Source organism: Heteronotia binoei, chromosome 14, assembly GCF_032191835.1.
Source record: "Heteronotia binoei isolate CCM8104 ecotype False Entrance Well chromosome 14, APGP_CSIRO_Hbin_v1, whole genome shotgun sequence".
NCBI lineage: Eukaryota > Metazoa > Chordata > Lepidosauria > Squamata > Gekkonidae > Heteronotia > Heteronotia binoei.
In genome coordinates, this window is record NC_083236.1 from 8,840,230 (window position 1) to 8,912,318 (window position 72,089).

The following is a 72,089-nucleotide window of genomic DNA, read 5'->3' on the forward strand; positions in this document are numbered from 1 at the left end:
AAGGTCCCAGGTTCAATCCCCGGCATCTCCAAAAAAGGGTCCAGGCAAACAGGCATGGAAAACCTCAGCTTGAGACCCTGGAGAGCCGCTGCCAGTCTAAGAAGACAATACTGACTTTGATGGACCGAGGGTCTGATTCAGTATAAGGCAGCTTCACATGTTCATATGTTCATGCTGTGCACTCTCACATATTGTGCTCCCTCCACACTCCTAACAGTTTGCTTTGGACTTGTAGCTAGAAATTTAGCCTGGAGGTGGAAATTCAACTGGTGCAGCTTTCCCAAATATTTGCTCCATATATGTGTGTGTGGGTTTTTTTTTTTAAATGCCCTAAAGTCACAGCCAATTTATGGGGAACCCACGGGGCTTTCATGGCAAGAGACATTCAGAGGTGGCTTGCCATTGCCTGCCTCTGCTTAGTAGCTCCGAGCTTCCTTATGGTCTCCCATCCCAGTACTAGCCAGGGCCGACCCTCCTTAGCTCCCAAGATCTCATGATATTGGGCTACCCTGGGCCATCCAGGCCAGGGCTGCTCCATATGCACCTTGCGAAGGTCTGTCTGAAGACTCCCTTGCAACTCGTATCTAGAGAGTGATCGACTGGCATAGGCTGAAGTGGCTCTAATGATCCAGTTGTGCTTGGCGATTCTAACAGTCATCATTGCCAGGCAGTGGAACATAAAATTTTATATAAACTAGATTAAGCAAATATGTTAAACTCATTAGACACATCCTTCTTAAACGGCTTTCCTAAAATTTAAGGGGTGTGGGGTAGAGAGAAATTAGCAGGTGGGGGGAAAAGTATGGATATTTGTTCACAGTTGTTTCTTTTTTGCCATTCTAAAACAGGAATATAAATTCTATACAATGCATGTTTTCATGCAATTTTTATGTGCTATATAAATCAGACTTTTCCCTGCAGCTACTGTGGCCGGACCTGCCTGTCCCTCATTGGTCTTGTCAGCCACCAGCGAGCCTGCAGCAGACGTAGACTATTGCACCCTTCTTAAATCTTCGTTCGCGAAGCCAAGCCGAGAGATATAAATACTCATTTTTTAAAAAAATAAATTGAGTATTTCCATTATATATATATTTCCATTATATATATTCTCCATTTTATATTCCTTGGAATTCACATGCAACTGATAATAGATCTTAAATCTATTATCAGATAATATCTATTATCAGATAATAGATCATCAAATCTTAAATATGTAGATTCTTTGTGGGACTTTTTATAAGGTACTTTTAAGGTTGTTCTATGACTTACATGTTCTGGTCAATGACTGTAATAATAAACTGACTGACTGATCATGAAAGCTTACGCTAAAATAAAAAACTTTGAGTAATCAAGGTACCAGAAGGCTCTAATTTACATTTGAGAAACCAACTAACTGCCAGAGTTTACCCAAGAAATACAAAGTCAATATGATACCCTACTTCCATCTAGTGGACATTGTTGAAAACTGCAATCAATTTTCAAGAAAAACAAACTAAACTCAAATTCACGTGTTGCTGAAAGTGTTTAGTACTAGGTTTTCTCAGACACAAAAGAAAAAGGAGTCTTTTGACATCTTAGAGACATTTTTTTTTAAGTTTCCACGATTGGTGTGCTTATGTGAAAAACAGAAATGTAATTCTGCACATGTCACATTTCTGGAAGAAGGGAAGGCAGTTTTCAGTGTACAGATACAAGATTTCTGAAGGCCATGCAAAAAGCATGATTAATAATTGCATTCCAGCTTTCCTTCACTTTATCAAGAGCCAGTGTGATGTAGTGGTTAGAAGAATGCCAGACTAGGATCTGGGAGCTGCAGGTTCAAATCCTGCTCTGACCTGAAAAGCTTGCTGCGTGACTTTGGGCCAGTCAGTCTCACACCAGTCTACCAAAGAGGGATGTTGTAAGGATAAAATGGAGGTGAATGATGCAAATCAGGGGTGTCGAACCTATGGCCCGAGGCGAGAACTGGCCCTCACAAGGCTTTAATCGGCCCATAGCTCTCTTCTCCCCTGCCCACTTCCCTGCATGTTCTTACCTTTTCAAGCTCAAGCTGCTGCTGAGCATAGGCAGCAGAGGGAAAGGCTGCCAAATTTCCCAGCTCCTCTTTACTACAGAAGCTTCTCTGGGTTCCTTTGAAATACATTGCAACCCCAAAAAAGTTGCAAAGAAAATGTGGAATGGATTTTCCATTCCCAGACTAGTCCATCTGACACTAGAGACTTTAATGGAAAATCCAATCTGCATTTTCTTTGCAATGCTTTTTTTTTGTTCTGCAATGTATTTCAGTGGAGCCAATGCAAGTAAATTGGCATTCTTGGCTCCCATTATCTCCAAAGAGCCTGCAAGCTGCTCCCATCTCAAACTCCACTATAAAAAAAATCTGAGACCCTGGGAAGCCACTATGACTCTCAGTAGGCCGGGGGGGGGGTGGCGGGGGGGTGGCGGGGGGGTGGCGGGGGGGGGAGAGAAGTTTGCAATGCCCAGCCATAGGATTAACATGTGGAATTCACTGCCACAGGAGGTGGTGGCGGCCACAAGCATAGCCACCTTCAAGAGGGGTTTAGATAAAAATATGGAGCAGAGGTCCATCAGTGGCTATTAGCCACAGTGTGTGTGTGTGTGTGTGTGTATGTATGTATATGTATATATATAATTTTTTTGCCACTGTGTGACACAGAACGTTGGACTGGATGGGCCATTGGCCTGATCTAACATGGTTTTTCTTATGTTCTTATGACGTCGCTCCGGGGTAAGCCCTGTGTGAAAACGCCCTCTCTCTCTCTCTCTCACACACACACATCTACCTACCTTCTGTACCTACCTGCCAACTACTTGCCTATTGTAGGATATGAACAAACGGATTGGATTCCATGGATCTGTTCCACCAGTTTAGTGCTATCCTCTTGTGGAATGAGTTTTCCCATGACATTTGAGTATTTTGCATTAGGGGAAGTTCCCTTTGATGGGAAGAAAGGGCCTTCATTATCCAAACAGATTCACAGGATCCAACCCAGTGAATTGGTGGCAACTAGCTTTGGTTGGGGTTAGAAAAGGGCATTAAGGGCCCAAGAATAATTAATTGTGCAAGTCAGTCAGGAAATACACAAATGGGAAATTCCTCCTAACAACAATATGCCAAGGTGAGATGACTATCTTTCTCCTCACATGGTCTTTGAGCTCAGCCCTTTAATGTTCTGAAGGCAGAGCTAAAACCCAAATACATCACAATTCAGAAGTTTTTAAATTCCCCAGCTCAGATTTTATGTTGAAATTTGATCTCCAGCTTCTGACTGTTCACAGTTTAGAACAATCAAGATACCATCCAAATATTTAAAAAGGGACAGGGGAAGTTTTCTGATTCCACCACAAGTCAGCTGCCCTGGGTGGCCAGTTTCTAGCTGCTATTTAGCTGCAGTCCAGTGCTGACAGCTGCCACACATCAGCTGTCAGAGACTGACAAATAATGTTTGCTACATTTCCAATACTATCAAATTCTACTGTGAGCAGTCTGTCAAATGTTGATGGCTACTGCAAAACCAGCAGATGTTGATTCTGAACATCAAACGTTTGCTTATGGAGGGAACGTTTAGAAAATGTTTGTCATCAACATTCACAAAGGAAAATTCTGAAAATGTTTTTAGAATATATCTATTTCAACCCTGGTCTGGGACAAGACCTAACTGGATCAATAGAATGCAAATTCCTCTCTCAGCCTCTAGGTGGAAATCTTTGACCAACTCCACACAGACGCGGTGCTGCAGCAGGTGTGCCAAGGAAACTGGAGAGATTCCGATGTGTCTGAACCTGGTAACTCCTTTACAAGGGAAGAGAGGGGTGAGAAGTTGTGCATGGAAAACTCTAACTCTGATGTCTCTGAACCAAATTGATTGTGTGTGTGTGTGTGGGGGGGGGGTAGTCTGTGGGATTCAAGCTTCTCTGAGCTAGCAATTAATATCTCCAGCAAAGAACCTGAATATTTCCAGCAGTTCCTCATTATCCAGGAAGAACAAAAGCCTCAGGTCTAAGCACCCATCTACATCCTGCAGGCATATCCTTTGTTTTATTAGATTCGATGGGAAGTGAATCTTTTTTTTTTTTAAAGGAAAGGTCCCCTGTGCAAGCACCAGTCGTTTCCAACTCTGGGGTGACGTTGTTTTCACAGCAGACTTTTTACAGGGTGGTTTGCCATTGCCTTCCCCAGTCATCTACACTTTCCCCCCAGCAAGCTGGGGACTCATTTTACCGACCACGGAAGGATGGAAGGCTGAGTCAACCTCGAGCCGGCTACCTGAAAACCCAGCTTCCGCCAGGGATCGAACTCAGGTTGTGAGCAGAGCTTAGGACTGGAGTACTGCAGCTTTAACACTCTGCGCCACAGGGCTCTTTAAAACCCAGTGATTATTTTGGAATCCAGATGTTTTCAATTCTGCCTCTGGAGACTGTTGTTCTTAAGGACTGGGGATGATAAGTAAACAAGAAATGCTCTGATCCTCTTAAATGAGAGGCTTGTTTTTGTGTGTGTGGAATGCCATGTCCAACATTTGGACATGGTTGTTTGGATCGTGATGGTTCAGCGCTGATGATACTTTTAGATCTATCAGCAGCGTTTGATACAGTTGATCAAGAGGTGTTGACCCACCGCCTCGCCAATGCAGGGATTCGTGGATTAGCCTTGCAGTGGCTGATTTCCTTTCTCCATGATTGGGGACAGAGGGTGGCTCTTGGGCGGGGGAATTATCCCAGTGGCATCTACTGGAATGCGGAGTGCCGCAGGGGGCAATTCTTTCCCCAATGCTATTCAATATCTATATACACCCCCTCGTCCAGATGATTCGAAGATATGGGCTGAGTTGTCACCAGTATGCTGATGAGACCCGGCTCTATCTGCTTATGGACGGCCACCTGGTCTCTACCCCGGAAGAACTGGGTGAGGCATTGCAAGCCGCGGCTGGCTGGTTACGTCAGAGCCGGCTGAAACTGAATCCATCAAAGACAGAAGTCCTGGGTCTGGGGGGAACTGGGAATGGGATCAGGCTCCCACTCTTTGATGGTACCCAAATGATGCCCTCGACAGAAGTGAAGAGTTTGGGGGTACTCCTGGATGCCTCTTTATCTATGGAGGCCCAGGTTGCCGCTACTGCAAGGGCTGCCTTCTTCCATCTGAGGTGGGCTCGGCAGCTGGTCCCCTACCTTACCTCCCACGATCTAGCCACAGTGATTCATGCAACGGTCACTTCCAGATTAGAGTATTGTAACTCTCTCTATGTGGGGCTACCCTTGATCCTACTCCGGAAACTCCAGCGGGTGCAGAATGCAGCAGCCCACCTGTTAGCATATAGGCCTGTGCAGGCGCAGATGCACTTGGCGCTGCGCAAACTGCACTGGCTGCCTCTTGAGTACCGGATCCATTTAAAGGTATTAGTTCTCACCTTTAAGGACCTTTATGGCCAGGGCCCTGCATATCTATGGGACTGCCTCTTCCCATATGAGCCTCCCAGGCTCTGAGGTCTGCCTCACAACATCTTCTTGCTGTCCCTGGGCCTGAGGACACCTGACTGGGTTCGACAAGGGCCAGGGCCTTTTTGGTCCAAGCCCCTGCTTGATGGAATGAGCTTCCCTTGGAGATTTGAGCCCTGCAGGACTTGCAAGATGAAGCTCTTCCACCAGGCTTTTAGCTGATCTGGTGGGCATCCCTTCCACCCACCATTTTACACTCAAGGTGCTTATATAGAGCTGACAGTCATTGGCCATACACCTGCTGGTTTTTTTTTTTTGCAGTTTATGCTTGAAATAGTGCCTGTCTCTTTTGAATATGCTGTTCTGACTATTGAAATTGTTTAATGATATTTTAATTCTGATGTTTGTTTTTACTGCTTGCAGGATAGGGCGGGGTATAAATAAAAAAATCAAATCAAATCAAACCGTCTCCCCCAGCAAGAGGATGAGTTTTATTTGCATGGGCACAAGTAGAACTCGGACCAGCATCCAATGGCACAGTACTTTCCACCCTAATTAGTCTTCTCAAAGTGACAGGAAAATCCCTGCCCACCCCAACGTGTGGGGTAATTTGTTCTGTGTAATTGTATACTTTCCTGTTAAACATATTGATTCTCAAATGTTAATCAGACAAATTTGGAGGTTTCCTAGATATGAAAATGCAATATCCCATTAAAGTGATTAAATTAAAATAGAATCAATGTGGAACACCATAAAACTGTTGAAACAGTATAGCGTAGTTAAATAGAATTATATCAGTCAAACAAGGCTGGTGGTAGAATCTGGGAAGAGAGGCTCTTGGCTTTGTGTGAGGACCCTTAGGCGGGAAAAGGTGAGCCCAGAACCAGGGCCAGGTCAAGTCCTGGCCAAGGGAGTGGTAATGTCAGTACCAGAAGGGGCCTGGAATGGCGCTTTTCAGAGCAGGAGGAAGGAAGGACTTTTCCCATGCAGCAACATTTTTCGGTGGAAGCCCCATTGTCTGTTTAGGGATCTATGCAGTGTACTGGCAATGAGGTTTTTACATGGCAGGTTTGCCTCCATTTCCCCTGTGGCAGTCATTCTCTTTCACACCACCAGAAAGCTTTTTTAAAAAGGACAATTGGCATGGGTATACTGTTTATATTGGTGTATTGCTATGTCAAATAAACCCTTTTAAAAGCCCCCCACCCCACGCCGGTAGGTTTGTTGTTTAGTCGCACAGTCGAGTTCGACTCTTTGCGACCTCATGGACAAAGTCATGCCAGGCCCTCCTGTCTTCCACCATCCTCTGAAGTCTGCTAAAATTTGTGTTTGTTACATCAGTAATGCTGTCCAGCCATCTCATCTTTTGCTGTCCCCTTCTTCTTTTGCCTTCTGTCTTTACCAGCATCAGTATCTTCTCCAGGGAGTGCTCCTTTCTCATTTGGTGGCCAAAGTATTTGAGCTTCAGCTTCAGCATCTGGTAAGTGAGCTTCAGCTTCAGCATTGTTGGTAATGCTGTCTAAGGCCCATTTGACTTCACACTCCAAGATGTCTGGCTCAAAGTCAGCAATTTCACTGTCCTGGTTGTCAAGGACATTGAGATCCTTCTTGTATAATTCTTCTGTGTGTTCTTGCCACCTCTTCCTGATCTCTTCTGCTTCTGTTAAGTCCCTACCATTTTTGTCCTTTATCATGGCCATCTTTGCACGAAACGTTCCCTTGATTTCTCCAATATTCTTGAAGAGATCTCTTGTCCTTCCCATTCTATTATTTTCCTCTATTGCTTTGCATTGTTCCTTCAGGAAGGCCTCCTTATCTCTCCTTGCTGTTCTCTGAAAATCTGCATACAGTTGGGTGAAGCTTTCCTTTTCACCTTTGCCTTTTGCTGTCCTTCTTTCCTCAGCTATTTGTAAAGCCTCATTAGACAGCCACTTTGCTTTCTTGCATTTCTTTTTCTTTGGGATGGTTCTGATTGCTGCCTTCTGTGCAATGTCATGAACCTTCATCCATAGTTCTTCAGGCACTCTGTCTATCAACTCTAGTTCCTTAAACCTATTCTTCACCTCCACTGTATATTTATAAGGGATGTGATAAGGGTCAAACCTGAATGGCCTAATGGTTTCCCCAGTTTTCTTCAGCTTAAGCCTGAATTTTGCAATGAGTAGCTCATGATCTACTCAGGACCATATAGTAGAATGGTGTAACAATACAAAACAGTGAAACAGCGCAGTAGGATAGTACAGTAGGGGAAGCCAACCAATCTAATGAATAGCCTGTCACCTCACCCAAAAACCTGTTGAAACAGCTCCATTTTACAGGCCCTATGAAAGGCTAACAAGCCAGATAAGGCCTGGATCTCCATAGGGAGCTGATTCCATCAGCTGAGGGAAGGACTGAGAAAGACCTGGCCCTGATAGAGGCAAGATGGGCATCTCTTGGTCTGGGGACAGTCAGCCTATCTTAGGAGGCTGAATGAAGCAACCTCCAGGGCATATATGGGAAGAGACAGTCCTGCAGGTATGTTGGTCCCAGGCCACATAAGGCTTAAAAAGTCAGAACTAACACCTTGAAGCGAATCCGGTATTCTATAGGCAGCCAGTGCAGGCTGCGGAGCACCGGCCTCATCCTCACCTGTACAAGTGATGCAGTCAGCAGGCAAACTGCCGCATTCTGTGCTCGCTGTAGTTTCTTAATCAGCTTCAAGGGCAAGCCAGTGTAGAGCGAGTTACTGTAATCTAGTCTGGAAGTTACCATTTCATGGGTCACTGTAACCAGGTCTTGGGGGAAAAGATATGGTGCTAGCTGCTTGATCTGCTGTAGATGGAAGAAATCAGACCCGGCAGCTGCTGTGACCTGGGCCTCCTTAGAAAATGAGGCATCCAGGATCACTCCCAGACTCTTCACCTGTTGGGTTGGCACTAACACAGCGTCATCCAAGGTTGGGAACTGGGTGCACAACCCCCCCCCCCTCGACTCAGGCACAGGACCTCCAACTTAGTTGGATTTAAATTCAGTCAGCTCTGCTGTAACCATCCCGCTATGGCATCTAATGCCTTGGACAGATGTTCAGGGGCAGAAGATGGTCTGCCATCCATCAACAGATAGAGCTGGGTGTCATCAGCATACTGGTGACAACCCAGTCCAAAACCTCGGGCAATCTGGGCAAGGGGGTGCATATAGATGTTAAATAATATGGGCGAGAGAATAGCTCCCTGTGTCACTCCACATATCACCCTTTGTTCCTGTCCCTGGAGGAAGGAGGAAAACCATTGCAAGGTTACCTGCCCCCCCTTCCAGTGACGGTGAGGCGGTGGGGCAATAGATCATAGTCGATCATGTCAAATACTGCTAACAGGTTGAGAAGAATCAGCAGAGCCAACCCGCCTTGGTCCAGATGTCTTCTTAGGTTATCTGTGAGGCCGACTAGTACCATCTCCATCCCGTGGCCTGGGCAGAAACCGGATTGGAATGGGTCCAGGATGGATGTTTCATTCAGGAAGATCTGTAGCTGCTCTGCCACCACTTTCTCGACCATCTTTCCCAGGAATGATAAGTTCAAAACTGGGTGGTAGTTAGCTTGAACCATAGGGTCCAGCGATGATTTCTTCAAAAGCAGCCGGATTACCACCTTCTTTAATTTCTCTGGGCATGTCCCACTTGTCAGGGACAGGTTAACAATATCACCCAGAGAAGCCCTGATATCATCCTGGCAGGCCTTCACAAGCCAGGATGGGCAGGGGTCCAGGGGGCAGGTAGTAGGTTTCACTGTAACCAGAATCCTGTCTACATCCTCAAATGTGAGTCGACTGAAGTGGTCCAGTTTTGGACCATGTGACAGCCAAGGGGCTTCCAGTTCATGTACTGTATCAACCACGGTTGGAGGTCCTGGTGGAGAGTCAAGATTTTATCTGCGAAATATGTTGCAAAGGCCTCAGAACCAATGTCCAATTCCCTATCTTTTTTATTGCTTGATGGCAAAATTGTCAAGGACCGAATCACTCTAAATAATTGGGCTGGGCGCGACTTTGCAGACCCTATGGAGGCTGTGTAGAAATTTTTCTTAGTGGACTTCACAGCCTTCTCATAGACTTTCATAAGCATTCTATAAGAGTTTCTGGACTCTTCATCACGAGCATACTGCCACACTCAGTCTAACGTCTAAGCTGTCATTTCATCCTGAACAGGTCTAAGGAGTACGAGGGCACTGCCTTGGTACAACAGCGAAGAGGGTGCCAGGGGCAATATCATCGATGGCAGTGGAGAACCAGGAATACCAGCCCTCCACAAGATCATCTAACGACCCACCAGGGGGCATTGGATCCTGCAAGGCCTCCTGTAACCACTCTGGGTCCATTTTGCTCCATGGGTGAGCATAAATGGGAGTGGAGTTGCAGGTCCAGCTGGACTTTCAGGGCATAGTGGTTTGACCATGGAACAGCATCTGCTGCTACCAGATTCACCAATATCCCTGTCCCGAAGATGGTACCCCTCAGCAGTTCCATTGCTTAACTAACAAGACATTAAGACTCAATAAGTGCTGAAGGTGAAATTGTTAGCTCTGTAAAAAAAAAGGTAAAGGTAGTCCCCTGTGCAAGCACCAGTTGTTTCCAACTCTGGGGTGATGTTGCATCACGATGTTTTCACATCAGACTTTTTACAGGGTGATTTGCCATTGCCTTCCCTAGTCATCTACGCTTTCCCCCCCCATGATGGAAGGCTGAGTTAACCTTGAGCTGGCTACCTGAATCCAGCTTTTGCCGGGATCAAACTCTGGTCATGAGCAGAGAGTTCGGACTGCAGTACTGCAGCTTTACCACTCTGCACCACGGGGCTCTGTAGATATCCTCAATTGAAGACACTCTCCAACTTGTAAGGACAAGTCTTTTATTGACAGAGTGCTCCTGAGCGGCAGAAATGGAGTGAAGCCGACGGTAACAGCAGCGGATGTCTCTTGTGGGGGGGGGGGGGGAAGATAAAGGAGATTGTGAGCTGCTCTGAGACTCTGAAATTCGGAGTGGAGGGCGGGATATAAATCCAGTGTCTTATTACTATATTGTAATATATAATGAAATAATTATACAGCTCACAGCCCGGTTACTAACAGGCCATGGACTGGTACCGGTCCATGGCCCGGGGGTTGGGGACCCCTGCTATACTGCACTGTGCTATATTACAATCACTACTAGTAGTATTTTTCCTGACCAGCAATGAATCACTAGTAGTAATGATGATGATGAGTTTGTGCTTTAAAACTCATGTTGCTTCTCTCTGGCACTATGTACCAACATTGGTAGGAGAGGAGCATTTGGTTATATCAAGAGAACTCAAGGCTGCACAGTATAAAATCTAGGTGGCACTCCTTCAACTAATTAACATGGGTCACAACCCACCTGGAAACTCTCCTTTGCATGCCTCGTTGGAATGAATGTTTATTTCAAAAAGGCTGGGTGAACTGTGCCCTTAGGTTCGATCTGGTTTTCCTTCAGTCTATATGAGCACTGAAATACTTTGGAGTGGGGGTGTCATGATCCTGGGCCTAGCAAGGCCTGCAGGCCCCAGGGAAGCCTGCTTAGGAGTACTGAGAAGAGCCTACATTTCCCAGGATCCCCTCTGACCCTCTGATTGGGCAGCGAGGGTTTTGGAAGGAAACAGGCCCAGAGAGGGATGGGGCCTGGGAAGAGAATATAAAGGCCAAGCCCAGGAAGTGGGTGTTTTTTTCCTAGGAGGCAGAGCTGAGGAAGAGCTGCTGCCAGGGAGAGACCCTCACCCTGTGAGATAGGGTGAGTAGGCCCAAGACTGACTGAGACAGTCAGGGACAGTAAGTTCAGACGCGTTACAGCATTGGTTATTTTTCCCTTCACCCCTTTTACTGTTTTATGTACCTTGTTTGTTTATATTGCACTAACCTTAAAATAAACCTTTTTGCTGTTGTTCACTCTGCCTGGTCCTCACGCCTATTATTTGGCCTAAGCTAAAGAAGGCATGAAGGGCTTGGGAGGGTACTCTGGGCCTTCTCAAGGGAGACCCTTAACCCAGAGTGGCGGCAGCAATTGATGAGACCCCCCTGAGTCGTGAAGGGGGACCCCTGAATAATTAATAAATACCCCTATAATAATGAATAAAAGTATACTTCTGCCTTTAAAATTAAGATGTCTGATGCAACCCTTCGTTAGAAGCACACAGTCCAAGTGGGTGCGAATTCAAGGTTGTAAATTAGATTAGAGACAGTGACCTCATTGAGGCCTCTGGATGTGTATTAGATAACAAAGAGGCCTTAGAGAAGCTTCTTGCTGAAGCTGATAACGCATGGAGACAGGAGGTATGGAAAAGTACTGAAAAAAAGATACAGGGGGGTGGAGAATGTTAAATCAGATAACTTGTGAAGCCTGCGCCTGTATGAATAAAACCTGGCTGTATGTGGGATAATTTTAACTTAGTCATTTTGGGGCTTATGGTCGACTAAGTTCTGCTTATGGTGCCAGAAGTAAAATTCGTTTCATACCAGTAATGTGTGCAGACCTCGTTATTTCTCTGCTTCAGTCGTGACAGGGGGAAACTCAAACATGACCAAATATCCCCACACATCGAACCACTGTTATATCAGGGTGAAGGGTAAGCTAATACTTTTCCTGGGATGTTTAGTTTTTTACTTGAAGGGTTTTTTGGTATGGAGAAAATGCATTCCTGAAAACTCATCTCAGTTTGAATCCCATACTGCTTCTTTTCCTGATGCCCCAGATTCAACTTTTTAAGGTGGCTGCCTCAATTGGCCTGCATCAGAGGGAAATCTTATCAGGGTAATGTTTTTTTCATCACTCTTTCAAGCTAAACCAGAAAAGTTATTATGATCCTACAACATGAAGGTTAGCACAGTTAATACACTGCCAAGGATTATGAGAGGCATTTAAAAATTATGACAATAATATTAACAGTATTTATATAACAAACTAGAAATAAGACCCATTGTGAAAAAATACGATGGGTTCTAGAAAGAGACTCTGGGCAAGTGCCCACCCACCCTTGCTGTCTTCCCACCTAATCACCCACCCAAATGAAGGCATTCACTCCCTCCTACCCTTGTGGCATGATCTGATGGTTTTTTTAGCCTGGACTGGTTGTATTATGGTATACCATAGAGTATGTGCCTCAAGGTGACTGTTTTCTTTACAGAGAATTGATCTGACTTTAATTTTCCATCTCCTCTCCCCTCCCTGCAACCTCTTCCTAGGAAAAGTACAGTCTCCACAGTGCAGACCAAAGCAGGAGGGAAGTAACCTCAGCAGGGTATAATGACACAGAGTCCACCCTGCAAAGCAGCTATTTTCTCCAGGGGAGGTGATCTTTGCCATCTGGAGAGAGTGATCTCTGAGTGACCTTCAGAGATTGGCAACAATGGTTCCTCAGGAGGAAATGACTGGTTTGGAGGGTGGAATCTAAGGCATTGTACTTGTTGGAGGTCCCACTCCTCCTCAAATCCCACCTTCTCCAGGCTCCACTCCTCAAATCTCCAGGAATTTCCCAACCTGAAGTTGGCAACCCTATCTCTTTCTCAGCCAACCATCAACTTACTTCAGCTTTCCATCTTCTCCCCCCTCCCTGCGTCTCTACCTAGGAAAATGACAGTGGGAACCAAAGCAGCTTACACCATTCGTCTCTCCCTCTTTTGCAACAGCCTTGTGAAATAGGTTAGGCTGAAAGTCTGTGAGTGGTCAAAAATCACCCAGTCAGCATCCACAGAAAGAACCTGGGTCTGGCAGATGTTGCTCTGAAGCGCTAACTCCTACACCACACTGGCTATCATGGGGGGGGTGTTGTTTCTGAAGAGGAGCAAACAGCCAGGCCCAGTGTAGCCAACCTCCAGGTGGAGCCTGAAGATCTCCTGGGATCACAACTGAACTCCAGACAACAGATCTCTCTCCCCCTGGAGAAAATAACTGCTTTGTAGGGTGGACTCTATGACATTATTTTCATCTGAGGCCTCTCCCCTCCCCAAACTCTGGCTTCTGTAGACTCTACCACAAAATCTCCAGGAATTTCCCAACCTGGAGCTGGCAGCCCTAGTCAGGACTGGCCCTAATGAGTTCTCCCTTTAATTAGAGCTTAACTTGTATACCTGTATACCTGATAATGTTTCTGTCAGTTATTACTGCCAAAGCAGTGCCATGGTCGGATCACTATGCCCTCAAGGCTTGTGTGGATGTGCCACCCCAAGCCTGTTTAGGCGACGAGCGTATTTTGGCTCGCCCGCGGAGCTTGATGGACCTGGAGCGGTTCATGACGGTGCTGTGAGATCCCTGGCCCCCTGGCGATTCCTTAGATGATCTGGTGGAGTCTTGGAATGATAGACTCTCCAGAGCCATCGATGAGATCGCACCTAGGCGTCCTCTGCGCCCTTGTTTAAAGCCGACACATTGGCAATTAAAACAGGGACTCAGACGACTAGAGAGGCAATGGCGGTGTACTCGAGACGAAGCGACTCAAAATCTTATAGAGAGATTATGAAGTCCTATGAGATGGCGGTCAAAACCGCAAAGAAAACATACTTTGCGGCTAAGATTGCGTCTGCAATTTCGCGCCCGGCACAACTGTTCAATATAATTCGGACTCTTACAACGCTGCCACAAGGCAGACCAAATTCTAATGAATTGGAGATTGGCTGTGAGGCTTTTGCGAATTTTTTTGCAGATAAGATCGCGTTGTTCCACCGCGACCTCCCTGCCATATTAGAGACAGTTTGTGAACCCGAGGCTCTGTGCCTGTCTTCGGATCGTGTTCTGGATGGTTTCAGTGCTCTCAGCCTGGAGGAAGTTGACAGGATCCTCTTATCTGCACGCCCAACAACCTGCAATTTGGACCCATGCCCCTCCTGGCTTATTAAAATCTGCCAGAGGGAGCTCAGATATCCTGTACGGGATATCATAAATAGATCCCTGATGGAAGGGCACTTTCCAACACAGCTCAAAGAGGCGGTGGTCTGTCCCCTCTTGAAAAAAACAATGTTAGATCCGGCCGAATTGGCACACTACCGGCCAGTCTCAAATTTGCCCTTTCTGGGCAAACTCATCGAGAGGGCAGTGGTGATGCAGCTTCAGAGTTTCCTGAAGGATGCTTCCGTCCTTGATTCCCATCAGTCCGGCTTTCGCCCGGGCCACAGGACGGATATGGTGCTGGTTGCCCTGGTAGATGACCTTCAACGGCATCTGGATCGAGGTGCTTGGCGGTGCTGATGCTGTTGGACCTATTGGCCGTGTTCAATACGGTCGACCATTGGTTACTGACCTGTCGCCTTGCCGACGCGGGGATTCAGGGGTTGGCCTTACAATGGCTTTCCTCCTTCCTTGAGGGTTGGGGACAAAGGGTGGCGATTGGGGGTGAACTGTCCCGGAGACACACGCTTGACTGCAGAGTTCCTCAATGGGCGGTGCTCTCCCCGATGTTATTTAACATCTATATGCGCCCCCTTGCCCAGATTGCCCGGAGGTATGGGTTGGGTTGTCATCAGTACGCTGATGACACCCAGCTCTATCTGCTTATGGACGGCTGGCCTACCTGTGTCCCAGAAAATTTGGACCGGGCGCTACAGGCCGTGGCTAGGTGGCTAAGGCTGAGTAGACTGAGGCTAAATCCGGCGAAGACAGAGGTCCTTTGCTTGGGCCGTAGTGGCCCGGGAAGGGAAATCCCCCTGCCAGTTTTTGACGGTGCGCCGCTGACAGTGGCGCACAAGGTCAAGAGTTTGGTGATACTATTGGAGCCTTCCCTAACAATGGAGGCTCAAATAGCAGCCACTGCTAAGTCTGCATTCTTCCATCTTAGGCAGGCGAGGCAGTTGGCTCCTTTCCTGGAGCATGACGATCTAGCAACGGTGATTCATGCAACGGTCACCTCAGGGTTGGATTACTGTAATGCCCTCTACATGGGGCTGCCCCTGTGCTGAACCCGGAAGTTGCAGTTAGTGCAGAATGCTGCTGCCCGGCTGTTATTAGGGCTCCCAAGATGGGAGCACATTCGGCCAGGGCTTCGGGATCTGCACTGGCTGCCAATAATATACCGAGTCCAGTAAAAGGTGCTGGTTAATACCTTTAAAGCCCTATATGGCCCAGGACCTGCCTACCTTAGGGATCGTCTCTCCCCACATGTTCCCCAGAGAGTGCTGAGATCGGGCTCTCAAAATCTGCTTGATATCCCCGGGCCAAAAGAGGCCCGTCTGAAATCCACCAGGGACAGGGCCTTCTCGGTAACGGCCCCTTGCTGGTGGAATCAGCTGCCGGAGGAGGTGAGGGCCCTGCGGGACCTTGGCCAGTTCTGCAGGGCCTGTAAGACAGCCCTTTTCCGGCTGGCCTATAACTAACTGGCATTGGAAATTCTATAGAAGATTGCAGTGTAGTATTCTGATAGATCGCTTGTTTTATATGTTTTACCATTTTACTGTTTTAATGGTGTAATTTGCTGTATTTTAAATCCAAAACCTATGTTAGTTCTTATGTGTTGTAAGCCGCCCTGAGCCGCTTCGATGGGAAGGGCGGGATATAAATTGAAATAAACTGAAACTGAAACTGGATCTGGTCATTAACTGTAATAATAATACTGAACTGAGCTCTCTCAAAGGCGAAAATAGCCCTGGAAAGCATCTCCTCACCCCAGCCTTTTATTGACAGAACCAAGCTTTGTTACCTAGTAACACCCACTGCCTATCAGCTTCCCCAGTGGCCCAATCCTTGTCTGTCCTGGGGCTGGAGGATGGGGTTCCTCTTTGAGTGACATGCGGCTCAGCCAAAGGGAGGGTAGGTGAGTTGCCCCTAATATGGTTAGGCTTTTATATATAGGATACCAAGTAACCAACATACCCAACAAACCTGATGATCACCCTGTGAAGTAAGCAGTATTGCATTTTCAGCTGTCGCTTTTTTTCATTTTGGATTTGTTGTAAGAAGTCTGTTAAAGAATACGTTTGCTCATTTGTATCAGAACACCCATCTATAGCACCCAAGTGTTTTGAAAAGCAGAGCAACTGAAAGCTTTCTAGACGTGATTTTTTTTTCCCATTCCAGGAAGAGTAAACAATGACCTTTCTCCTGTGGTCCAGACCTGTTCGAGATGCCGGATGCCTCCTGGCCACCAGTGGTGGAGAGAGGGTAGGGTTGTCAAGTTCCAAGTTGGGAAAGTCCTGGAAATCTGGAGATGGAAATCTCTGGGAGGACAGGGGACAGCCTTGTAGCTAGAGGCCAGGGGGGTCGCATGGGGGTGAGACCAGAAAGCTGAAACAGTTGGGGGCCACTCTTCTCCCTTTGCAATTGAAATCACACAGGAGGGGCATGCACGAGCAGCTGCTGCCACTCCCGTGTTATTTAAAGGGCCCTTATCAGCTGATTGGTAGGCACTTTAAATCACATGGGATGCTGGTGGCTGCTTCTTCCACCTCTCCCCCATGAGTTAGGACCCACCGATCAACTGATTGGCAGGTCCTTTAAGTGGCACAGGAAGGACAGCAGCATGTCCCTCCTGCACAATTTAAATTGTGAGGGAAGGGTGAAGGAAGAAGACTGCAGATTTATATCCCGCCCTTCTCTCTGAATCAGAGATGTAGAGTGGCTTACAATCTCCTATATCTTCTCTGCCCACAACAGACACCCTGTGAGGTGGGAGAGTGGCGGCCCTGAGATGGGGATGATGGGATGTGGGTGAGGGCCCCCCAAAACTATCAGGGGGGCAGGCTCTGTGGACCCATGGTTAGCTACAGGCCTGACAGAGATCTGAGTAGAGTACAGTGTCATAGAGACCACCCTCCAAAACATCCATTTTCTCAAGGGGAGATTATTTCTCTAGTTAGAAGATGAGCTATAATTCTGGGGGGATCCTCAGGCCCCAACTAGAAGCTGGCATCCCTAAGACTGGTATTTCTCAAACTGTGCTCTGGGGAACTCAGGGGATCCTTAGAAGATCTTTCAAGGATTTCTCAGGGAAAAGATCACTAGTGGCAAAGAAGCTTTTCTGGAAAAACAACGGTTTGCTTCTCATTACTAATCAGAGCCCTCTGTAACACACACGGGATCCATGACGGATAGGGACACAGACTGATGCATAACCATTCCCTGAAAGTTTAAAGAACAGCCATTCCAAATGATAGAAATAGTCTTTATTTTTTTTAAAAAAAACTTTTACAGAGGGGCAGAATAATATCACTGCCAAGTTTAATATGCACCCACCACACACTATTTGCTCACCTAAGTCTCACTGTGTCTCTGTGTGTCCTAACCTGAGGCAGATGGGCTCAAAGTCGTGGCAGGAAGCTCCCTCCCTCCCTCTGCACTATGGGGTTACATCTGCATGACAAGGAAAATCTTATTTCCTCCATGAGGAAGGCTCTGTTTGCCCACAACCCTGGGAAGCTGATGAGGTGTTAATATGGGGATGTTTTCAAGTGTCTTTTCTGCCTTGGCACAAAGTTGTGAAAACTGCAGTTCCAGTAGTGAAGCAAAGGCAGGGTGAGTACTGATCATACCGATCAGGTACGGATAGCGCTGCAATGGCTAGAGTGTCATGGGGGTGGCCTTTGAGGCAATCCTTAAACAGGTCTCTTCAGATGTGAATCCCATTTTATTCCAGAAGGTTTAATCACAGGTAAGTGTTCTGAGGATTGTGTGTGTGTGTGTGAAGGGCTGTCAAGACATGTCTGACTTATGATGACTATGAATTGATGACCTCCCAGATGTCCTCTTGTTAACAGCCTTGCTCAGGTCTTGCAAATGGAGAGCCACAGTGGCTTCCTTGACTGAGTTAATCCATCTCAAGTTGGGTTTTCCTCTTGTTCTGCTGTCTTCAACCTTTCCTAGCATTATTGTCTTTTCCGGTGACTCTTCTCCTCTTGTCACATGACCAAAGTACGACAGCCTCTTTTTGGTCATTTTAGCTTCTAGGGAGAGTTCAGGCTTGATTTTGTCTAGAACCCACTGATTTGTCTTTTTGGCGGCCCATGGTATCCATAAAATTCTTGTCCAACCCCACATTTCAAATGAATCTATTTTCTTCCTGTGAGCTTTCCTCATTGTCCAACTTTCACACCCATACATAGTAATGCATGAATTACCATACATACCATGCACGAATTAACTTTATCTCGGTTTCCAGTGACACATCCTTACACTTCAGGATTGCAGCCTGAATAATTAAAGCCTCCCTGATTTAATGTCGTGGCCAGGCAGAAACGGTCAACTGGAGCACAGCGACAGTCTTTGAAGCACTCCATAATTAGAAGGCCATTCTTTAAATCCTTTTTATGCTCTATCAATATTAACAGCAGCTAATTTTTACAAGTTCAGCGTTGCCCACTGGAGGGAAAGAAATGCCGCGTCTCTTTAACATACACTCAGTGGGATGTTATTGACCAAGTGAAGTCACTTCCTTCCATGCCCATTTCTACACACTAAATCCCTATTCAAGGGTCAAGACATATTTCTCCAGGCCCATTGGCAACCCAAACTGTCAATGCTAGGTCCTGAAGACAGTAACTGCTTCCCTGAGAGACGTGATGGTCACTCCTGCCTCGAAGCAGGTTGTGCTCTGTCCGCTTCTAAAGAAACCTACTCTGGACCCAGGAGAGTTGAATAACTACCATCCAGTCTCAAATGCACCATTCTTGGGCAAGGCAATTGAACAAGCGGCGCCCAGTTGACTTCAGAGATTCCTAAATTAAAAGGATTAATTGTTTGGATCAATTCCAATCTAATTCCAGGCCTGGTTATGAGACTTGTTGCTCAGTCTGATGGATGACATACTCTAGAAGATGTACGGGAAAGTGCAACCTCTTGGTGGCTTTTGATACCAATGATCATGGTATCCTTCTGAATCACCGAGACAGGGAGGCACTGTCCTGTGATGGTCCCAGTCCTACTTGAAGGGTAGTTTTCAGAGTGTGTTGTTGGGGTTCTGCTGCGCTGCCCCTTGGTCTTTGGCCTGTGAGGTTCTGCAAGGTTTCACTTTGTCCCCCTTGCTTTTCAATAACTATGCAAAGCTGCTGGGAGAGCTGCTACCAATTGCAGATTACACTCAGCTCTATCTCACACTACCAGCAGATCCCAAGGTGACTGTGGAAACTGAAGAGGTGCCTGGGGGGCAGTTTTGGAATGGATGAGAGCTAGCAAGCTGAAACTTAATCCTGACAAAATGGAGGTGTTCCTGGTGGGGGGAAGTTCTGACCTGGGGAATGGGTTATACGCTGTTCTGGATAGGCTTGCATGCCCCTTAAAGAAGCAGGCTCATAGCTTGGGGTTAGGGATGCTCCTAGACCTGAGCCTCCTGTTGGAAATGCAGGTGGCAGTGGTGGCCACGGATGCCTTGCAAACAGCTCTGGCTGGTTGGCTAGCTGTGGCTCATTCTAGACAGAAAAGATCTTGTCACTGTAGTGCATGCCCTCGGAACATCTAGAGTAGATAGATTAGATTACTGCAACAAGTGCTACATGGGACTACCCTGGAAAACTGTACAGAAGCTACAGTTGGTCCAGAATGCTGTGGCCAGAGTGATGTCTGAAGTGGGCTGTACCGGTTATATCACTCCAGTCTTGTTCCATCTGCACTGCCTCCCAATGTACTTCTCAATTCAAGGTTCTGGTGTGGACCTTTAAGCCTCGTGTGGCCGGGAGCCAACATAAATTAAAGACTGCCATCCCCCACACAAACCTATCCACTCAGTCTGGTAGGCCCAGGAGGCCCTGCTTTGGTTGCCTCTAGTGAAGCTAGAAGAATGTTGACCAGAGAAAGGCCTTCTCTGTTGTGGTACTAAAATGCTGAAAATCCTTCTCCTGGGTGATCTGTCTGTCTCCCTTTATTGATCTATTTACTAGCATGTGAATACTTTTTTTTGTTTCATCTGTCCTACCCTAGGGTTCCCATTTCCCCCAACAGGGGTGGGTTTTCCCTGACTTTCAGACCTCAAATCTGCTGGCACGGAGCTGGCTAGTGGGGGGAACCCCGCCTCCAAAGAGCTCCATAATGCCCAATGTGTCCAGTGCAATGATGTCCCCTGGAGGTGATACCATTGCATGGGGCACACCACATAGGGGATGCTCTATCATTTGGGGGGAAACTCTAATAATCGTTCCCCTCCCCCAATGATAGAGCATCCCTGTATGACATTCCCAGTGCAATGATGTCATTTCTGGGTGATGTCATTGCACCACATGTGCTTTGCGTGCACGAAAAGAACCCCAAGACAGAGGACTAAAATCCCCTGCCAGCAGCCAGGTAAGACCTGGCAATCCCACATACCACCAATAATGGTTATTGGCCCTCCTTCTAGTGTTATTTATGTGTTTTGTTATAATTTTAACTGTATTTTTAATTGTTTAAATGTTTTTATGTTCCCCGCCTTGTGGACCATGATTGGGTGGAAAGGTGGTATTAAAATGTTTTAAGCAAACAAATATCCCTATTACATTATACAGATCCCAGAATACAAAAATCTTCTCCTAGAGTTTGCAATCCTAAGACACTGGTATGTCGAAAATTTGGCACTCATACAGTGTCTGATTGGCTGCACTGTTCATTTGTGCAAAACACTAGTAAGCTTAGAACACCAGGTCTATTCATTGCCTCCTGGGGTGACTTTGGACCTGGACAGTGGGGGTGCAGGCCCAAGATGGGATTCCAGTTGTCAGGTATAAATCCCTGACAAGGATCCATTTCACGTCTGTACTTTGAATACACTTTGCTGATTTTCCTAGTAGTATTATCGTTTAGGGTTGCCAATCCCCAGGTGGGGGCAGGGGATCCCCCGGTTTGGAGGCCCTCCCCCCGCTTCAGGGTTGTCAGAAAGCGGGGGGGTGGGAGGGAAATGTCTGCTGGGAACTCTATTATTCCCTAGGGAGATTTATTCACATAGAAAATCATGGAGAATTGATCCACGGGTATCCGGGGCTCTGGGGGGCCCCCCCTATTTTTTGGGGTAGAGGCACCAAATTTTCAGTATAGCATCTAGTGCCTCTCCCCCAAATACCCCCAAGTTTCAAAAAGATTGTACCTGGGGGTCCAATTCTATGAGCCCCAAAAGAAGGTGCCCCTATCCTTCATTATTTCCTCGGGAAGGAAAGCATTGAAAAGGTGTGCTGTCCCTTTAAATGTGATAGCCAGAACTCCCTTTGGAGTTCAATTATGCTTGTCACAGCCTTGATCTTGGCTCCACCCCTAATGTCTCCTTGCTCCACCCCCAAAGTCTCCTGGCTCCACCCCCAAAGTCCCCAGATATTTCTTAAATTGGACTTGGCAACCCTATTATCGTTGCTGATGAAGAGCCAATTATCCAAGACATATTCCTATTTACACTCATAAATTCATATCTACATTGCCATATGTATCTATCTATACCTATAACTGCGCTAACATACACATTTATGTTCTTAATTACTAACTCATTTATATATATCATATTAAACTTATAGTCTTTTATGTATGAGGACATTTGTAAGAAGGAAAGCCACCATGGAGGGGAAGTCACAGTGGGAAGCTCAGGCCTAATCTCATCTCCCTAGTAACGGAAGATAGGTACCGACTGAAGATGTCTGTGAATTGGAATGCAACCCTGATGGGGAGCAATACTGTGGCCTGAGAAATAATTCAAAGACTTTCGAGTGGGAGTTTTTAGGTGGGAGGGGTGATGGTCCATTAACGTATAACCTATATTTAGCTTATAAGTTTCATTTTATATTAGTCTGGTAAGGCAGTAGCCGCGCGTATATATGCTATAAGTGTTTGCTATATGTTTCTTCATTGAAGTTTCTTCTGCAATTACTCAAGAAGTCTTGTGATAGATTCTGGGCAAAATCTTACACCAGTCTTCCCCTCATTAACTTGATGTCTGCAGTTCATAGACACCTTCCTCATAGTGCCCCCAAGTGGCCCTTTGCATGGCTCGGCTACAGAACTGACCCCAGGCTGGCCTGCTATTGTAACATGAATACTAGGGTTATCAGCCTCCAGGTGGAACCTGAAGTTCTCCTAGAATCACTTCCCTTTGAGAAAATGGCTGCTTCAGAGGCTGGCTTCTTTGGCATTATACCCCATTGAGGCCCCTCCTTTCCCAAGCCCTGTTTGCCCTAGGCTCCACCCCCCAAATCTCCAGGCATTTCCCAACGTGATGTTGGCAGCTTTGTGGCACACATAGCTACTTTAGATAGAAGGTGACCATGTTCCAATTTGAGCCTGTGTGAGTCAAAGTCCTACAAGTTGTTCCTCATCTGAGCCACGTTTAAATCAGGCCTTCATGGTGACTTGCTGGAGAGCCATATGAGGAAGGTGAAGAAAGGGAGAGACAATAGTAAAATGTGATCCAGTAGAGTGACATGGATCCAGGGCCACCCCTAGGGTGCATGGCGCCCCAGGCAGACTTGCTGTGTTGCGCTCCCTTGGCAGCTCTGCTCTGTGGTGCTGCCCCTCCCCTCTCCCTGCACGCACCAAGCCCCCTCCCCTGTTCCCCTGTACTCCAGCTCCCCCCCCCAGCATGCTCAGAGAACTGACGCCAGCTTCCCATTTACCAGCTTTGATGCCGGCTTCTCAGTAAAGTGTTCTCTTAAGAGAGCACATGAGGCTTCGCTTCCCCCTCCCTTCTGGAACTGAAAGGGAGAGGGGAGCAAAGCCTCGTTGTGTGCTCTCTTAAGAGAACGCTTGACTAAAATGCCGGCATCAAAGCCAATAAGGGAGAGGGCGGCATCGCTCCTCTGAGAGTGCCCTTGGTGGAGGGGGAAATTAGGCATTTGTCTGGGGTGCTGGGGGGGAGCCCAATTTGGGCCCCCCCTCCTGGTGCCCTAGGCAACTGCCTAATTTGCCTAGTGGGTGAGCCAGCCCTGTATGGATCTGCTCCCCTCCAGTGATGGAGATCTCCTTCTCTAAGCAGGTTTTGGTGTAGACAGTAAGAGGAGCTGAGTAGAAAGCAGTGAGGAGGGGGGAGAGTTAAGTAGCCCCTCATCCATTGCATCTCCACTGCAATTATCTTCCTCTATCCTTTTACAGGTGCACTTATGATGGGGCGTGCATGTGTGTGTGTTTGTGGATTGCAAGTTCACTTTGGAATGTTTGGTTGTAGCCTCAGTCAAAAGCCTCAACAACTTCCTTGCCACCTTCCCTGAACTCAGGACCCCAAGATAGTTACCCCCACACAATGCCCCTTCTCTCATCCTCCAAAGCCCCACAAAACCCAGCTTTGGCCTACCTTCTTAGTCTTATTGCAACTAAGCAGATGTACATGTAAATGACTGAGATGCAAATTCTTCCCCTGTTTACTCTCCTTTCCCCTGTCCTTCCCTCTTTCTCCTCTCCACAATACATTTCAAATGACAAGGTCATTAGTGCAGGGACCCATTCTGGTTACTCTGCAAGTGGCCATACATCCTGGTGGGCATTAAGAACAGTGTCTGCTCCCTTCCCAAGTTCTGCTATGCCCTAAGTTTCTTTCTTTCTTTCTTTCTTTCTTTCTTTCTTTCTTTCTTTCTTTCTTTCTTTCTTTCTTTCTTTCTTTCTTTCTTTCTTTCTTTCTTTCTTTCTTTCTTTCTTTCTTTCTTTCTTTCTTTCTTTCTTTCTTTCTTTCTTTCTTTCTTTCTTTCTTTCTTTCTTTCTTTCTTTCTTTCTTTCTTTCTTCCTTCCTTCCTTCCTTCCTTCCTTCCTTCCTTCCTCTCTTCCTCTCTTCCTCTCTTCCTCTTTCTTTCTTCTGCTTAAATATTAAATATTGCTCTCAGGGACTGAGGAATCAGCGTGTTCTGGAGGGTGTTGCAGTCCCCCTGAAGGAGCAGGCTTGTAGCATCAGGGTGCTGCCGGATCCTGGCCTATGGCTGGATGTTCTGGTCTCCCCTGTGGCATGTAGTGACATTTATCACCTTCAGCTGATGACCAGTTACAGTGGTGTGCGTGATCTGGTCATGACGATCCATGCTGGGATTGATTAGGTCACTGCAATGCCTGCTATGTGCGGTTACATTTGAAAACTGTCCAGAAACTTCATTTGGTGCAAAATGCAGCTACCAGGGAACTGTCAGTTTGGCTACAGGAGATCATTTCACCTTGGTGATGAAAGTTCTGTTTGTTTCAGGCACCATTCAAAGTGCTGGTTCTAGTGGGATGCAAGCCTAAAGAGCTTGGCACCAGGGTCCTCGAAGGGCTGTCTTCTATATTGTCCAGCCTGCTGGTTAAGATCTGCATCTTAAGTCCTGTTGGCATCCGTGGAACTGGATCCAGATAGACGTTAGTCCGTCTGTAGTAGTAGAAAAGAGCAAGAGTCCAAGAGCATATTAAAGACTAACAACATTTCTGACAGGAGATGAGTTTTCGTGAGTCGCTGCTCACTTCTTCAGTATCTGAAGGCAGAACTTTTGCTAAGTTGATATCAGTATCGGAAGACGTTTCAGAAGAAGTGAGCAATGACTCACACAGCTCACCCCCTGCCACAAATTCTGTCAGTCTTTACGGTGCTCTTGGACTCTTGCTGTTTTCTACAAGCTTTACTCCCAGGAAGCAGAGCTGAGTTCTTCAGAGCATTTCCTTGGGCCACAAATGCAAAGAACGCCTTGAACTTTATTATCAACAGTACATCATACCTCCTGACCTGGATGTCCCAAGCTAGCTTGCTCTTGTTGCGCCTTGGAAGCTAAGCATGGTAGACCCTTGTTAGCATTTGGAAGGGAGGCCACCAAGGAAGTTGAGGTTGGCGATGCAGAAGCGGGTAATGGTAAACCACCTCTGAACCTCACTTGCCTTGAAAACCGCACAAGGTTGCCATAAATTGGTTGTGAGCAGTGTTCCCTCTAAGCTGAGTTAGCATGAGCTAGCTCACAGATTTTTAGCCTCTAGCTCACACATTTTTGTCTTCGCTCAGGAAGGATGACCTCAGAGCGCACTAATTTATGCAGTAGCTCCCAACTTGAATGCCTGCAGCTCACGAAGTAGAATTTTTGCTCACAAGGCTCTGCAGCTTAGAGGGAACATGTTGTGACTTGACAGCAAAAACAACAACAAGCAAACAAACAGCAGTTGTGATGATCACTATCATGTTCTCAATAGTCTGAAGAGTAGCAGCTTGGAAGAGCCTTTGCTTAGTTGACATCAGCCCATCCAAACCACACCTTGTTTCCTGCTCATGTAAGTTGCAGAACACCTTTCTGTGTTCTTGTCCCCATTTCAATAGGATTCCTCCAGAGCAACATCCCAAGGGATTGTGTCCTTGAAGGCCGATGATGTCAAAGAAGTTCACATTTCACCTTCTGAAAACAAAATCCACATGCCTTTGTTTTTTCAGATCCTCCCAAAGAATCTCAGGAAGGCCTTTGTTTCACCCTCCAATGCATGGACGCCAACTTTTTTTTTTTTAAACCTTTTCTCTTATGCTCTGCTGGCATTATAGCAAAATGATAATGCTCACCATGTCGTGAAAAGCATTCTCCTTTGATAGTATAGGAAAAGGCCTGGTGGTTTCTCTCTTCCTGTTGGCAACGCTAGATGTGCTAGGTCTAGCTTCTTTTTTGTGTGGAAGTGCAGCCTTGATTTCTATGCAGCTAATTCATTGCAATTTATCCCAGCAGGGAATCTGGCCCTCTCTGACCTTTGTAGTGTGTGATTCACTACCATGTCTTAGCCTGGGAAGGGGAAAGGAAGAATGTAAATGCATGGGCCTCTTTTTAAATGTTTGCTTCATTTAATTACCCACACCTCCCATCTGAGATGTTTTCTGGCTCTGAGAAAGAATCCCTTTAAATGCAAAGAATTTTTATTTGAGGGAAATCCTTACAGCTGCAGTTGGGGCTGTTTGCTCATGTGAATGGGAATCAAGCCACCAAGATGGACCTTCTCTTTGCTTGAAAATAGCTGCTTCATTTCTTGGGTCTTCTTGGATACGGCTCCATCACTGGGGTCTTTGAGATTCATTTGCAGGTAAACACACGTGACAGCCTCCACGCTGAGGACCAACCAGGGACATTGCAGCTGTGTTCTGCACATAGAGGCCTCCCAGTCCCCTCTTGCGCTGAGGAATGTTTGCCATCACCGTGGGCCATGGCAGCAAAAAGCATTTCTGCAGACTGACCTAAGTCAAAAAGTCTTTGCCATCAGTTTCACACAGGCCAAGAGAGGCTTTCGGGGTCCTGCCCTGATGGATGGATGGGTTGATAACCTGCTTTTCAGTCCAAACTAGCTCCCCCCAAAAAGCTTACAAGGGAAAGCAACAGTGATAGGAGTAAAATGAAGAGCGCAGGAAACATACAGAAAAGAGCTATGGGCCCATGGATTGGAACTCCAGGCGTGTAATTTAGTCCTTAAAAGTAACTATGGGAGATACATGACTTTCTTATGGGAATCTGCAGGGGAGCTCCACTATCATTTGGAGTTTGGTCCTTAGACAGCCCCATGGCACAGAGTGGTAAAGCTGCTGTACTGCAGTCCAATCTCTATGCTCACAACCTGAGTTTGATCCCAGCGGAAGCTGGGTTCAGGTAGCCAGCTCAAGGTCAACTCAGCCTTCCATCCTTCCGAGGTCAGTAAAATGAGTATCCAGCTTGCTGGGGGGAAAGTGTAGAATGACTGGGGAAGGCAATGGCAAATCACCCTATAAAAAGTCTGCCATGAAAACATCTTGATGTGACATCACTCCAGAGTTGGAAATGACTGGTGCTTGCACAGGGGGCTACCTTTACCTTTTACCTTAGACAGCAGCAAATAAGGAAAGAAAGCCCATCACCTCCCAAGGAAACCTGTACCACTGAGGAATCACTCTGTCAGTAAGTTCTTCCTAATGTTTAGCCAGAAACTCTTTTGATTTCATTTCAACCTGCTGGTTCTGATCTAACGTTCTGGGGCAACAGAACGACTCTGCACAAAACAACTTTGCACCATCTTCTATATGACAGTACTTGAAAATGGTGATCATATCACCTCTCAGTCATCTCCTCTCCAGGCTAAACATATCCAGCTTCTTCAATCTTACCTCATAGGACTTGGTCTCCAGACCCCTCACCATTTTTGTTGCCCTCCTCTGAACAGCTTGTCTATTTCCTTCTTAAATTGTGGTGCCAAAACTGAACACAATACTTTGTGTCAGCACAGTAAAGTGATACAATTACTTTGCTTGATTTGTTGATACAGCCCAAAATTGCATTGGCCTTTTTTAGCTACCGCATCACACTGCTGACTCATGTTCAGTGTATGGTCTACTAAGATCCCTAGATCCTTTTCACAAAAACCACTGCCAAGACAAGTCTCCCCCATCCTATAATTATGCACTTGATTTTTCTTATCTAAATGCAGAACTTTACATTATTAAATGTAAAGTTCATTTTATTGGTTTTAGCCCAGTTTTCCAGCCTGTCAAGGTCATCCTGGATCCTATTTCTGTCTTCTAGTATATTTGTGACCCCTTCCAATTTAGTATCATCTGCAAATTTCATAAGCGTTCCCTTTGTTCTTTTTTTCAAATCATTTATAAACAAAGCAGGTCCTAGGACAGATCCTTGAAGCACTTCACTTGTCACTCCTCTCCAAGAGTATGGGCATTTTCGCACTCACCTTCAGCCGGCGCGACCCCCCTCTTCACCGCGCAGGATCTGTGCGGATTTCGCACTAAATGCCGCGGAGCAGCCGGAAGAGCCGGAAGCTCCCGTCGCAAAAGCCGCGCAAACGGAAACTGCTTTTTGGCGGTTTACGTTTGAGCGGCTTTTGCGCCGGGAGCTTCCGGCTCTTCCGCGGCATTTAGTGCGAAATCCGCGCAGATCCTGCGCGGTGAAGAGGGGGGTCGCGCCGGCTGAAGGTGAGTGCGAAAACGCCCATTGAGAAACATTCATAAGCACTCTTTGAGTGCAACATGCTAGCTAATTACAAATCCACATAACAGTAACAGGATCCAAATAATATTTTACCAATTTGTCAGCAAAAATATGATGTGGAACCTTATCAGAAGCCTTACTGAAATAAAGATAAATGAAGTCTACAGCTTTCCCCTGATAAAAAAAAAAACCTTTCTCAAAAAAAGATCAGGTTAGTCTGACATGACTTGTTCTTGAGAAACCCATGCTGGTTCTTAGTAATCACAGTCATCCTTTCTAAATGCTCAAGGACTGACTGATGATATATTTTAAAACTTTTCCAGGTATAAACGGCAAGCTGACAGGTCAGTAGTTACTGGATTCTCCTTTTTCCCTTTCATGAAAGTAGGAACTACATTTACAAATACAATAGAAGATCTTGACAGATTGGAAAACTGGGCTGAAACCAATAAAATGAATTCTCACAGATCCTGATGGCTAAAAAGCTAGCCAAGCTGTTCATGAATCATGTGGTGAAACTGCACTCTTTCCCTGATAAAGTGATCTCACACCTTTTCTGGAGAGAATTTTTTAAAACTTACTGGGGAGGGACGGTGGCTCAGTGGTAGAGCATCTGCTTGGGAAGCAGAAGGTCCCAGGTTCAATCCCTGGCATCTCCAAAAAAGGGTCCAGGCAAATAGGTGTGAAAAAGCCTCAGCTTGAGACCCTGAAGAGCCACTGCCAGTCTGAGAAGACAATACTGACTTTGATGGACCAAGGGTCTGATTCAGTATAAGGCAGCTTCATATGTTCATATGTACTCAGACCAAACATGGACTCAGTTCTGCCTACCATTCCAAAATGGACATACAATCATAAGAATTTTATCAAATGTATCAAATTCTATAAAATTTATCAAATTTTAGAGCAATTCTTACAGTGCTATGTGAACTTCTAGCCCAACTTTTTCTGGTGTCTTATAGCTTGAATAGTAAATGTCACCACCTTTAAGGTAATTTCCTGGCCCCTATCAGCTAAAAGCTTATCTAAATAAAATCTAGTGTTCCTCCCCGGAAGCTGGCTACAGATCGGGGATATATAGGCTGTGATGGAACCAGCCCGATTCAGCCTTCAGATCCAGTCCCGTCACCTCCCTTTTGAGTTGCCAACTCCTGGAGGGAGCTAATCTTCTTCCTGCCACTTGGATGTGCTGCCACCACCTGCTGATTTAGGGCTTCCTGACTGAGAGGAACAGGACTCCCAATCCCCCCTGCCAGCTCTGAGGCCTGGCCTCAAGGTCCTCTGCCAACCCAGCACCTGGTTATCACAGAGACCAACGTCCTTCTTCGGGAGACCCCTGGAGGATTGGCACCCTTGCCAACTGCATGCCTTCCCTGGACTCCCCTCTTGCAGTAGTGTGGTCTAAGGCGGCTGGAGAAACTATGTGGCACAGAGGGGCTACCTTTCAAACAGACAAAACGTTTATTTACAACATACAACTATTTACAGGCATTTTTAAAAAGTGAACAGAAGCAAAAAATCATAGTAAGAAGAAAAAAACCTCTCCTTCGCTCCCTGTCACACTACTTGCCCTCACTAGATGACCAGCAGGGCAGGCATCTCACCTGGACTGCATTCAAACTCAAACTCAAGGCTTCCCGCCAAAAATCTCTAATATAAAACCCAGTTCCCACCCAGGAACCGGTCTACTCTCCCGCAGCCTTCTGGGAGACCAGCTTGAAAGACTTCCTGTCTCTCTAGGAGGCCTCCCCAGAATTGCTGCTTCCAGACAGGAGGGGAGGGGGGAGGAGGGAGAGACTAGGCCCAAAGCCTGCCTCCAGTTTGAGAGACTCCTCTGGCCAACTCCCAGGGAAAGATCAACCAAAATGGCATTTCTCCACATAGGCCATCTGAATATTCTGACAAAGTTTGCATTTGAATAGTACATGTTCCGTTGTCTCTGTCTTCCACCCACAGATGCACAATCTTTCTTCATATGGGCGCTTTTTGTATTTGCCCTCTGTGACTGCTGAGGGTAGCATATCCACTCTCATAAGAGTAAATGCTCTTCTATAGTCAGCAGGGTTGCCAAGTCCAATTCAAGAAATATCTGGGGACTTTGGGGGTGGAGCCAGGTGACTTTGGGGTGGGGCCAGGTAGGCTTCCCAACCCTCCTGCCCTGGCGGGGGACCCCAGGATTTCCAGCCTCTTCCCCCGCTTCCCAAAAAAACGGAAGCGGAGGGAGGGGGGGAAACAACCAAGAATTGATTGAATGCCTCTGCAATGCCAAATGGAGTGCACAGATCCCTTAAAAGGCTGAGTGCAAAGGGGGAAATGTAGTCCTATTAGTGAGGCTAGGTTTCTCCCCATAACTCTATATCCCTCCCCTTCCTGCACACAAGTCAATGGTGAAAAATTTGCAAAAGTGTTCAGTCAGAAGATGTGCAGATGCATTTATTATTAATTTACCTTTATACCCTACTTTCCTCCCCAATGGGAACCCAAACTGCCTGACAACATTATCTCTTTCTCCGTATTGTCCTTATAACAACCCTACAAAGCAGGTTAGGCTGAGAAAATGTGACTGGTCTGAGGCCACTCACTTGTGGTACTGTAGGGATTAGAACCTGGGTCTCCCAGATCTTAGTCTGATACTCTAACCTTCACACTGGCCATACTGATGGCTCCCCTACATTTGTTACCCTAACTGATGACAACTGGAGTATCATTGGCTTTGGCTTCTGCTTTCAGAAGCGCAGATGGTTCCCTGTTTATTTTGGCTTTTTAAAAAAAGCTATTAGTAGAATGTGTGGCAGAGCCAGAGACTGTCCTGGCAAAGCATACATCTAGCAAGCAAAGCAACAAATGACCTTGTCTGCTGTCCCACTTTCAGGGATTAATCCTGAATTCAGTTTGTGCATAAGATGGCTGCAAAAGCATATATGAACAAGCAACTTCAGAAAACCATCAGGGCATAAGAACGAACTACAAATTTGGATCACCACTCTGTTTCCAGCAGTGACCAGCAGCATAGCCTTGGATAGCTCATAATGAGGAAATAAAGACAAGGAAGTAGACAGATACCACTTATGCCAAGGCAGGGATTCAGGGGTTGACCTTACAATGGCTCTCCTCTTTTCTCCATGGTCGAGGACAAAGGGTGGCAATTGGGGGACAGTCATCCCAGAGGCACCCACTGAATTGTGGTGTGCCTCAGGGGGTGGTGCTCTCTGTCATGAGCCCTGATGAGGAGGAGCTGGAAGGGTTAACAGACCTGGAAGAGTTGCCAGCCAGTTCCTCAGCTGAACAAACAGCAGTTGGCCCATCAATCACTCTCCAGGCACCAGTGTCAGCTGTTGAAGATCAATCTCCTCCAAGCTCTCCTCCTCCCAGCACAAGAGTTTGAAGCAGGCTCCGGAAAGAACTTTCAGAGTGAAGACACGAGGCATGCCAAGGCTTCAGATCTCTCAGCCCTGAGTTCTAGCAGAGTCACTGCCACCCAGGGAGCAGGCTGATTGAGACTCCCATATAGCTCCCACCCAGAACCTGGTAACCTTGTGGAAGCAACAAGTCTATTCTCTGGCTTGCATCCACGCTCCTTCCTGATCCTGACCTGCCTGATTTCCTTGGCACCCTGCTTGACTTCCTGGACTTTGACCTTGGACTGGCTTTGGACTCCCGCCTGCCTGCACCCTGAGAATGTGACAGATTGCTTCCACCACACACTCACTCCACAAGATGGATGAGGAGGCAAGTGGAGGCTCTGGGCAGTTAGCAGCCTTGCTAGCTCCCACCCAGGACCTAGTGACCTTGTGGAAGCAACAAGTCTATTCTCTGGCTTGCATCCACGCTCCTTCCTGATCCTGACCTGCTTGATTTCCTTGGCACCCTGACCTTTTGGCTTTTGGACATTGACTTCTGATTCCGGTTTGTGATTCTGCATTGGTGACTTGGCTCCTGCTTGACTTCCTGGACTATGACCTTGGACTGGCTTTGGACTCCTGCCTGCCTGCACCCTGAGAATGTGACACTCTCCCCGATGCTGTTTAACCTCTATATGTGCCCCCTTGCCCAGATTGCCAGGAGTTATGGATTGGGTTGCCATCAGTACACTGATATCTACTGACGGATGGCTGGTCTGCCTGTACCCCAGAAAATCTGGATCTGGTGCTGAAGACTGTGGCAGGGTGGCTTAAGCTGAGTCGACTGAAGCTGAATCCGACAAAGACAGAGGCCCTTTGCCTGAGCTGCGGCAACTCATGAAGGAGAATGCCCCTACCAGCTTTTGATGGTGCACCACTTGCAACGGCGCCCAAGAAGCTTGGGGGTGCTACTGGAACCTTCACTGATGATGGAGGCCCAGATAGCAGCAACTGCCAAATTCACCTTTTCCCATCTTAGACGGGCAAGGCAGTTGGTCCTTTTCCTCGACCGTGGCAACCTGGCAACTGTGATCCATGCTACAGTCACCTCGGGATTGGACTACTGTAACGCCCTCTACATGGGGTTGCCCTTGTCTCAAATCTGGAGACTGCAGCTGGTGCAGAATGCAGTGGCTCGGCTGTTATTGGGGCTCCCCATGCGGGAGCACATACAGCCTGGGCTGTGGGAACTGCACTGGCTTCCAATAGTGCACCAGATTCGCTACAAGGTGCTGGTTATTGCCTTTAAAGCCCTATATGGCCAAGGACCTGTCTACCTTAGGGACCATCTCTTCCCATATGTTCCCCAGAGAGTACTCAGATCAAGGACACAGAACCTGTTATCGATCCCTAGGCTGAGGGAGGCAAGACTGAAGACCACTCAGGAGAGAGCCTTCTCTATAGCAGCCCCCTATTGGTGGAACCAACTTCCAGAAGAAGCAAGAGCATTGTGGGACCTTGTCCAGTTCTGCAAGGCTTGCAAGACAGCTTTATTTCAACTTGCTTTTAACTGATGGCTGCATATGAGGATACTCAAGAAGACTGAAGTTATTGGAATGTACAATTAGCACCAAATTGTTTTAATATGGTTTAATTGTTATGCTGTTTAAGGTTTTAATTAGTTAATGCTTAATATTGTAAATGTTTTATTGTTGTAAGCTGCCCTGAGCCTGCCTCGGCAGGAAGGGTGGGATATAAATCCAATAAAATTAAATTAAAATAAAAAATTACTCCAAAATATACAGCCACTGAACATGGCGGCTCCATTTAGCTGTAAGTCACTGATAACCTCTCCATCACCCACTAGCTTTGGGTACAACGAAGACTAAAGCAATGAAGAATCCTAAGCATTCTTATGTATTTATCTAAAAAATCTGTATGCTGCCTAACCAGACCAGCTCACGAAGGTTCACAGCTAAATGTGTAAAAGAGAACACAGCAAACCACAATAAAGACAATTTAAAAGATCACATCAATAAGAACAAATAAGAACTCAGTCAATACAAACACATCAATAAAGATAGCCAATCAGTCAGAAAGATAGCCCAAAACAATACAGGATATAAAAGCACAAGCAATAGAACAGTCCTTAGGCTACAAATGGACCATATGACAGCTAAAAGAGATGGAATCTCTTTGTCAAAAGCCTGGTAAAGAGAAACATTTTGGCTGGTGCCTCAGGGAAAGAAGTAAGGCAAATCCTAAGCAAACCTCTAGGGGAAGAGCATTCCAACCACTGATGAAAAAGCCTTGTTGCTGGTCACCAACTGCCCTGCCTCTGCAGTCTGGGAAGAAGAGAAAGAGGAAGAAGAAGAGAAGAAAGAGGAGGAGGAGGAGGAGGACAGCCAAGCTTTGATGGTTGGCTTCTTTCTTTCTTTCTTTCTTTCTTTCTTTCTTTCTTTCTTTCTTTCTTTCTTTCTTTCTTTCTTTCTTTCTTTCTTTCTTTCTTTCTTTCTTTCTTTCTCTCTCTCTCTCTCTCTCTCTCTCTTTCTTTCTTTCTCTCTCTCTCTCTCTCTCTCTCTCTTTCTTTCTTTCTTTCTTTCTTTCTTCCTTCCTTCCTTCCTTCCTTCCTTCCTTCCTTCCTTCCTTCCTTCCTTCCTTCCTTCCTTCCTTCCTTCCTTCCTTCCTTCCTTCCTTCCTTCCTTCCTTCCTTCCTTCTTGTCCATCCCCCCCAGAAGTCCCCCCTGCCTGTATGCTCTGGTCTGAAAGAAGAACACAATCAGCAAGCTACCATCAGGGTGTCTGAAATGTTATTGTTTTAATTTGAATTGTTATGACTTTTAACTTGCGTACCATCTTATCGCCCAGAGCTCAGCAAATTGAAATGACAACAACAACAATAATAATGGAGGAGACTGGATTTATTCTACACCCTAAATGGGGTCTCAGAATGGCTTACCATCTCCTTTACCTTCTCCCCTCAACAGACCCTCTGTGAGGTAGGTGGTGCTTGAGCAGAGCAGAGCAGTTCTGAGAGAATTATGACTGACCCAAGGTCATTCCAGCAGCTGTAAGTGGAGGAGTGGGGAATCAAACCTGGTTCTCCCAGATAAGAGTCAGCACATTTAACCATTATACCAATCTCAGCTGGTGGGCTGGACAATATGGATGTCAGGTTAGACCTGCCATGTTTCCTTTCTTATTAACTATGTTAAGTTTTGCTGACCTGTGAATTGTGTATTCTAAAGCCAAAGAGTGTGCAGAAGGTGGTGGGTAACAGATGCCTTCTACTTTGTACCTTTTCACTGATACTATTGCTTATATTGCTGCCATAGCAATGGGCACATTCTTGCCTGGACTCTTAAAACTGCTGGAGGCAACTTCACACCCATGGGCAGTAATTTTAATGGACTTTATCACTGACATGCCTCCTAGCAAGGGAAAACCACAAACTTGGTGGTAGTAGACGCATTTTCCAAGCAGGCACATTTTATACTATGCTCTCAGGTCTCGGTGACCAAAAATTAGCCAGATTGTTTATGCAACATGTTGTCAGGCTACACTCCTGGTGATCTCAGACTGCAGCTCCCAGTTCATTGCTAAGTTCTGGAGAGAGTTCTTAAAGCTAACAGAAACAGACCAGGGGCTAAGTTTGGCTTATCACCCCGAAACTGATGGCCAGTCAGAAAGAACCAATCAAATTTTGGAACAGTTTCTACATTGCTATGTTAATTATCAACAGTATGACTGGATGGATTTGCTATGTTTGTAGAATACTGCTGTAATAACACTTTCCATAGCTCACTGGAGGCTTCATCCTTCCAAACTGTCCAGGGCTTTGAGTGGAAACCATTTCTGGGCATACCTGGGAGAGAACCTGCTCAGACAGGTGATTTTCAGGATGGGTGGGCTAAACTAGCAGCTCAGTGGGACTCTATCAAAAGGTCTCTGGAAAAAGCCCAAGAGGCACAAACTGACAAAAAGAGATCTCCCCCCCGGGACATCAAGGTTGGAGATTCAGTGTACATTTCCACCAAAAACCTAAGAGATGTGCAACCAACAAGAAAATTAAGTTGGAAGTAAAGGTAAAAGTAGTTCCCTGTTGTTTCTGACTCTGGGATAATGTTTTCATGACAGACTTTTTAATGGGGTGGTTTGCCATTGCCTTCCCCTGTCATCTACACTTTACTCAGAGCACGCTGGGTACTCATTTTACTGACCTTGGAAGGATGGAAGGCTGAGTCAACCTTGAGCCAACTATCTGAACCCAGCTTCCATTGGGATCAAACTCAGGTTGTGAGCAGAGCTTGGACTGGAATACTGCAGCTTACCACTCTGCACCATGGGGCTCCTTGAAAGCACGTAGACCCATTCAAGGCGATGTGTTTAATAAATGAGGTAACAGTGGAAGTTGATTTGCCCAAAAAACTTTTTAAAAATGTTCACCCCACTTTTCATTTCAGCTTGCTGAAAAGAGACCCCAAGCCAGACAAGTGGCACCTGCAACCTGCAGCCCTCCTGTCTTTGCTCATTGGTGGCCAACAGCACCAGGAGGTGGAGCATATCCTGAACTCTAAACTGAAGCAAAGGGTATTATGCTATTTGGTTAAATGGGCTCATTTCTCAGAAGGCCACAATGAATGAGGTAAATCATTGGACATGAGGGCTCCAAAACTCATCTGTGAATTCCATAAATAGTTCTTGGGCTGGCCTGAGGGGTGATGTCAAGTTGGAGCAGAATGTCAAGTTGGACCGGCCATGTTTTGTTTCTTGCTGACTATGTTCAGTTTCATTTCTTCATTGCTGACCTGTGAACTGCGTATTCTAATGCCTAAGAGCGTGCGGGAGGTGCGGGGTGACAGGCCTTTTACTTTGCACCTTTTCACTGTTACTGTTATATTGCTTATCTTGAGGGGTGGAGGAATAAATTTGCCCATGCTTTTGTTTCCTAGAATTGTAATCACTCATGCTAATTGTGCTATTCCTGACAATGGCTCTCTGAGTGAAGAGTCACTACCTGTATCTGACTTTCAATAAATTCTAACCATTTTTTCATGATATGAGTTTGCTGAGTCGATAAGTGGCAGAACCTTACCATGGGAGGAAGCAGCCTTTGCTTGGGAGTCAGCTCCAGTGAATTCTACAGAACCAGCTTCCAAATGTGTGTGCATAGACGCCTGGGTTGCAAATTTCATTGAAAGGCCAAAGTCACACCATTCAGTGTGTAAGTCCTATTGATTTCAATACAATCAAGAGGAATCAGTTGTGAAGCTTTTCCTGGACTACACTACTTTATGCTAGGGTTGCCAAGTCCAATTCAAGAAATATCTGGGGACTTTGGGGGTGGAGCCAGGAGACATTAGGGGTGGAGCCAAGATCAAGGCTGTGACAAGCGTCATTGAACTCCAAAGGGAGTTCTGGCCATCACATTTAAAGGGACGTCACACCTTTTCAATGCCTTCCTTCCATAGGAAACAATGAAGGATAGGGGCACCTTCTTTTGGGGCTCATAGAATTGGACCCCCCGGTCCAATCTTTTTGAAACTTGGTGGGTATTTTGGGGAGAGGCACTAGATGCTATACTGAAAAGTTGGTGCCTCTACCCCAAAAAACAGCCCTCCCCCAGAGCCCCAGATACCCGCAGATCAATTCTCCATGATTTTCTATGGGAATAAATCTTCATAGGGAATAACAGAGTTCCCAGCAGACATTTCTCTCCCCTCCCCCCGCTTTCTGACGACCCTGAAGTGGGGGGAGGGCCTCCAAATTGGGGGATCCCCTGCCCCCACCTGGGGATTGGCAACCTTACTTCATGCATACAAACAGAAATACAGCATGCTGAAGTTAGTCTAGGTTTATTTCTTTAACCAGGTTGGTTATCGTCTCCTCTGGATGCTACTGATTTGATCATGCTACCCCAGGTTTCTGTAGGCTGGATTACTGTAGCATGTTATATGCAAGGCTGTCCTTGAAGACTACTCAAAAGCTTCAGCTGGTGCAAAATGCAATGTCTCATGTTCTTACAGGTGGTGGGTCACCATAGACTGGTTCCAATACATAGTATATATATTTTTACATCTCCCACACTTTCTCCCCACCAACAGAGGAGGTACTAGGAGAGTAATCCTGTACAGGTCTGATCAGAATACTACTACAGTCTGTCAGGTACAAGTCCCTGACAATGGTTGGATTGTGGATTTGTGAGTCAGAAACAACCAAATGATTTTATCGTTAGTACTGAATGGTCAGTTATTGAGTGTATACGTGTAGCCACATATATTCATGTAATTCTTCATATTCATTTACATATTCACATATATTCACGTATTCATATCTATATTTCCATCTGTATGGTTTTATATAGTTATGTAACTATCCACATATATTCACATCCACATATATATTAATTTTTCTGCCTTTTAATAACAGCATTGGTTAACCTTTATATATATCCATTATGATTTTATAGTATGATCTGGAACAGTATGAGGCCCCAATAGAGGGTAGATTCTTATGGGAAGCCTGGGCCTAATCTTGTCTCCTTGGGAACGAGAGATAGATATCAAGGGAAAGACGTCTATTGAACTGGAAGACAACCTTGGGAAAAAGCAACACCATGGTCTGGGAATTAATTCAAAGACTTTTAAGGTGGCAAGAGATCAGGCAGGAAAGTTGATGGTCCATTAATTTGTAACTTACATCTGAGCTGTGACTCTTGGTTATTATCAGCCTGGCAAGACAGTAGTCTTGCATGCACATGGATATGCTACAAGTGTTTGCTAAATTATTCTTAATTAAAAGCTTCTTTTTAATTTACTCAAGAAGTCTTGTGACAGATTCTGGGCAAAACCTTACAGTCTATTCATTTGGGTTTGCTCCAAGGACTACATTCTGACAGATTTAGACTAGTTTCAGTGAGACATAGTAGTTAGAATGCTGGCTTAAGACAGGGATGGCCCAACTTGCTTAATGTAAGAGCCACATAGAATAAACGTCAGATGTTTGAGAGCCACAAGACATGAACAAATCTGACACATTTTTATTAAAACTCTTAATACTTTCTTTGCACATAAAGATAAAATACATATGTATGCACTTTACAACATGACCATGCTAGAAGGAGACTTTAAAAAAAAAAACCCCAGAAGCTGGGAATAACAGTCCCAATAAAATATAGTAGAGAAAGGTTAGGGAATTATTTTAGGCACCAGTGGAAAAAGGAAACACACAAGTCACTGACCACTGTTTGCATCATTATGCCTCTCTCTTTGCTTTGACACCAAGGTTATTTTATTTATTTATTTATGAATCACCTAAGCCCCATAGCTGTGGGGCTCTAAGCAATGTACAGTGCCATAAAAACAATGGAACCATAAAATCAAAATCACAATATATTTAAACATTAGTTTAAAATCAAGTGGTGAAATTTTCTGTTCCCTTCCACTTCTGATCTGTGGGTGCCTTGTGGATGCGGGGGAAAGGAATTAGATCAGTCAGAGGGGTGGGGAGCAAGGGAAGGGGTTCAGCCATTATGTAAATCATCATTACCCTCAACCAAACGTCTGACAGAAAATCTCTGCCTTGCAGGCCCTACAGAATTGTATAAGATCCCACAGGGTCCTTACGTTATTTGCCAGAAAGTTTCACCAGGTTGGGACCAGGACTGAAAAGGCTCAGGCCTTGGTCGAGGACAGCCAGCTATCTCTAGGACTGGCAGGGCTTTTTTTGTAGAAAAAGCCCAGCAGGAACTCATTTGCCTATTAGGCCACACCCCCTGACATCACCATTGTTTCACATAAGGCTTTTTTGTAGGAAAAGTCCACCAGGGCCTCATTTGCATATTGGGCCACACCCCCTGACACCAAGCCAGTCGGAACTGCGTTCCTGCTCAAAAAAAGCCCTGAGGACCAGGGATCACTAGCAGGTTGTTATCTAAGGAGCATAGCACTCTCCTGGGCATAGACTGGAGGAAGCGGTCCTGCAGATACATTGGTCCCAGACAGTTCAAGGCCTTGGAGATCAAAAACAAAACTTTGAATTTGACTTGGTCTTTTACTGGAAGCCAGTGCACCTGGTGCAGCGCAGGCCAGATATGTGCAATCCGTGACATTCCTGTCAGGACTCACGCGGTTGCATTCTGGATCAACTGGTTAGTAAGTACAGCTCCTACAAGAGCTATGAAACGAAGGGAGAACCCTGTGCCACCCTCTTTAATTCTGTCCCTCCTTCTGGTGGGACAGCCTAGCAGGGGGGAGGGGGGAGACATCTTAAAGATGTGAAGTGTTATCACAGGCAAACCAAGGGACACCATGACCTCGCCACTAATTCCACAGCTGCCCAGAACCTGGTGGGAGACAAGTTAACCCATTTACTTCTAAAGCCCAGTGCAAGAGGGATTGCAGCAGTTCCCTCATGCTTAGCAGGCCGATAAACCTGTCAGGGGACAATGGTACTTGACCAACTACAACCCCTAGCAGCCAGGCTTCCACTTGCCAGCCAAGGGAGGGAGGCAAGCCTCTTCTATCAGTGCCACAGCTGACTTAGCTAGGCCGCAGGGTCTGCTATTGGCCATCCCAGTGTACCTCACAGAGAAGGGGTAATGGCAGCCGTCATCCTCTCCCCGTCCCACCACTGCTATCACTTGCCAAGCCAACGGCTACAACTGGTTCTCCCCCTCACGTATTCACTCACCACTCTTGATCTCATTGCCCTTCTTGGTGATGACTGAGTTTGGGCCCATCCAGAAGGGAAGGGTAGGAATCCCAAGTGCATGACCAGCTGGACTCAGCAGCACTGCCAGCAGTTTCCCTCCCTAATATGCTAGCTTTTCTCCCTTGGCTCTTGTGCTCTCTTCCTTGCTCTAGGTCCCTGGGTGACCTCTGTAGTGGAGGAGAAGAGTTTGCAAGCCTGCCTATTCCCCCCTCCTTCCATGTTTCATACATAGCGGAAGCAGCTGCCTACCTATGGATGAGTCTCAGAGACCGACTGAGGTCCTGATGATATGTACACTTGCTTGAGAGTAAGCCTGCATCAAGTTCCTCCTTCTGGGAACCATGTGAAAAAGCTGCATGCGGCTCCTGAGCCACAGTTTGGCCACCGCTGGCTTAGGAGCTGGAAGACCAGAGTTCCCATTTCTGCTAGGCCATGGAAAATTGCTGGGTGATCTCTCTTTGAGAAAGCTGGACCTCACCTGCCTCATAGGGTTGCTCTTGTTAGGATAAAATGGAGAAGGGGAGAACTGAGCGCCTTGGAAGAAGAGTGGAATATAAACGTATTAGATATATCTGCTGTAGCATGCGCTTTATCCGTTGCAAGTGGGCTGTAGTCTACCAAAGCTTATTATGCAATAGATCTCATAGGGAGCAGTCTAGTTTGGTGTGAGAACCAGTTTGGTGTAGTGGTGAAGTGTGCAGACTCTTATCTGGGAGAACCGGGTTTGATTCCCCACTCCTCCACTTGCAGCTGCTGGAATGGCCTTGGGTCAGCCATAGTTCTGGCAGAGGTTGTCCTTGAAAGGGCAGCTTCTGGGAGAGCTCTCTCAGCCCCACCCACCTCGCAGGGTGTCTGTTGTGGGGGAGGAAGGTAAAAGAGATTGTGAGCCGCTCTGAGACTCTTCGGAGTGGAGGGCAGGATATAAATCCAATATCTTCTTCTTCTTCTTCTTCTTCTTCTTCTTCTTCTTCTTCTTCTTCTTCTTCTTCTTCTTCTTCTTCTTCTTCTTCTTCTTCTTCTTCTCAGGTCTCTTTTGAAGCAAGTTCCATTTTCTTCAGTGGGGCTTCCTCCCAATAAAGTGTTCTTAGGATTGCAGTCATCCTCTGTCAGGTGCCACCAGATTTCATTTTGACTTCAATAAGCTTAGAGGGGTATAACTCTGTTGAGGATTGCACTCTAACAGCAATCCTCACGGAAATCTCTAGTGTTCCTCTATTCATTTACAAGTTAATTGATGCTCACTCTCCCAAGGTGGAAAAAGATCCCTGACCCTGTATTTATCAGCCGTGCAAACTTGTATTACTCCAACAGGTTTAAATAAGGTAAACTCGCAAATGAGAGTAAGGCTGTCAAAAGTTGACACTTGAAAAGCCCTCTCCCTCTCAAAAGAAGAGATTGGTTCAGCCAGCTTTTGGCAAGGATTAGGAGATCAAAATATACCATGCAAGGAAGTGGCTCTTTAACAGTCAAAATGTGCCGTGAGAGAACACCATCCGGGGATGAGCCTGCTAACTTTATATTTTTAATACCAAATCTTTTGTTCCGGACCTGGCTGCAGCCGTCTGTGTTTCATGTTTACCTAACTAAATGTGTCAGATGAGAGCATCAGACATGTGGAAGTCATGTGGGATTCAGTAAACAGCCAGCAGATGGATGCTATTTATTTTGTTTTGGAGGCTTTTCATAATTTTTCATAAGTTCCAATAGTCGTTTTGCTTATAGGCCATGCAGGGAAAGTTTACACAAACACACCCACCTTGCAGTTCCTTCTGAAATTTTAGTAAGTATGAAACATCTGTTACTGGAAACTAGTTAAATGTGGGATTTTTTTAAACATGTAAAGCTGCCTTATACTGAGTCAGATCCTTGGTCCATCAAAGTCAGTATTGTTTACTCAGGCAGTGGCAGAGGTCTTTCATATCACCTACTGACTCATCCTTTTAAATTGGAGATTCTGGGGATTGAAGGCTGGAGCCAGTTTGGAGTAGTGGTTAAATGCATGGACTCTTATCTGGGAGAACCGGGTTAATTCCCCACTCCTCCACATACAACTGCCGGAGTGACCTTGGGTCAGTCATAACTCTCTCAGAGCTGTTCTGTTCAAGAACAGTTCTTAGAGAGAGCTCTCAGCCCCACCTACATCACAGGGTGTCTGTTGTGGGGAGGGGAAGGGAAAGAGATTGTAAGCTGCCCTGCGACTCCTCAGGTAGTGAAGGGTGGGGTATAAATCCAATCTCTTCTTCTTCTGCATGCAAAGCAAGCACTCTTCTATTGAGCCACTTCTTTCCCACAAATTGTTCAGTAGTTGTGTTTCAGGGAATCTTGGAAATTTACAAAGGGTCTCTTAATGAGAAGATTCATAAAGGAGGACATGATTCCCAGGAGGTCAGCTTTCCCACTGCTACTGGTTAACCACTGTGTGAAAAAAAGATGCTGGACTAAATGGACTGGTCTGACTCAGTAAGGCTCCTCTTGTGTTATGTTCCACTGACCTTCTGATTGCAGGCAAAGGTTTTGGGTGTGAGGACTGAAAAAGTCTGCCTAGTGCTTTTGGTAGAACTGTGTGTGTGCACAAGAATATTTCCCAAGTTCCAAAAATTCTGGAACAAGTAAATGGATGTGGTAAATGCTCCCTGAGAGCAGAAAGTTTGAAAACCTATTTGTGATAAAATTTATGGTCACCATTGTAAAAGTGTGGACAGATGTACATTCAAAGAATGATGGACTTAGTGGTGCTCCCTAGCATTTAAAAAGGAGTTAGACAGATTCATGGAGATGTCCACAGATGGCTACTAGCCTTGATTAGTAAAGGAAACCTCTGTGTTCAGAAGTGAAATGTGAAACCCGATGCAAGGAGACAGCATCTGGGAAGGCCTTGGCCTCTATGCCCTGTTCATTGGCCCTGCAAGGCAACTGACTGGCCACTATATGGCTAGTGTCCTGCACCCCAGGAAGATTATCACCCTCCCTGCATCACTGTGGGTGAATCAGTTCTGAAGACAGTCCAGCAGTTCAGCTACCTGGGGTGCATCATCTCCTCAGATGCCAAGATCGACAAGGAGATTGACAACAGGCTGGCAAAGGCAAACCGTGCATTTGGCCGACTGCACAAAAGAGTGTGGAGCAACAAGCATCTGAAAAAAGGCACAAAGATCAATGTTTACAAAGCGGTTGTGATGACAACCCTCATCTATGGCTCCGAATCGTGGGTTTTTTACCGTCATCACCTGCGACTCCTTGAGCGCTTTCATCAGCGCTGCCTTCGCACCATCCTCAACATCCACTGGAGTGACTTTGTGACCAACACTGAAGTCCTCAAGCGGGCAGAGGTTACCAGCATCGAGGCACTGCTGTTGAAGACGCAGCTGCGCTGGGCAGGGCATATTTCTAGGATGGAAAGCCACCGCCTTCCCAAGATTGCCCTGTATGGCGAACTCTCCACAGGCCATCGAAATAGAGGGGCACCAAAGAAGAGGTACAAGGACTCCTTGAAGAAATCCCTTAGCACCTGTCACATCAACCATCACCAGTGGTCTGACCTAGCCTCAGATCGCAAAGCATGGAGGCACACCATCCACCAGGCTGTCTCTTCCTTTGAGAACACACGCATAGCTGGTCTTGAGGACAAAAGGAGATTGAGGAAGAATCGCACTGCTACAGGACCAACCCTAAATCAGACTTTTCCCTGCAGCCGCTGTGGCCGGACCTGCCTGTCCCACATTGGTCTTGTCAGCCACCAGCGAGCCTGCAGCAAACGTGGACTATTGCACCCTTCTTAAATCTTCGTTCGCGAAGCCAAGCCGAGAGATGGCTAGTGTACCAGATGGACCACAGGCATTATCCAAAATGACTCTACTTACATTAAGAGATCATCACTGTAAATTTTCAGCCTATGCCTGTTTTTGCAATCTTTTTGACAGGGTTATGTATGAACAAATTAGCCACTGATTGACTCAGCTGGTTTACACATCTCCCACCATACTTCAGGTAGGATGTCCATCTCTCTCTCTCTCTCTCTCTCTCTCTCAATTGTTGGAGAAACTTGCTTGTTTGCCCATTGTGGCACACCAAGGCTCTTCGGAGTTGTTCATGTAATGGTTGTTCAAATATCCACCAGTTCAGCTCATGCTCTGTTTGTTGGATATTCATGGTTCAGTTTGATGTAGTGGTTAAGTGGGTTGGGTTGTCACCAATATGTGGATGACACCCAGCTCTGTCTGTTGATGAATGGCCAATCAGATTCTGCCCCAGATCATCTGACTTGGGCTCTAGAAGCTGTGGCTGGAAGGTTGCAACAAAGCTGGCTGAAGCTTAAACCAGCTAAGACAGAGGTCCTGTACCTGAACTGAGGGGGATTGGAGCCGGGCCCTCGACTCCCAACCCTGGACAGTGCATTTCTTGTACCGGCTCAGAAGGTGAAGAGTCTGGGAGTGATATTGGATGCCTCACTTACCCTGGAGGCCCAGGTCTAAGCAGTTGCTCGATCTGCCTTCTATCATCTTTGGCAGGTCAGGCAGCTGGTGCCCTATCTATCTCCGCAGGATTTAGCTACAATGATCCATGCAATGGTGACTTCTAGGCTGGATTACTGTAACTCGCTCTATGCAGGCTTGCTCTTTGGGCTGATCCGGAAACTCCAGCTGGTGCAAAACGTGGCAGCACGGCTGTTATCTGCATTGTCTTTACGGGCAAGCATTCGGATGGTGCTGTTCCAATTGCACTAGCTACCAATTGAGTACCGGATCCGCTTCAAGGTTTTGGTACTGACATTCAAAGCCTTACACGGCCTGGGACCGACATACTTGAGGGACCGCCTCTCCCCCTATGCACCCTGGAGGGCGTCTCAGACTGCTACACAACACCTCCTGACCACCCCTGGCCTGAAGGATGCCTATCTCGCCTCCATCTGGGCCAGGGCTTTTTTGGCCCTGGCCCCTGTCTGGTGGAACCAGCTTCCTATGGAGATCCGAGTCCTACCTGAGCTGCTTCCATTTCTTAGGGCCTATAAGATGGAGCTGATCTGCTGGGCTTTTGGTTGAGGCAGCAGGCGTCCTGTTTTACCAACTATTCTATCAGTTGGCCTCCCTTGTTATGACATCATGCTTTATAGCCTGTTGAGGTGCTGAATCTGTTTTTGACCCCATCATTTCTTCTTTGGCCAAAACCCCTGTATTTTGTGGAATGTGCCCTTTCCACAGGTGATGCACCTTATTTAGTTTTATCATTCTGCTGTTTTGGTTTCATTGCATTGTTTTAAATTTGACTTGTTGGTTTTTATTTTCTAAGCTATGCTGTGATCCGCCCTGAGCCCATTATGGGAAGGGGTGGAATATAAGATTACTAAATAAAATAAAAATAAAATAAAATAAGTGTGCGGCTATTATCTGGGAGAACCAGGTTTGATTCCCCACTCCTGCACTTGCAGCTGCTGGAATGGCCTTGGGTCAACCATAGCTCTCACAGAGCTGTCCTTGAAAAGGCAGCTTCTGGGAAAGCTCTCTTAGCCCCACCCACTTCACAGGGTGTCTGTTGTGGGGGAAGAACATAAAGGAGATTGTGAGCTGCTCTGAGACTCTGAGTGGAGGGCAGAATATAAATCCAATGAAAAGGGAAAGAAGTGGACTTTTCAACAGTTCTAAAGCAGTTTGGGCCTGTTTTTTTTAGGTGACTTTTCACGTTTTCAAAGTGTACAGCACAGTGCAAGCAACCACATTTCAAACATAGCATGTTCTCATGTAGCCCAACTCCCCCTTCCCCACTGACCAGCCCTCACTGCTTATTCTAGGCACCGACTCATATGAACAAACAGTGAGCAAATTAGGGTTTGTAGAATCTTTCAGGCTCAAGTGCCGTGTTCTACTGGAGAAAGTTTTTCTTCCAGACGTTTCATTCTCGGCTGCGGAGAACATCCTCAGTGGTGTTGCAACCGGAGCAGGTGCTCTGACCTTCTTGGCTGCTGTGCATTGAGTGAGGCCAGGTCTGCTGGAGAGCTGGGCAAATTAATCAAGGCAAATTAATCAGTCACCCAGTGATTATAGACAAATACTGCATTTTCATAAACAGTCACCTTTTGGTGTTCGTTTTTATGTCCCATGCTATCATTGAGATTATTTTGTACATGTGTATTTTAACATGGCCTTACAGGAGCCATGGTACCTTTGCAATTCAATTACGTGACCATTTGCCTGGGGAAGAATCAGTTTTGCTGATGCAGAAGTGGCTTGCAAAGACAGAAGGATGCTCTGCACTACAGCTACTGTGGATTCACAAGGCTGTTCAGCATCTATTTGAGGCAGTTGACAAGCAGATGAGAGAATCGGTTCATGGATGATTGTGGCTGTCAAATATGTTGTTTGCCTATTGAATCTGTTTGTGATGAAGTTCCTGGCATCCTTCATTTCAAGACAGGAAATCCCCATATTCCTGACTCCAGAACTTCCAGACCAGTTTCTACTGCCTGAATTACACAGCTGACCCCGGAAGCTTATATGGTGTTTCTCTCATCATCCTACCTCTCCTCTGGGATTTCTTCATTCCCCCTTCGCCCTGTGGCACAGAAAGAAGTTAGAAGAAAGGACTGACACTGGTCTATCAGAAGTACAAAGTTAAAATTAAAAGCTACTAAAGTCATGACTCCCCCCCCCCTAATGCTTTCAAACTCCTGCTTTACCATACCTGTTACAACTTCCAATATCTTTTTGTGAACTTAGATTAGATTCAGTGTTGAATCTAATTTAAAAAGACTCAGTTGTAGTGTTCTTCAGATAATTAAAGCAAATATTATACATTGTAATTGTAATAATTCCCATTCCATTTCTGCTGTCAAGAATATATATTGTTGGGTTGAGTAATCCCAGATGGGGTGCTGATTCAGATTGCCCATTGTTAGGCACTCACCACATTTCAGTGTCTGAGCACTGAACAGTTTTCCAGTATTCTTATTCTTGTTAATGGGCACATGTTTTAGGAAACAACCATGCCCCATGAAAAATGTTTTGTTTATGCATGATGCAAAGATTGGTTCCTTTTAAGGTAAAATTAAGGTAAAAGACTGGGGAAGGCAATGGCAAACCACCCCATAAAAAGTCTGCCGTGAAAACGTTGTAAAAGCAACGTCACCCCAGAGTCGGAAATGATTTGTGCTTGCACAGGGGACCTTTCCTTTCCTTTATAATAATAAAGCCATAGTGGTATTGGCCAAATGGAGCTCTCCCACTGGTTGACACATGCACTCCATAAGCATTGGTTGATCTTTGTGCTCCATAAATCATTGGCCCATCAGTCACCACCTCTGGATTCCCATTGTCTGACTCCTCTGTCCCCCAGCTATTGCAGGCCCGGGAACACCAAACCACCAAACCACCAAATTGGTCTAACCTCAGAGACAGAAACATCTCCAATGCTTCTCTGTGTCCTCTCCATCAACCGGCCTCAGAAAGGGCTGCCACTCTGCTGAGGCCTCACAAAGCATTTTCTCAGTGGTCTTTCCTATCACTCCCTCCCTCCTCCACTCAGCCTTGCCCCAGGACAGATGAAGATTGAGCCATTGGGAAAACTGCTAGACTGAGGTTGTTGCTAGGCAGCAAAGGGAGACCCCCTCAGCTGAATATAATGCCATAGAGTCCACCCTCCAAAGCAGTTATTTTCTCCAGTGGAGAGAGATCTGATGTCTGGAGTTCAGTTGTGATCCCAGGGGATCTTCAGGCTTCAGCCAGTTTTTGATCCACAAGAGGACCTGTCCTTTTACTCCATGACTCTCAAGCTTTCTAAGGAGCCTTTGATGAGGAACTTTATCAAAAGCTTTCTGGAAGTCAAGGTAAACAACATCTATCGGGTCTCCTTTGTCCACATGTTTGTTCACCCCCTCAAATAAATGTAACAGGTTAGTGAGGCAAGATCTTCCCTTACAGAACCCATGCTGAGTCTTCCTCAATAACCCGTGTCCATCAATGTGCCTACTCATTCTGTCCTTGATAATGCTTTCTACCAACTTTCCGGTATTAAAGTCAGACTGACTGGCCTGTAATTTCCCGATCTCCTCTGGAACCCTTTTTAAAGATGGGGGTGACATTTGCTACCTTCCAGTCCTCAGGAACAGAGGCAGATTTCAATGAAAGATTACAGATCTTTGTTAGAAGATCCACAAGTTCAACTTTGAGTTCTTTCAGAACTCTTGGATGTATGCCATCTGGACCTGGTGACTTATTAGTTTTTAATTTGTCTATCAGTTGTAGGACCTCCTCTTTTGTCACCTCAATCTGACTCAGGTCTTTCAACAACCCTTCCAAAATTAGTGGTTCTGGGGCGGGCAAAAAGTTTTCATCTTCCACAGTGAAGACGGAGGCAAAAAATTCATTCAGCTTCTCAGCCATTTCCCTATCCTCCTTCAGTAATCCTTTTACCCCATGGTCATCCAAGGGCCCCACTGCCTCCCTGGCTGGTTTCCTACTTCTAATATATTTGAAGAAATTTTTATTGTTGGTCTTTATGTTTTTTGCAATATGCTCCTCATAGTCCCTTTTTGCCTGCCTGATCACAGTCTTGCATTTGATTTGCCACAGCCTGTGTTCCCTTTTACTAATCTCACTTGGACTGGTTTTCCACCGCTTAAAGGAGTCCTTCTTACCTTTTACAGCTTCCATTACTTTGTTTGTTAACCATGCAGGCTTTTTCTTATGCCTGTTTGTGCCTTTCCTAACTTGTGGTATGTATTTTATCTGAGCTTCTAGGATTATAGTTTTAAATAGTCTCCAAGCTTCCCCAAGGGTTTTGACCGTATTTACCTTTCCTTTCAGTTTTCTCCTCACATGCCTCCTCATCTCAGAGAATTTACCCCTTTTAAAGTTAAACGTGGTTATGGCGGTCTTTTTGGGCAACTCCCTATTTATACAAACGGTGAAATCAATAACATTATGGTCACTGCTTCCAAGCGGCTCAATCACTTTTACATCTCTCACCAAGTCTTGGGCATTACTTAGGACCAAATCCAGGATCGCCCCACCCCTGGTAGGTTCTGAGACCATCTGCTCCATAGCACAGTCATTGAGAGCATCAAGAAACTCAATCTCTTTCTCTCGACCAGAACATATATTGACCCAATCAATCTGCGGGTAGTTAAAATCACCTATGATGACACAGTTTTTACGTTTAGCCACTATCTTTAAGCCTTCCATCATATTATAATTGTCCTCTCTCTTTTGATTTCGTGGGCGATAACAAACTCCCATAGTTAAATTTCCTTTTGGGCCCTCTATTTCAACCCAAAGCATTTCTAAAAGGGAATCTAATTCTCTGACCTCAGTCTTACTCGACCGTATATCCTGACATACAGAGCCACCCCACCTCCAACCCTTCCCTCCCTATCCTTCCGATATAACTTTATCCAGGAATCACCGTGTCCCACTGATTCTCCTCATTCCACCAAGTTTCTGAAATTCCCACAATGTCTATGTTTTCTCCCAACACTAAACATTCCAATTCACCAATTTTACTTCGAACACTTCTAGCATTTGCATACAAACATCTATAATTTCCCAGGCAAGCTAGGCTCACCACCTTCCTCCTGCCACCTTGAGACTCTGGCAGACAGTCCATACTGTTTGTCACCATCACAGTGGACCACTCTGATCCGTTACCCGGTAGAAAAATAGCAGCCAACCCTTCATCTCTTTGAGACGAGTCCTCCCGAACCAGAGACATTTCATCTCCTGTCGGCTTTCCCCCAAGATTTAGTTTAAAAACTGCCCTGCCACCTTTTTGATTTTAAGCGCCAGCAGCCTGGTTCCATTCGGGGACAAGTGGAGACCGTCTCTTTTGTACAGCTCCTGCTTGTTCCAGAAAGCATCCCAGTGCCTAACAAACTTAAACCCTTCCTCCTGACACCATCGTCTCATCCACACATTGAGACTTCTAATTTGTGCCTGTCTCTCCTGCCCTGCACTTGGAACAGGTAGCACTTCTGCGAAGGCTACCTTGGAGGTCCTGGCCTTAAGTCTCCTGCCTAGCAGCCTAAATTTTTCCTCCAGGACCTCATGACTGCATTTCCCCACATTGTTGGTGCCAACATGCTCCACGACCACAGGCTCCTCCCCAGCACTGTCTATCAGCCTATCTACTACACGCGTAATGTCCACTACCTTCGCACCAGGCAGACAAGTCACCATACGGTCAGTACGCAGTTTCGCCACCCAGCTGTCTACTTGCCTAAGGATCGAATCACCAACTACCAAAGCCCCCCCTCTCCCCCTGCCCAGGGATGGTTCCTTGGTGCGAAAGGATTCCCGCTCACCAACCGAAGAAGAGGTCCCTTCTGAGGGCGCATTCCCCTTAACCTCAGGACGGTGCCCTGTTCCCTCTCGACCCTCACAGTCTCTGGCAGCAATGGAGCTGCTACGTTCAGAGCGGGGCTTATCTAATATGCCCCCGAGAGTCTTCTCCAAGTGCCTAAGTGACCGTCTTTGCTTCTCCAGGGCAGTCACCTTGACCTCAAGGGTACAGACTTGTTCCCTGAGGACCAGGAGCTCCTTGCATCGAGCACACACCCAAGACTTCTGTTTTTTGGGCAGATAGTCGTACATGTGAAACTCAGCGCAAAACACTGGAAAGCCCCCAACCCCCTGCTGGTATTCTATCTTCATTATATATATATATATATATATATATATATATATATATATATATATATATATATATATATATCATGGTCCTTAGGGAGCCCCTAGGCGAAGAGCCACAGGCCAAGAGCCCTTTAGCAAGGCGCAGCTTAAAATGCAAAGAGGGCGGAGCAGAGGCACTCTTAAGCAATCAGCAGCAATCAGTCTCAATCTCTTTCACCTTTAGCCCACTCAACTAAACAAGAGCAGTTCTCCAGCTATCACAACTCAGAATTTTAGGCAGCCCCACACACCTCAGAATGAAGTCTTTCAAAACTCAGAAATTCTCAGCAACTTCTCCAGCTGTCTCAGCTATCAGAGCTGCTCTGCTCCTCTCAGACCTCTGTGAGATGTGCTCAGCCTTTGGCAAGGCGCAGCTTAAAATGTAAAGAGGGTGGAGCAGAGGCACTCCTAAGCAATCAGCAGCAATCACTCTCAATCTCTTTCACCTTTAGCCCATGCATGGATGAAATGATGGTGTATGGAGGAAGAGTTCAAGTTTGTTAGGCACTGGGATGCTTTTTGGAACAAGCAGGAGCTGTGCAAAAGAGACAGTCTCCACTTGTCTGGAGAAGGAACCAGGCTGCTGGCACTTAAAATCAAAAGGTGGCAGAGCAGTTTTTAAACTGAATCTTGAGGTGAAACCGACAGGATATTAAATGTCTCTGGTTTGGGGTGCCTCATCTCAAAGTGATGAAGGGTTAGTTGTTACTAATCCATGGATTACAGTTGTCCACTGAGATGGTGACAAACAATATGGACTGTCTGGCAAGGTCTCGGTGCAATAGGAGGAAGATTGCGAGCCTGACATGCCTGGGAGGTTATAGATGTTTATATACAAATCCTAGAAGCGTCTCAGGTAAAACTGGAAATGTAGACTGCTTAGTGTTTGGGAGGAAATATAGACATTGTGGGTGTTTCAGAAACTTGGTGGAATAAGGAGTATCTGCAGGACATGGTGATTCCTGGATCAATTATATTGGAAGGATAGGGAGAGAAGGGTTGGAGGTGGGGTGGCTCTGTATGTCAGAGAGGGCATACAGTCCAGTAAGACTGAGAAGGTAAGAGAATTAGATTCGCTTCTAGAAATGTTTGGGTCAAAATAGTGGGCCCCAAAGGAAGCTTAACTCTGGGAATTTGTTATCGCCCACCAGATCAAAAGATAATGATGATTTTAAAATGAAGAAAAAATTAAAGATAGTACCTAGATTTAAAAACTGTTGTAATAGGTGATTTTAACTTCCCACACATTGATTGGGTAAATATATGTTCAAGTTGGGAGAAAGTGATTGAGTTTCTAGACACTCTCAATGACTGTGCAGATGATCACAGTTTCTAGACACTCTCAATGACTGTGCAGATGATCACAGAACCTTCCAGGAGAGAGGTGATTCTGGACTTGGTCATAAGTAATGCCCAAGACCTGGTGAGAGATGTAAAAGTGATTGCAATGCTTGGGAGTAGTGACCATAATGTTGCTGACTTCACCATTTGTATAAAAAGGGAGTGGCCCAAAAGACCAACACAACCACTTTTAACTTTAAAAGGGGTCAGATGAGGAGGCATGTGAAGAAGAAACTGAAAGGAAAGGTTAAAAGGGTCAAAACCCTTGGGAAAGCTTAGAGACTATTTCAAACTACAATCCTAGAAGCTCAGATAAAATATATACCATGGACTAGGAAAGGCACAAATAGGTATAGAAAAAAGGCCTGCATGGCTAACAAACAAAGTAATGGAAGTTGTAAAACAAGCTTGTCCAACCTGCGACCCAAGGGCCGCATGAAGCCTAAGATGACTTTGAATGCAACCCCAACACAAACTTTCTTAAAACAGCACCTGGAACTGTGTGCTGCAGCGGCAGCAGATCCTGGGACTGAGGCTACATCAGGTTGCTTTTTCCTCCAGCTTGCTTTTTCCCCCTAGCACCAGAGAGGGCACCAGAGAACCAGTTTGGTGTAGCGGTTAAGTGTGCGTACTCTTATATGGGAGAACTGGGTTTGATTCCCCACTCTCCCACTTGCACCTGCTGGAATGGCCTTGGGTCAGCCATAGCTCTGGCAGAAGTTATCCTTGAAAGGGCAGCTGCTGTGAGAGCCCTCTCAGCCCCACCCACCTCACAGGATGTCTGTTGTGGGGGAGGAAGATAAAGGAGATTGTGAGCCACTCTGAGATTTGGAGTGGAGGGCAGAATATAAATCCAATATCTTCTTCTTCTTCTTCTTCTTCTTCTTCTTCTTCTTCTTCTTCAGAGATGACTCAGAGCATGTGTATGTGAGTGCTCTTCCTTTGCTCCTGGGTGCTCTCCAGCTCTTCTTTCTTCCTGCCGTGTCCCCTCTGGATCTCCCACCCAGGACAAAGAGCCCTCAGCTGTTCTCTGGAGGTATCAGGGGTGGCTGTGGGTCCCTCTCTGGGAAAGTTGGGGAGTAGCAGAGCCAGCCTCCCAAGCTCCTGGGTGGGCTTGTGGGGTGGGGTGGGAGTTTTCCCTGTTGGGGGGCTGCTGGCCCCTCTTTGTGAAGGTTGGAGTTGGGGTATGTGCAGTGGAGCTGGGCTTGCTGTCCCCAAAATGGAGATGCTCCACTGCCTTGGGTGGATTCTGTTGCATTCTCCCTCCACCTCTTCACTGTGGGAGTTCCAGAATCCCCTTGCCCTTCTCTGTAGCTGGAACAGGAAAAGAGACACACAGAAACAAGTGTCCCCCCCGCAAAGTCTCTGGAGAGAGATGCTTTTTTAAAAGCATGTAGAAAAAACAGGCCTCATGCTTTAAAAACAAATCAAGGAAACCAACCCCCCCTTTTTTTGCTCCTGACAGTGAATCTTCTTTGCTCAGGATGGCTTTAAAAGCAAGCCTGTGTCTGTCAGCAAAAAGCGAGCTTCAGTTGGGAAGCAGGGACTGGTGTGAAAAAGAAAAAAAAATCTGCCTATCCCTCCCTCCTCCTCTGCTCCAAGCTTCTGATAGAGAGCATGGAGAGAAAGCAATGATTTCACCGTGGAAGATGAGAGGTGCTTGCCCACTCTAGAACTGCTGATTTCAGGAGGGGTGTTGAAAGACCTGAGTCAGATTGAGTTGATGAGGGAGGAGGTCCTACAACTGATAGACAATTTAAACACTGATAAATCACCAGGCCCAGATGGCATACGTCCAAGAGTGCTGAAAGAACTCAAATGTGAACTTGTGGATCTCCTGACAATCTTTAATCTTTCATTAAAATCTGCCTCCATTTCTGAGGACTAGAAGGTAGCTAATGTCACCTCCATCTTTAAAAAGGGTTCCAGAGGAGATCCAGGAAATTACAGGCCAGTTAGTCTGACGTCAATATTGGGAAAGTTGGTGGAAACTGTTATTAAAGAGAGAATTAGTAGTCACATTGCTGAATAATAGCTATTGAGGAAGACTCATTATGAGTTCTGTAAAGGAAGATCTTGTCTCAGTAACCTGTTAAGAGTTCTTTGATGGGATGAACAAACATGTGGACAAGAGGGACCCAACAGATGTTGTTTATCTTGACTTCCTGAAAGCTTTTGATAAAGTTCCTCATCAAAGGCTCCTAAGTAAGCTCAATAGTCATGGGGTAAAACGACAAGTCCTCTTGTGGATCAAAAACTGGCTAATTAATAGGAAACAGAGAGTGAGTATAAATGGGCAATTTTCACAGTGGAGGGTGGTGAGCAGTGGGTTACCATAGGGCTCCGTACTGGATCCAATGCTCTTTAACTTGTTCATTAATGATGACTTCCAGGGTTGAGCCATGGAGGATTGAACTGCTTCTCATAAGAGGAGCAGACCAGAGCCTCTGTTCTGGGCAGAGAAGGTGATCCTAACACCTGCTGCCTACTTCTCCTAGGCAAGGAGAAGGCCAAGACATGCTTATAAAATTCTGAGGGGATTTACTTTGGCTGACGAGAGATCCCAATGGGGTTCCTTTTTGGCTTTGAAGAGTCCACGGAGAAGGATTGCATTCCAACGTCTACAGAGGACTTCTGGGGTCATTAAATTGACTTAAATTCATCAAGATTCAAAACTTCTTTGGAACTATTTAACATCTACTCTTGAAGAGAATGGTGCTTTAAAGGATCGTGACTTTAAAGGTAAAAGATCTTTATCTATCACTCTGGGACTAAAACAAGACTTATTTGAAGTAAAAAATAAAGGTCTGGATTCATCTATATTAGTTTAAAGTAAAGAAGATAAAGGAGGGGGTAAATTTGGGACTAATGAAATTGGAGAGACAAGGTTAAAAGAGGAAAAACAACTATTGTTATGCATCCCTGTGGCCAGGCTAGACAACCCCCTCCGAAAACAGAACTGCTGATCAGGAAGACATCACAGGAAGTGGCATCATAGAAATAACGCGAGACTTTTCAACCATAGAAAATGAGACTTTGTGGCAAGAAAGGAAGGAAGTGGCCATCAAGAGAAGGGAAAATTGCAAGCCTCCTAGACCTTTCTAGGATTATAATCATAGAGAAACACCGGCGGCCATTGAAAGAAGGTATTAAATGAACCAATTGGAAAAGAAGAACTAGAGGGAGCAATTAATTCAATGAAATTAGGAAAGGCACCCGGTTCAGATGGTTTGACAGCAAAATTTTATAAAGTCCCCATGGAGGCTCTACTACCAAAACTTCAGAAGTTGATGAATACTATAAGAACAGATGGGAAAATACCTAATACTTGGAAAGAAGCAGTAATTTCGTTGATGGCAAAAGAAGATAGAGATGCCATAAAGTAAAAAATTACAGACCAATTTCATTACTTAATAATGACTACAAAATACATGATAGAATATTAGCAGAACGCCTTAAACAGCATTTGAATAACTTTATTAAAGAAGAGCAAGCAGGATTTCTTCCCAGGAGGCAAATTAGAGATAATATCAGAATGGTTATAGACATTATTGAATATTATGAAAACATCCTGAAAAAGAGGTAGCATTATTTTTTGCAGATGCAGAGAAAGCATTTGATAATGTGCATTGGAATTTTATGTTTGCAGTGATGGAGAAATTGAGATTGGGAGAAGATTTTGTAAGAATGGTGAAGGCAATATATACTGAACAACAAGCAAGACTCTGTATAAATACAGATTTGACGGAAAAAATGATAATTAGTAAAGGAACAAGACAAGGTTGCCCTCTATCTCCATTGATATTTATAATGACTTTAGAGGTATTGCTTATGCAAATCCAAGAAGATAGAGATAGAGGGACTGAAACTGAAAGGTTTTTCTTATAAATACAGAGCATTTGCAGATGATGTTATGTTTATAAATGAAAATCCCACTCATGTGACACCATTGTTGCTATGTAAGATACAAGAATATGGAGAACTGGCAGGTTTTTATATAAATAAAGATAAATCAAAAATTTTGTGTAAAAATATGTCAAAGAATAAACAGGAAGAACTACAAAGTTTAACAGAATGTGAAGTGACCCACAAAGTAAAATATCTAGGGGTAGAGATTACAACACAAAACATTGACTTGTACAAAAACAATTATGAGAAACTTTGGCAAAAAATTGGTGGAGACTTATTAAAATGGAATGTTGAACTTGTCTACACTGGGCAGAATTTCTGCAATTAAAATGAATGTTTTACCAAGAATTATGTTCTTGTTTCAAACAATTCCAATAGTGAAGGACAATAAACAATTTAATAAATGGCAAAAGAAACTTTCAGAATTTGTATGGGCTGGAAAGAAACCAAGGATTAAAATGAATTGCTGCAAAAGAAAGGGGAGGCTTCCAATTGCCGGATTTAAAGTTGTACCATGATGCAGTTTGTTTGGTGTGGATCAAGGAATGGATGATGTTACTAAATAGAAAATTATTAGCATTAGAAGGTCATGGAAATGTTTTCGGTTGGCATGCTTATTTGTCTTATGGGAAAAGTAAGATGGACAGCTTCTTCTTACATCATTATATTGTCTACTTATTTGTGTCTACAAAATAGCTCTACTAACCCTTTGCACTTTATCCCTTGCAAGCAGCTCCCCACGGCCAAAAAGCTAGCCTACTTGTTCTTCCATCACGTGGTTAGGCTCCACTCCTTCCCCGATAAGGTCATCAGCGACCACGGCCCACAGTTCATTGCCAACTTCTGGCGAGAGTTTTGCAAAATGGCGGGGATGGAGCAGGGCTTAAGTTCCGCGTAACATCCGCAGATGGACGGGCAGACGGAATGCGTGAACGGCCTACTGGAGCAGTACCTCCGCTGCTATATCAATTACCAGCAGTCGAACTGGGTGGAGCTACTGCTGTTTGCTGAATATGGGTACAACAATAGCGTGCATATCTCTACCAAGACCTCCCCTTTCCAGATCATAAATGGCTATGAGGGCAAGCCGTTTCCCGCTATACCGAGTGCAGAGGGAACGGCGCCCCCTGGCTCTTGCCAGCAATGGTGGGAAGGAGTGCGAAAAGGGTGGGGAGTGATCCAGGAAAATCTAGAAAAAGCCAAACAGGATTATAAGGCCCACTTCGACAAAAAGTACTCCCCCCAGTGGGAGTTCAAAGAGGGAGAAAGTGTATTTCTGTCTACCAAAAACCTCCCTCTCCCACAGGCATGCAAAAAACTAGCCTACAAGTTCCTAGGACCTTTTAAAATCAAAAGAGTGATTAATAAGGTAACGGTCGAACTGGACTTGCCCAAAATGTTTAGTAAGATCCACCCTGTGTTTCATTGCAGCCTTCTTCGCAAGGATCCTGGAGCCACATCTTGGCACCCCCGCCTTCCAGAGCCACCACCTATTCAAGTGAAGGGCCAGACCCACCATGAGGTGCAAGAAATCCTGGACTCCAGGGACCAGAGGGGGGTGTTGTACTACCTGGTGCGATGGAAGTACTTTCCCAGTAGTTGTGATGAGTGGGTTAAGTCAACAGACCTACGAGCCCCCCAGCTACTAAAGAAGTTTTACCTGCTGCACCCAGACAAACCCTGAGCAAGAGCTTAGGGGGGGCAGTATGTCAGACCTTGTAACTTACTTGTTTAAAATGCTTTGAACTGTTCATGTTCCCTTGCCCTAACTAACTCCATCTTGAATAGCTCTACTAACCCTTTGCTTAGGAGTTTACATTTCAAACACTATTGCATCAATAAACAGCTCCCATGGGAATTTTTCACATGGCCCTAACAAATGTAGCCGGGCTTTGAAGATAGCTAGATGCCTCAAGGTAACCAGCAGGGGCCCTTCCTTGGGAAAGAGATAAGGGAGCCTGAGAACCATCTATTACCTCCCAAATGTGTGAGAATGACTTTATTGTTTAGCTTTTGATGTTAGAGGTTAAAATGGCATGTACCGTTTTGAAATGTATCAATTCCAATTCGTCCTTGCTACAGACAACTAGTTCTCAAATAAAATGGATTAAGCTGCTACAAACTATGGTCCGTTTGCTTTGAAGTTCCAAGTCTGACATATATAAGAAGTAACTTGTTAAGTACCTGGTTGAAATATGAAAGCTATGGGGATGAGAGGAAACCGCTTTGGATTGTGCTAACAGAAGTTATAAAGTTATATTCAGATATTAATGAAGAGAAATGGTTATCATACAAACAATTGTTAAAAATACATGGAGGTAAGGTGGAATTAAAATCGGTGGAAGAATTAGAATATAAGTATAATTGGTTTCAATTACAACAAATTAAGAGTTTGCTTGAACAGGATATTAAAAATGATGGAGTAAGACAAGAACAAACAGACCTGGAGAGAATGCTGTTTGGCGATAATGAAAAATTGATTTAAAGAATTTACAAATTATTATTGAGATGGTCTACAGAAGATGAAGTAGTTAAATCTCAAATGATAAAATGGGCGATAAATATAAATAAAGAAATACAGATGGAACAATGGGAGTATTTATGGAAGAACTCTATGAAGATATCAACATGTAATAATATTAAAGAAAACTGCTATATATAGAAAATTATATAGGTGGTATATGATACCTAAGAAACTGTCAAAAATCAACAATAAGATGTCGGATAGATGTTGGAAAAGTAAAAAACATGAAGGATCTTTCTACCATATGTGGTGGACTTGTGAAAAGGCAAAGCAATTTTGGCAAATGATTCAGCAAGAGATTTCAAGAATTTTGGGTTACAATATTAAGAAGGCACCAGACATCTTTTTGTTGGGATTACAAATGGAAAAATTTCCGAAACAAGATAGAACGATAATTTGGTGCATGGTTTCAGCTGCACGGACATTATATGCGCAGATGTGGAAGCAAGACAAAATACCAGAAAAGTGGGACTGGATTGTAAAAGTTATGTACTGGAGTGAAATGGACAAGCTTACAAGAATCTTAAAAGAAGATGATTTAGAGAAGTTTAAAAATGACTGGGGAAAATTTCAAAAATATGTTGAAAAACAATGGAAGGTTAAAGGATATCTGACGATTTTTGACAATAGTTGAACATCAGGGGAATAGCAAATGGATGACAGCTAAAAAATGAGACTATGTGAATTTATCTTTTTCAATTTATTTTGATAAGAATTATAGTTAAAAAATGAGACTATGGGAATATATTATCTCTTCAATTTTATTTCTATGATAAGGACTAAAGGATCATACTGAAGATGGATTATAATTATAGTATATGGTTTTTTCCTTATTTTTAATATATTTTGGATATAAGACTTTTTATGAAGATTCTTAATTTGATAAAATTACCTTTTATTTTTTTAATATTTTAATTAAAATGCACCGTCGGAGGTCACGAAAAGGGGGGGAGGGAGGAGAAAAATGTAATGTATTGGTACTATGTTTTTAATAATAGATGAGTATTATTACAATATATTGCAGAATAATAAGATAGTTTTCAAACAACTTGTTCATTAATGATTTGGAGTTGGGAGTATGCAGTGAAGTAGCTAAGTTTGTGGATGATGCTAAATTGTTCAGGGTGGTGAGGTCCAGGGAGGACTGTGAGACACTCCTAAGGGATCTGTCAAGGTTGGGCGAGTGGGTGTCAACATGGCAAATAGGTTCAACATGGCCAAGTGCAAAGTAATGTACATTGGGGCCAAAAATCCTAACTATAGATACACATTGATGAGGTATGAAACTGGCGGAAACTGACCAAGAGAGAGATCTTGGAATTGTAGTAGATAACTCACTGAAAATGTCAAGACAGTGTGAGACTGCAATAAAAAATGCCAATAATTGAGGATTATTAGGAAGGGAATTTAAAACAAATCAGCCAGTATCATAATGCCCCTGTAAAGCCTTATTTAGAAATAAAACTCATCTTTATATTGGAAATAATTTTTCTCTAGAACAATTTCTGTCAATTCCATTTAAAAAGTATGTTGGGAGATCCTTAATGTCCCATGTGCTCTCAATTACAATTCTAGCATCTTCATGGGGTATGGACATATAAAGAGAATTTACATTGATAGTTAATAGTACTGCTTCTGATGGTATATCCATACCCTCCACAAGGCTTATAAAATATTTCGTGCCTCTTATAGTAACTCATAGTAAGAACAAATGGTTATAAGAAAGAATCAATATATTTTGAAAGTGGCTCTAATATGGAATTAGATCCCAATATAATCGGGCATCCCAAGGGGGAAGCCCAATTTGTGTATTTTTAGCAATTGCTGGTGTGCGAGGATACTCATTATGCAAAAATTCATAGAAATTCTTGTCAAAATCTCTGCCTCATCCAAAACAATTTTTATAAGCCTCAAGATATGGCGTGTCAGATCATGATTTGTAATTATTTGCATCTGCTAATTGTTGTTTTATCTCTGAGCAGTAATCATGTTTATGTTCATTATAACCATTGCACTGTCCTTATCAGCTGGCTTAATGACAATATTCCCATTGTTCATAAGACCTTGCAAAGCCTCAGATTCATTTTTAGACAAGTTATTTCATGTATTGTTAAAGTTGCTTTCACATATTTTAATATCTCTCGGCACTATTCTTTCAAAAGTAATAATGCTTGGATGATAAATATTAGGATTGAAAGTAGACTTGGAGTACAAAGGTCTATCAGTAACATCCATGTTATCATCATTGACAAACCACTTACATAATTTTATTTCCAAATCAATTTAAATAGGTCAACTCTTGTAGAATTAGCATTACTGTTCAAAAAAACCACTGTTAAAAAAAACCTCCAAAGAAGGAAAGCCCACTACCTCCTGAGGAAGCCTGTTCCACTGAAGAACCACTCTGTCAGGAAGTTCTTCCTAATGTTGAGCTGGAAACTCTTTTGATTTAATTTCAAATAAATTTACCCAGCTCCTTCAACCTTTCCTCACAGGACTTGTCTTCAGACCCCTCGCCATCTTTGTTGCCCTCCTCTGGACACATTCCATCTTGTCTCTATCCTTCTTAAAATGTTATGCCCAAAATTAAACACAATACTTAATGTGAGGTCTAACCAGAGCTGTCTAAAGCAATACCATCATTTCATGTGGTCTGGACACTCTACTTATGTTGATACAGCCCAAAATCGCATTTTCCATTTCAACCACTGCATCATACTGCTGACATGTTCAGTGTATGGTCCACTAAAATCTCTAGATCAGGGGTGTCAAACATGCAGCCCAGGAGCCGAATAGGCCCCCAGAGGGCTCCTTTCAGGCCTCCGAGCAGCTGGCAGTCATTTGCTTCCTTCTCCCTCTCTCTTGCTTCCTTCTACATAACAGCTTGCTTTGCAAGGCTTGCTCAATCACACAGGAGCTACAGAGAAAACCTATTTTCTCAATTGGCTGAGGCTCCTCTCTTAGGGAGGAAGGGGGGAGGAATAGCTTGCTTTGTTAGGGTCTCTCAATTGCACAGCAGAGCTAGTGAGCAAAGCCTCTCTTCCTTTTATCGACTGAGGCTCCTCCCCCTCCTGGTCCTCTGGGGAAGGAAGGAAAGAGCCAGAGCTTCCTTTGTCCAGTTCCCTGGATCCCATGGGAGAAATTCAAAGAAAGCACTTTTAAGACCAACGAGTCCTAATGTTTTAGGCATATTTTCATTGTGTTTGTTTCCTTTATAAAGTTTATATCTCTGCTACCTAATTTTAAATAGGTACACACATGGCCCAGCACGACATGACCCGGCTCGACAAGGTCTCATTTATGTCAGATCTGGCCCTCATAACAAATGAGATTGACACACCTACCCTAGATTCTTTTCACACATGCTATGCTAAGACAAGTCTCTCACATCCTATAATGATGTATTGGATTCGTCTTACCCAAATGTAGAACTTCAGGTTTATCCGTGTAAAAATTAATTTTATTTGTTTTAGCCCAGTTTTCCAGCCTGTCAAGATCATCTTGTATCCTGTCTTTGTCTTCTATCGTATTTGCAAGCCTTCCAAATTTAGTATCATCTGCAAATTTAATAAGCATTAAATTCCTATTCCTTCATCAAAATCATTTATGAAAATGTTGAACAAAACAAGTCCCAGGACAGATCTTTGAGACACATCACTTATCACTCCTCTCCAAAACCATTCACAAGCACTCTTTGGGTGCAATCTGTCAACCAGTTACAGATCCACCTAACAGTAACAGAATCCAAACCACATTTTACTAACTTGTCGAGAAGATGAATATGTGGAACCTTATCAAAAGCCTTACTGGAATCAAGATAAATGATGTCTACAGCATTCCTCTGATCCAGCAAGGCAGTAACTTTCTCAAAAAAGATCAAGTTAGTCTGACATATGCCTCGTTCTTGAGAAATTCATGCTGGCTCTTAGTAATCACAGCCATCTTTTCTAAATGCTCAAGGACTGACTGTTTGATGATTTGTTCTAAAACATTTTCAGATATAAATGTCAATCTGATGAGTTGGTAGTTGCCCGGATCCTCCTTTTTCTCCTTCTTGAAGATGGGGACTACATTTGCCCACCTCCATTCTTCTGGCACCTCACATTCTCCAAGAACTTTAAAAAAAAATCGACAGAGGCTAAGAAATTACAACTGCAAGTTCTATTAGTACCCTTGGGTGCAGTTCATCTGATCCTGAGTCCCCAGGATCAGTCAAGTCCCCAGGTCATTCAGTTATCAACACTTGTCATCTTGGATAAATGGCTTTTATTGATATACTGACATTCATAAGGCAAGATGGTCCTTGCAAAAACTGCTGGTGATCCCCACATCCTCAGTTTTATACATTCCCCCAGTAGCCATTACTTGTTCGAATACAAAGGCACCAAGCAAGCATCCCCTCCCACCAAAACTTGTTTCCAGGCCCCTTCACAGCCTTGAATTTCTCTGAGACCGGGCAGAAAATAGCTTTAACAGTTACACAGAGATAGTGGCTAAGCACAAGCAGGAGGCAGGGAGAAGTGATACACAAAACAATGGTTCTCCCGGATTATTGTCAGGAGACACTCATGACACTGAGGACTTTGTTTCATTTAAAGAAATGAGGTGTTTATATGCTATCCCTCTTTTGGTCCTAGGCTGCAGCTCCCTTCCTTCATCATATGTTCTGTTTTTGCCATGTTGAGCACCTTTTCCCTCAGAAGAGAAGACTGAGGAAATTTCACTTTCCTGTCCCTGCAAGGGACTTACCATGTCCTTGCTCTTTTTCTTACTTTGAACATAAGAAAAGAAACATTTTCAACATCTCTTGCTAGCCTAAGCTCATACTGAGCTTTAACTTTCCTAACTCTTTCTCTACAAGATTTGGTTATTTGTTTATATTCATCCTTGTTCATAAGACCCTCCTTCCATTTCCTAAATGAGTCTTTTTTTATTTCTACAGTCTTTATAGAGCTGTTTATGGAGACCCCTTGGCTTCTTTAGGCTCATCCCAGTTTTCCTTCTCATAGGAATTGTTTGAGATTTTTAAAAGCCAGTTAGATAAAAATGTATCTGACAGCATCAGGGAGATGTAACTATGAGACCCTGACCTGTAATGGAGGTATAGGCATAATTTCACTATCAAGAGCCAAGCCCTAGTTGTCAGAAGATCTTGCCCTGTCTCAAGGCATATGACCACATACCCTAGATAGTTTGAGACCCCCAGAATACAATGCAAAAATATGGCCGGGATCCGCTCAGCATGTCAGTTAAACAACAGATCTGTGCAAGCAAGCCAGGATACACCCATGACCTCATACATTATTGGGAGATACTTTAAATATTAGCAGAGTTAATTGGTGAGGGATGGGGAAATAGGGTCGCCAGGTCCAGATTAGGAAATGCCTGAAGATTTGGGGTGGAGCCTGGGGAGGATAGAGACCTCAGTGGGGTACAATGCCATAGAGCAGGGGTGGCCAACGGTAGCTCTCCAGATGTTTTTTTGCCTACAACTCCCATCAGCCCCAGTCATCATGGCCAATGTCTTGGGCTGATGGGAGTTGTAGGCAAAAAGCATCTGGAGAGCTACCGTTGGCCACCCCTGCCATAGAGTTCATCCTTCAAAACATGCATTTTCTCCAGGACCACGAAGTTTTATAGTTTGGAGATGAGCTGTGATTTCAAAGGATTCCCAGCTCCAACCTGGAGGCTGGCGTCCCTAGCAGCCCCAGAGAGGCAGTTGCGCTTGCTGAAGAAGCAAAACATAACAGGTTTCCAGAAGTACTATAAGATAATCAAAAGTCAATCTAGCAAAAGCTTCCAAGAATCAGAACACCCTCCATTAAACCAGGAAGACGTAACCCTGTTACGCTCAAGCGGCAGCAGAAGGCTGAATCACACCCAAAGTGGATTTTCCTGGAAGCAAGTTTGGTCATTAATAAGCCCTCCCCTCCCCATGTTATTCTTCAAGATGATATTATTAATAGTAATCACAACAAGCAGGCTTATCAACTTTTTACAAGGTAAGGTAAAACTTCTTCTTTTTGGAGGTTTTCGTATAGATCAATGTGGCTACCTATTTTTTTTTGTTGGCTTTTTTGTTTTCCCACAGCTTCACTCATAAAGAAAAAAATGTTTTAGAGTTGTGTGGAACAGGGATACAGCAGCACCCAGTGCCTGAGCTCCGCAGCCATCCTTGAGGCTAATGAGAGGAGATCTGTTTGTACAGAAAAATAAATTCTTTGACCTTGATCACCTTCTGACTCTTGTGAAACTTGCCTCTGCTGACTTAAATGAATGGTTTTTAAATAGCTTGTTTATCTGTACATATTGAAGGAGATATGGCAGACAGGAAGCGACCATTCATTTCTCCTGGACCTCACCACTCAAAGAAGTACTGGAAAGTAGAGACCTTGAAATCAAGAGACCAGTAGAAAGCAGGAAATTTCTTCACAGGTTACATTTTCCCCGACATCTATTTAAATCTCTAATTACAGTTTTGTCCACCTGCCTCCTTCCCCTCTGATATTAAAGCAATATAAACTGTTCTTGTCCCAAACTTTTAAAAAGCAAACTTTTTAAAAGACTACAAAAAACATCACTGATATCCAAGAGCTTTGAAACATCTGGAGAGATACTCCTGATCTCTCAGTTCTTAAGTGGCTTGGGGGGAGGGTTGCTTCCTGACAAGAAAATAGGAAATGAATGTTAACAGATACAGACCCCAATTTACTCCCAGAGGCTAATCCACAAACCAGTTAAATCATAGGTTTCTGTATTGCTGCCAGGCCCTTTCTTCCCTGTAAGTTCAAGGCAAGCTCAAGATTAGCAAATCAGCATGTTATTTCCACCCTGTCCTGGGATGCTTCATCTCTTCCAAAGAGAGGTCTAAATCGTCATTCTCACTAAGTGTTTATTGAAAACTAACAAGGATGTGAAGCTGTAACAGGATTAATCAGTCCCTGGGTACCATTTACAGGAAAGCCATTATGGATTCTTTGCCTTTGTGAAAGAGGCTGCCCTTGGCACCCAGTCTGTAGTTGTGGATCTCAGAGTCACCAGTGTAGCTGCGGGAAAGAAAACAGAGATTAACACCTCTGGAGATCCCCAGGGACTCCGAAAGGAGGCACTTCCTCAACAAGGAAAAGGGGGGCTTAGCTTGAGATTTCCTGATGCAATTGTTTTGTTTCTCACACTTGCTGGGATCCCTTCCTTTGACTGAGAAGATTTAGTGATTGTTTTTTAAATGTCCATATGCATTTAAGGAAAGCCTTACGAATGAGCTTCCTGAATCTGAATAAAATCATCTTTTGCTGGATCTGCTGAATTACAAAAAGTAAATCTTTGATGAGGAACTTGGTACTGTGGAGTAAAACAAAACCCAGAGTTAAATACTTAAAAAGTTAGAATGTACTTTTGGGGTTTTTGAGGCTAACATTTCTATAGCATGGCATCTCATCAATCACCCTTGGAAAAGGGGTTGCAAATTGATCAATCAGCCCTTGGTACATTTACCTTGTGTTCCTGGGAAAGGTAGTTGAGAAAGCAGTGGCGGAGCAGCTACAGGTCTTCCTGGATGAAACGTCTGCCCTGGACTCATTCCAATCCGGTTTCCACCTGGCCATGGGATGGAGATGGTATTAGTCACCCTCACAGATGACCTAAGAAGGCATCTGGACCAAGGAGGGTTGGCGCTGCTGATTCTTCTTGACCTGTCAGCAGCGTTTGACATAGTCAACTATGATCTATTGACCCACCGCCTCGCCATCACTGGAGTATGGGGGTAACCTTGCAGAGGTTTTTCTCTTTCCTCCAAGGACGGGGACAAAGGGTGATGGTTGGCGAGCAGACCTCCCTGCGACACCCACTTATATGTGGAGTGTGCAGGGAACTATTCTCCTGCCCATATTATTTAATATCTATATGCGCCCCCTTGCCCAGATTGCCCGAGGTTTTGGACTGGGTTGTCACCAGTATGCTGTTGATGGAACCATCTGTTGATGGATGGCAGACAGTCTTCTGCCCCTGAACATCTATCCAAGGCATTAGGAGCTGTGGCGGGATGGCTACAGTAGAGGTGATTGAAGTTAAATCCAACTAAGACGAAGGTCCTGTGCTTGAGTCAAGGCGGGGTGGGTTCATGCATCCAACTCCCAGTCTTGGATGGTGCTGTTTTAGTGCTGGCCCAGCAGGTAAAGAGTTTGGGAGTGATCCTGGTTGCCTCTCTTTCTATGGAGGCCCAGGTCATGGCGGTAGCTGGGTCTGCCTTTTACCATCCATGGCAGATCAGGCAACTAGCACCATATCTATCCCCCCCACACACAGTGACCCATGCAATGGTTACTTCCAGGCTAGATTACTGTAACTCGCTCTACTCTGCGGGTATAGAATGCGGCAACTGTACGGGTGAGCATACAGCTGGTGCTTCGTGGCCTGCACTGGCTGCCTATAGAGTACCGGAACTGATTCAAGGTGTTAGTTTTACTTTTAAAGCCTTATGTGGCCTGGGTCCAACATACCTGTGGGACTGTCTCTTCCCATATATGTCCTGGAGGTTGCTTCGTTCAGCCTCCCAAGATAGGTTGACCATCCCTGACCCAAGAGATGCCTGTCTTGCCTCTACCAGGGCCAGGAACTTTTCGGTCCTGGCCCCAACCTGGTGGAATCAGCTCCCAATGGAGATCCAAGCCCTACCTGGCTTATTTGCCTTTCATAGGACCTGTAAAATGGAGCTGTTTCACCAGGCTTTCGGATGAGGCAGCGGGCATCTATCCATTAGATCAGTTGGCCTCCCCTGCTGTACTATCCAACTGTGCTGATCTGCTATACTGTCCTGCTAATTTATTTATTTTACCGTCTTGCTGGACCATCCTTGTTGTACTGTTACTGAATATTGTAATTTATTTTTATCGTGATGTTATTGTGATTTTATCATTTATTATATATTCTGCTCTGAGCCCCCATGGGGGAATGGGCAGAATATAAATATAACAACAACAATAATGTCATTCTTCTCTTGAAAGATATTTGCAGTGCAAAAGATTGTGGGTGGGATTCTAAATAATATTGAAAAAGGTGGGATGAGGGGCAATGGCTATCAATCTGTGCTTCCAACTTTAGAAAAGGAGATCCAGAATCAAGGTTTCCTGCAAATCACTCACTCAAGACAGTGTACAACTGCAATAAAAAAGGCTGGAGAGCCAGTTTGGTGTAGTGGTTAAGTGTGCGGACTCTTATCTGGGAGAACCGGGCTTGATTCCCCACTCCTCCACTTGCACCTGCTAGCATAGCCTTGGGTCAGCCATAGCTCTGGCAGAGGTTGTCCTTGAAAGGGCAGCTGCTGTGAGAGCCCTCTCCAGCCCCACCCACCTCACAGGGTGTCTGTTGTGGGGGAGGAAGGTAAAGGAGATTGTGAGCCGCTCTGAGACTCTTCGGAGTGGAGGGCGGGATATAAATCCAATATCATCTTCTTCTTCTTCTAATGCTATGCTGGGAATTATTAGGAAGGGAATTGAAAACGAATCAGCCAGTATCATAATGGCCCTGTATAAATTGATGGTGTGGCCTCATTTGGAATACTGTGTACAATTCTGGTCACCACACCTCAAAACAGATATTATAGCACTGGGAAAAAGTGTAGAAAAGGGCAACTAGAATGATTCAAGGGTTGGAACACTTTCCCTATGAAGAAAAGTGACAACACTTGGGGCTCTTTAGCTTGGAGAAATGTTGACTGAGGGGTGACATGATAGAGGTTTACAAGATTGTGCATGGGATAGAGAAGGTAGAAAAAGAAGGGCTTTCTCCCTTTCTCACAATGCAAAAACTCATGGGCATTCAATTAAATTACTGAGCAATTGGGTTAGAACGAATAAAAGGAAGTATTTCTTCACCCAAAGGGTGATTAACACATGGAATTCACTGACACAGGAGGTGGTGGTGGCCGCAAGCATAGATAGCTTCAAGAGTGGATTGGATAAACATATGGAGCAGAGGTCCATCAGTGGCTATTAGCCACAGTGTATTGTTGGAACTCTCTGTCTGGGGCAAGTGATGCTCTGTACTCTTGTGCTTGGGGGGGGGGCACAGTGGGAGGACTGATGGACCTGGCCTCACTGATGGACCTCCTGAGGGAGCCTGGGGGTTTTTTTTGGCCACTCTGTGACACAGAGTGTTGGACTGGATGGGCCATTGGCCTGATCCAACATGGCTTCTCTTATGTTCTTATGTGACACAGAGTGTTGGACTGGATGGGCCACTGGCCTGATCCAACAGGGCTTCTGTTATGTTCTTATGTGACACAGAGTGTTGGGCTGGATGGGCCATTGGCCTGATCCAACATGGCTTCTCTTATGTTCTTAAATTTAAAAACTATCTTTTTAGCTGTCTTTAACCTTGTTGGTCTTTTGACCATAATAAACTTGATTGATTGATATGATCACCACCTTCAAATACCTGAATGGCTGTCATCTGGAGTATAGTGTGGAGTTGTTTTCTGTTGCCCCAGAATGTTGGACCAGAACCAATGGGTTGGAATTAAATGAAAATAATTCTCAGCTAAACATTAGGAAGAACACCCTGACAGAGCGATTCCTCAGTGGAACAGGCTTCCTTGTGGGATGATGGGCTCTCCTTTTTTACAGGTTTTTAAAAAGAGGCTGGATGGCCATTTGACAGCAATGCTGATTCTGTGAAGTTAGGCAGATTATGAGAAGGAAAGTACTTGTGATTTTCCTGCATTGTGCAGGGAGTTGGACTAGATGACGCTGGAGGTTCCTTCCAACTCTGTGATTCTATGATTCTATGAAAACGATACCTTGAACCAGCCCTGAATCCCCTGTTTTCACCTGATTCCAGTTCATGGGGAAACATGGGTGTAGAGCAACTCTAAGCAGGTCTTTTCAGAAGCAAGCCCAATTTTGATCAATAAGGATTTTTTTCCATGTTTTTATTTTTTTTTTAGGATTACAGCCCAGATCAAGATCTGTGCTGAGGCGGGAGGGGCGAATACCTTGGAGTGAGGAGAGTGCATTGGTTCCTACTCCTCTTATGACCTGTCCCAGCCTTAGAAGCCTCACTGGAAGTCCTTTCTGGTTCTAGTTGTTATTACAGAGGCCAGGCAACAGAACTGCTACTAGCTATTTTGTGCCTGAGGCAAGAACATACAATTGCACCCCCAGCCATACCCATACAGCACTTATTTTGGTAAAAAGGTGATTACATAAACAACAAGAAACTAGAATAATAACGCAACATTTCTTTTGGTGTTCTCTAGGCAGACATCAACATCTTGGGAATCAGTGAACTAAAATAAACTTATCTTGTGAACTTACAAGATGATGCATGGGATGGAGAAAGTAGAGGAAGAAGTCCTTTTCTCCCTTTCTCACAATACAAGAACTCGTGGGCATTCAATGAAATTGCTGAGCAGTCAGGTTAAAATGGATAAAAGGAAGTCCTTCTTCACCCAAAGGGTGATTAACATGTGGAATTCACTGCCACAGGAGGTGGCGGTGGCCACAAGCATAGCCACCTTCAAGAGGGGGTTAGATAAAAATATGGAGCAGAGGTCCATCAGTGTGTGTGTGTGTGTGTGTGTGTATATATATATATATATATATATATATATATATATATATATATATATATATATATATATATATATTTGGCCACTGTGTAACACAGAATGTTGGACTGGATGGGTCATTGGCCTGATCTAACATGGCTTCTCTTATGTTCTTAAAATGGATGGGAATGGGTGAATTTAACTCAGAGGATCACTACATCTATTATTGTGACCAAGAGTCCCGTAGAAGAAATGGTGTGGCCTTTATAGTTAACAAGAGAGTGAGGAAGGCAGTAATGGGATACAATCTCAAAAATGACAGAATGATCTCGGTCCGTATCCAAGGCAAACCATTCCATATCACAGTAATCCAAGTCTATGCCCCAACCACTTATGCAGAAGAGGCTGAAGTGGACCAGTTCGAAGAAGATCTACAACACCTTCTAGAATTAACACCAAAAAAAGATGTCCTCCTCATCTTAGGGGACTGGAATGCCAACGTAGGAAGTCAAAAGGTGACTGGAACAACTGACAAGTTTGGCCCTGGAGAACAAAATGAAGCCGGGCTAAGGCTAATAGAGTTTTGTCAAGAGAACAAGCTGGTTGTAGCAAACATCCTCTTCCAACAACCTAAGAGGCAATTCTACATGTGGACATCACCTAATGGGCAACAAAGAAATCGGATTGATTATATACTCTGCAGTCAAAGATGTTGAAGCTCCTTACAGTCAGCAAAAACAAGACCTGGAGCTGACTGCAGCTCAGATTATGAGCTACTCATTGCAAAATTCAGGCTTAAACTCAAGAAAACTGGGGAAGCCATTAGGCCATTCAGGTCTGACCTTGATCACATTCCTTATGAATATACAGTGGAGGTGAAGAATAGGTTTAAGGAACTAGAGTTGATAGACAGAGTGCCTGAAGAACTATGAACGGAGGTTCATGACATTGTACAGAAGGCAATAATCAGCAGGATCTCAAAGAAAAAGAAATGCAAGAAAGCAAAGTGGCTGTCTGATGAGGCTGTACAAATAGCTGAGGAAAGAAGGAAAGCAGAAAAGCGAAAGGCAAAGGTGAAAAGGAAAGATTCACCCAGCTGAATGCAGATTTCCAGAGAACAGCAAGGAGAGATAAGGAGGCCTTCCTGAAGGAACAATGCAAAGCAATAGAGGAAAATAATAGAATGGGAAGGACAAGAGATCTATTCAAGAAAATTGGAGAAATCAAGGGAATGTTTCATGCAAAGATGCCAATGATAAAGGACAAAAACAGAAGGTACCTAACAGAAGCAAAAGAGATTAGGAAGAGGTGGCAAGAATACACAGAAGAATTATACAAGAAGAATTTCTATGTCCTTGCAGGCCTGTAGCCAGAAAATTCTAGTTGGGGGGACCCATGGAAAAAAAATTGGGTGGAAGGGCCCCCCTCTGATGGCACCTGCTCTCTCCACTGCCACTTTTCTGGCGGCCCCAATCTCCCCACCACGCTGGCACCCTGCCTTCCCCCTCCCCCCTCCCACCTACTCACCAACCCGGTGAAACAGCAAAGAGCAGGCTCCTGGGGCTCTTTCAAGGTGCCCCCCGACCCCCACTGGCTTTCCAACGTGCTCAGCACATTCAGCGCTGAGGCGGTCAGCACTGAATGAGCTTAGTGTGCTGGAAAGCTGGTGTAGGAACTGCCGGCCTCAGCGCAGCTTTTCCCGCTGATCAGGTGATCGGCAGGGGGCACTTTGAAAGACCCCCAGGAGCCCGCTCTTTACTGTTTCACCTGGTTGGTGAGTGGGTTGGTGGGAGGGAGGGGAGGTGCTGCGTGGAGG